The sequence below is a fragment of the Convolutriloba macropyga genome, chromosome 7, assembly GCF_964194025.1.
Source record: "Convolutriloba macropyga chromosome 7, txConMacr16.3, whole genome shotgun sequence".
In the NCBI taxonomy this organism is placed as follows: Eukaryota; Metazoa; Xenacoelomorpha; order Acoela; family Convolutidae; genus Convolutriloba; species Convolutriloba macropyga.
This window is the reverse complement of record NC_134474.1, coordinates 16,153,443-16,211,105: the sequence shown is the minus strand read 5'-3', so window position 1 is coordinate 16,211,105 and position 57,663 is coordinate 16,153,443. Positions and strand designations below refer to the sequence as shown.

The following is a 57,663-nucleotide window of genomic DNA, read 5'->3' as shown; positions in this document are numbered from 1 at the left end:
ACCTGTGCTCAGGTATCTGCTGTCGTATCTCTTCAAACGGTAAGGTAAATAAATGTTTTTCAAGGTTAATAAAATTTTAGGTGCAATCTTTGGGTTTCATACTTTCCGCCAAAGTATTTTCTAGTTGTAATTTGCATAAAGCTCTTCGGATGGCTGTAAGTTTTCTTTCATTCTGCTTTAAAACATATATTCCACTCGTTTGGCTTCCCCTTTTTATTTGCTATAGCTCTTGGTTGCGAATTCTTGGCAATCAGTTTTGAGAAAGACTGTTTTTCGCGGGTGTTATCATTGCGTTTGATTTGTTGAAAGTTCTAATATCGTGAACATGCCCTCGAAACAAGACAAAGGCACTGTATTAAAGATCGTCTTGTGCGATTCCTAATGATGTCATCTGACTTAAATGCTTTATTTAGTTCTAATTAAAAAATTTGTAAGGGTCATGAGGAAAGTGGGTGTACCCCACGTTCTAATACCGGAGTAGAAGAACTCCCAAAAACTACGTAGAAAAACCCGTGCGAGAGCGGAGATGGGGTTCAAGAAGGAGCCCTAAGCCGTCTTTACCTTGACAGCTCTAACATCGTAGTTTCGTCCATGTGATGTTTCCAATATTCTTTTGACAGATATCCCCGTTGGCTCTGCGAAAAAGCATAATATCAGTCAAATCGCCTATAAGCAATCAGGAGAGCAACAGAAATTGATCAACGAAGTTATATTCAAAACAAATTAGGCTCTTTATCTTAATTGATTTCAAGATAAGTTTATCCATGAGATCATCTGAATTTACGATTTCAACCGCTTTTCGACACAATAATCTACTAGAGAAAAATGGAAGCCCAGAATTTTTGCCAGCAAATGAAGAATCTTGGAGATGAAAAAGGATTCAATCATTTGCACAGCATTTAGGAAACGGAATAGGATTGACTTGAATAACCCTCATTTTTGCTGGTACACTTTGATCAAGGAGTTTGAGCAAGTGACGTTTTCGTGTAAAAAGGCACAAAAAACTTACTTATTTCGCGTGAACGTATACAACTACTGCTAAGCCTTTCGGCCGAAAAGGTCAACCGATAAATTTCTCGATTCGTTCGAATCAAAATTCTTAGCTGTATTTGGTGCACCTATGCTAAGCGGATGACTTTGGCTTGGAGAAAGTTGCTGAACAAATAAAATACTCGTTATCGGATCACTTTTTGACATGCCAAAAATTAGGCTGCTTACCTGAATTTATTTCAAGATAAGTTTAACCATGAGATGAATTCAATTGGCGATTGCAACTGCTTTTCGACACAATAGTCTATATTTCTCATATTTTGTCTACGTATTTTGTTGTATCTGGGTTCGTTTTGTTGTATATGTTTGTATAAGTCTGTTTTTTAATATAAGTCAACTAGTGCCGTTTTTGTTTATTTGCAGATTGTTGGACAATTTGTTAATATTTCAATAATATTTTCCTTCGAAGATTTCATAATGACCGCCGATCTCGACGTTTAAACTTGAGGACTTGTATGCACTTTCATATTGCGAAGCTGTGTTTTGAGGAAAGCATATACTGCAATTTATTTCAGTACCATCACGAAATGTTAGTTGCTCATAAAAAATGAAGTTTAAGTCTTGACAATATTTTCAGATTCTAATGGATGATTGCCCGATTGTTTATCGTATTCCACATAATGTGTGGGAATTGATTTGCAGAATGTTAATTGAGCCGGAAAAACCTTATTGGAATGTGGACAGCAGTGGATACTATATACGGTGTCTGCGAGCAGCCTCTAAGTTCTTCTACAGCACAGTTAACCAATGTTTACTCCAGTTCCCTATGGTGTTGAAGGAACGTAGTTTTGACGGTAAACAATTGCCAAAGATATATATGATGCAACTTTCGTTAAAGAGTATCTTCCTACCGAAATAATTTATGAACCGAAGTGGGCGATATTTTGCAGATTATATCAAGATGAATACAATGAATATTAGTTAGTTGGAGCAACTAGTGCGTCAAAAGTTTTACCCACAGGCTCTCCCGTTGTTTTTTCGGCTATTTTGGTTAACTATATCTGCGCTTCGTTCTCCACTATATAGAACAAGGAGGCTCGTTAATGTGCGTTCGCACATGATGTTCCGACCCGAGCTCAACTACATTTTTGACTTAACTGTCAACCAAATGAAGAGATAACAAAAATAGATGTTTGAGTTTTAAAAAATCGTTTCACATCCAAACTACTAATTGAATTACATAATGCCATGCCTCATTACAGCACTCACAAGATCTGCCAATAAAAAGACTACGCGAAAAAAAACAAAAAACTAAAAAAAATTACCGGCAACAACTCATTATCTAAATGTAAAAGCACCTAGTAAACAACGTCAAAATGCAATCAGGTAAAACCTTAGCTACACAAATTTAATTTTTCCTAACTAAACAGCAGATGGAAAGCTTTCCTAATGAGACTAGATAATAAGTCGACAAAGAGAACGAACAATGAGATTTTAATCAAATCAGTGATCGACATCGCGTACCTAGAAATAAGGAATTTTTAACCGTGCTCAGGTATCTGCTGTCGCATCTCTTCAAACGGTAAATAAATGTTTTTCAAGGTTAATAAAATTTTAAGTGCAATCTTTGGGTTTCATACTTTCCGCCAAAGTATTTTCTAGTTGTAATTTGCATGAAGCTCTTCGGATGGCTGTAAGTTTTCTTTCTTTCGGCTTTAAATTATATATTTTACTCGTTTGGCTTCCCCTTTTTATTTGCTATAGCTCTTGGTTGCGAATTCTTGGCAATCAGTTTTGAGAAAGAGGGTTTTTCGCGGGTGTTATCATTGCGTTTGATTTGTTGAAAGTTCTAATATCGTGAACATGCCCTCGAAACAAGGCAGAGGAACTGTATTAAACATCGTCTTGTGAGATTCCTAATGATGTCATCTGACTTAAATGCTTTATTTAGTTCTAATTTAAAAAAATTGTAAGGGTCATGAGGAAGTGGGTGTACCCCACGCTCTAAGACCAGAGAAGAACTCCCAAAAACTACGTAGAAAAACCCATGCGAGAGCGGAGATGGGGTCCAAGAAGGAGCCCTAAGCCGTCGTTAATGTGCGTTCGCACATGATGTTCCGACCCGAGCTCAACTACATTTTTGACTTAATTGTCAACCAAATGAAGAGATAACAAAATTAGATGTTTGAGTTTTAAAAAATCGTTTCACATCCAAACTACTAATTGAATTATATAATGTCATGCCTCATTACAGCACTCACAAGATCTGCCAATAAAAAGACTACGCGAAAAAAATACAAAAAAACTAAAAAAAATTACCGGCAACAACTCAGTATCTAAATGTAAAAGCACCTAGTAAACAACGTCAAAATGCAATCAGGTAAAACCTTAGCTACACAAATTTAATTTTTCCTAACTAAACAGCAGATGGAAAGCTTTCCTAATGAGACTAGATAATAAGTCGACAAAGAGAACGAACAATGAGGCGAAATTCAAAAATTAGTCAGCGTTTTTTAAACCAAGAAATTGCAAAAGTCTTTAAAATCATTAGCTTTTAACTAAATAGTTCTTAATAAAATACTGAGTCATTAGAAAACCAGAAGGACCTGTCTTTGGTTAAACTAAGCCATAAAAACGAAAAAAACTTCTAAAAATTACAAACGATTTGCGAAAACACAAGATATTGCTACCATTAAAATCATTAGCTATTGTCTGAATATTGTGTTTTTTAATTCAATTGTCGCTTCTACTAATTCAAATGAAGGATTTATACTGAGAGATTAAATAAGTTTACTTGTGCCCTATTTGAAAACCATTGGGATCTGTTATTACGCGATTGTTCTGAAAGAAGAGAAAAACGAAACACAAAAATTGACCACTGAAAAAACGGTTTTTTAAAAAAAACGCATATTGTCCATCAAACAAAACATCATTGACAAATAATATCAGTAGATATGCTATTTTTTGAAATACAAGTTAGAATTTGACGAAAAGAACAACAAAACTGAAAAACTTGAAAATTATTTGAAATTTATATCTTAAACTTTAAGACTAATCGCTTTAAATAGACTGCTTCCGGTAACATCATTCATTCAATCCTCAATTACATGATTATGAGACCTGTCAGCAAGTTACAGCTACCTAAAGAACAAAAACAGCAAATTCACGAAAAAAATTGATCGAGAAAAGTTCCGAAGGCAATAAAAAGTGAATTTTTCACAAAAAACATTCTATTGATTTTTAAGAACAATGGGATTCTTTTTTATCAATATAACATCAAAAATCAACAAATATGAACAAATACGTTTGAACCACGAAATTTTTGAGAAAACTCGTATTATCAACACCATTGAATACATTAGCTTTCAACGCAAGCCAGTAAACACGCTAAGTTAAGCCTCGATGGGACAACAAGTTTGTTTCCTTTTCATAATTCATCAATAGGACCTTACAACAAGTTAATGACTGTGAAAACAACAACAAAGACTGGCAAAAACCAAAAATTCAGTAGAAAAGTGACAGAAGAAAGTGTCGAAGCAATTTAAATTGTCAGCTCTTCTCTGAAAACCTTATCTATCATCCGTTGAACGTCTTCCCTAAACCAATTTGAACTATCATTGCTAAAATAATGTGACAAGGTTTCAAAAAGATCCAAAAATAAGAAAAGTTAAAAAAAATTATGAAATCTCATGGCATTGAAATTTTAAAACTAATAGGTAGAAGATAGAAGATGAAACTACTAACCAGATTAATTTTGGCTGCAGTAAAAATAACGGGTTTGGTCAGTTCTGAGACTGACTAACAGTTCACGAAAAAACATAACCAATCCAAGACTAACAGTTTTGGATTGGTTAATGTTCATATAAAATTTTCCGAAAAAATCTAAAGTTAAACAGCCATTAAACTCAAAAGCTTTTAACGGAGGTCAATAACTACGCTCAGATATAAACCGATGGGAAGAAAAGGATGTTGTCATGCTTAGATAATCAATGAGTCATCACAATAAGTTTTTTGAATATGAAAACTACAACAAAAACTGGCAAAAACCAAAATTCAGTAGAAAAGTGCGAGAAGAAATTGTCGAAAGCAATTAAACCATTAGATTTTCTCTGAAACCTTTAAGTGTGATCCACTGCACGTCTTCTCTAGGCCAATGGAATTAGAGTAATGTTTGGAAAATGTGTATAATTTTTGGATAATGTGATAAGAGTTTAAAAGTAACCAATAATACGAAAATATCAAAAAATTAAAAAATTGGATTCTTGTGTCATTGAAGTCATATAACCAATAATTAGAAGATGAAAATAACAAGATAAAAATTAGTTGCAGGAGAAAGCAGGTGGGTCCTGTCAATACTGAGACTGACTAACAGTTCAGAAAAAAGTTTAAGAATGTTTAATGTTCAAAAAAAATTTTTGAAAAGCTATCTTCAAGTCATAACAGGCATTATATTCAATAGCTTTCAACGGAATTCATTAAATACGCTCAAATATACTCTAATAAAGTGTTTGTCATGCATAGATAATCAATAAGACATCACAATAAGTCTTATGACTATGAAAACAACAACAAAAACAGGCAAAAACGAAAAATTCGTAGAAAAGTGCTAGAAGAAAGTGTCGAAGCCGTTTAAACAATAAGCTTTACTGTGAGAACTTTATCTGTAATCCACTGAACGTCTTTTTTAAGCCAATGGGAGATATCAATTTTTGGATAATGTTATAAGATTTCAAAAGTAACCAATAATACAAAAATTTACAAAATTTTTTAAATTTTTTTGAAATCGTGTGTCATTGAAGTCATATAACATATAATTAGAAGATAAATCCGCTAACCAGATTAATTTTAGTTGCAGTAGAAAGCAAGTGGGTCCTCTCAATTCTGAGACCGACTAACAGTTCAGAAAAAAGTTTAAGAATGTTTAATGTTCAAAAAAATTTTCGAAAAGTTATCTTCAAGTCATAACAGCCATTATATTCAATAGCTTTCAACGGAATTCATTAAATACGCTCAAATATACTCTAATAAAGTGTTTGTCATACATAGGTAATCAACAAGACATCACAATAAGTCTGATGACTATGAAAACAACAAGAAAAACAGGCAAAAACGAAAAATTCAGTAGAAAAGTGCAAGAAAATGTCGAAGCCATTTAAACAATAACCTTTACCGTGGGAACTTTATCTGTAATCCACTGAACGTCTTCTTTAAGCCAATGGGAGCTATCAATATTTGGATAATGTTATAAGATTTCAAAAGTAACCAATAATACAAAAATTTACAAAATTTTTTAAATTTTTTTTTGAAATCTTGTGTCATTGAAGTCATATAGCACATAATTAGAAGGTAAATCCGCTAACCAGATCAATTTTAGTTGCAGTAGAAAGCAAGTGGGTCCTCTCAATACTGAGACCGACTAACAGTTCAGAAAAAACTTTAAGAATTGTTAATGTTCAATAAAATTTTCGAAAATTATCTTTAAGCCTTAACAGCCATTATATTTAATAGCTTTCAACGGAAGTCATTAAATACGCTCAAATTTGCCCTAATGGAAGTACAGCGGTGTTTGTCATGCATAGATAATCAATAAGACATCACAATAAGTCTTATGACTATGAAAACAACAACAAAAACAGGCAAAAACGAAAAATTCGTAGAAAAGTGCTAGAAGAAAGTGTCGAAGCCGTTTAAACAATAAGCTTTACTGTGAGAACTTTATCTGTAATCCACTGAACGTCTTCTTTAAGCCAATGGGAGATATCAATTTTTGGATAATGTTATAAGATTTCAAAAGTAACCAATAATACAAAAATTTACAAAATTTTTTAAATTTTTTTGAAATCGTGTGTCATTGAAGTCATATAACATATAATTAGAAGATAAATCCGCTAACCAGATTAATTTTAGTTGCAGTAGAAAGCAAGTGGGTCCTCTCAATTCTGAGACCGACTAACAGTTCAGAAAAAAGTTTAAGAATGTTTAATGTTCAAAAAAATTTTCGAAAAGTTATCTTCAAGTCATAACAGCCATTATATTCAATAGCTTTCAACGGAATTCATTAAATACGCTCAAATATACTCTAATAAAGTGTTTGTCATACATAGGTAATCAACAAGACATCACAATAAGTCTGATGACTATGAAAACAACAAGAAAAACAGGCAAAAACGAAAAATTCAGTAGAAAAGTGCAAGAAAATGTCGAAGCCATTTAAACAATAACCTTTACCGTGGGAACTTTATCTGTAATCCACTGAACGTCTTCTTTAAGCCAATGGGAGCTATCAATATTTGGATAATGTTATAAGATTTCAAAAGTAACCAATAATACAAAAATTTACAAAATTTTTTAAATTTTTTTTTGAAATCTTGTGTCATTGAAGTCATATAGCACATAATTAGAAGGTAAATCCGCTAACCAGATCAATTTTAGTTGCAGTAGAAAGCAAGTGGGTCCTCTCAATACTGAGACCGACTAACAGTTCAGAAAAAAGTTTAAGAATTGTTAATGTTCAATAAAATTTTCGAAAATTATCTTTAAGCCTTAACAGCCATTATATTTAATAGCTTTCAACGGAAGTCATTAAATACGCTCAAATTTGCCCTAATGGAAGTACAGCGGTGTTTGTCATGCATAGATAATCAATAAGACATCACAATAAGTCTTATGACTATGAAAACAACAACAAAAACAGGCAAAAACGAAAAATTCGTAGAAAAGTGCTAGAAGAAAGTGTCGAAGCCATTTAAACAATAACCTTTACCGTGGGAACTTTATCTGTAATCCACTGAACGTCTTCTTTAAGCCAATGGGAGCTATCAATATTTGGATAATGTTATAAGATTTCAAAAGTAACCAATAATACAAAAATTTACAAAATTTTTTAATTTTTTTTGAAATCTTGTGTCATTGAAGTCATATAGCACATAATTAGAAGGTAAATCCGCTAGCCAGATCAATTTTAGTTGCAGTAGAAAGCAAGTGGGTCCTCTCAATACTGAGACCGACTAACAGTTCAGAAAAAAGTTTAAGAATTGTTAATGTTCAAAAAAATTTTCGAAAATTATCTTTAAGCCTTAACAGCCATTATATTTAATAGCTTTCAACGGAAGTCATTAAATACGCTCAAATTTGCCCTAATGGAAGTAAGGGGTGTTTGTCATGCATAAATAATCAATAAGACATCACAATAAGTCTTATGACTATGAAAACAACAACAAAAACAGGCAAAAACGAAAAATTCGTAGAAAAGTGCTAGAAGAAAGTGTCGAAGCCATTTAAACAATAAGCTTTATTGTGAGAACTTTATCTGTAATCCACTGAACGTCTCCTTTAAGCCAATGGGAGATATCGATATTTGGATAATGTTATAAGATTTCAAAAGTAACCAATAATACAAAAATTTACAAAATTTTTTAAATTTTTTTTTGAAATCTTGTGTCATTGAAGTCATATAGCACATAATTAGAAGGTAAATCCGCTAACCAGATTAATTTTAGTTGCAGTAGAAAGCAAGTGGGTCCTCTCAATACTGAGACCGACTAACAGTTCGGAAAAAAGTTTAAGAATTGTTAATGTTCAAAAAAATTTTCGAAAAATTATCTTTAAGCCTTAACAGCCATTATATTTAATAGCTTTCAACGGAAGTCATTAAATACGCTCAAATATGCCCTAATGGGAGTACAGGGGTGTTTGTTATGCATTGATAATCAATAAGGCATCACAATAAGTCTTATGACTATGAAAACAACAACAAAAACAGGCAAAAACGAAAAATTCGTAGAAAAGTGCTAGAAGTGTCGAAGCCATTTAAACAATAAGCCTTATTGTGAGAACTTTATCTGTAATCCACTGAACGTCTTCTTTAAGTCAATGGGAGATATCAATTTTTGGATAATGTTATAAGATTTCAAAAGTAACCAATAATACAAAAATTTACAAAATTTTTAAAATTTTTTTTGAAATCGTGTGTCATTGAAGTCATATAACATATAATTAGAAGATAAATCCGCTAACCAGATTAATTTTAGTTGCAGTAGTAAGCAAGTGGGTCCTCTCAATACTGAGACCGACTAACAGTTCAGAAAAAAGTTTAAGAATGTTTAATGTTCAAAAAAATTTTCGAAAAATTATCTTCAAGTCATAACAGCCATTATATTTAATAGCTTTCAACGGAAGTCATTAAATACGCTCAAATATGCCCTAATGGGAGTACAGGGGTGTTTTTTATGCATAGATAATCAATAAGACATCACAATAAGTCTTATGACTATGAAAACAACAACAAAAACAGGCAAAAACGAAAAATTCGTAGAAAAGTGCTAGAAGAAAGTGTCGAAGCCATTTAAACAATAAGCTTTATTGTGAGAACTTTATCTGTAATCCACTGAACGTCTTCTTTAAGCCAATGGGAGATATCAATTTTTGGATAATGTTATAAGATTTCAAAAGTAACCAATAATACAAAAATTTACAAAATTTTTTTGAAATCGTGTGTCATTGAAGTCATATAACATATAATTAGAAGATAAATCCGCTAACCAGATTAATTTTAGTTGCAGTAGTAAGCAAGTGGGTCCTCTCAATACTGAGACCGACTAACAGTTCAGAAAAAAGTTTAAGAATGTTTAATGTTCAAAAAAAATTTCGAAAAGTTATCTTCAAGTCATAACAGCCATTATATTCAATAGCTTTCAACGGAATTCATTAAATAGGCTCAAATATACTCTAATAAAGTGTTTGTCATACATAGGTAATCAACAAGACATCACAATAAGTCTGATGACTATGAAAACAACAACAAAAACAGGCAAAAACGAAAAATTCAGTAGAAAAGTGCAAGAAAATGTCGAAGCCATTTAAACAATAACCTTTACCGTGAGATCTTTATCTGTAATCCACTGAACGTTTTCTTCAAGCCAATGGGAGATATCAATATTTGGATAATGTTATAAGATTTCAAAAGTAACCAATAATATAAAAATTTACAAAATTTTTTAAATTTTTTTTGAAATCTTGTGTCATTGAAGTCATATAGCACATAATTAGAAGGTAAATCCGCTAACCAGATTAATTTTAGTTGCATTAGAAAGCAAGTGGGACCTGTCAATACTGAGACCGACTAACAATTCGTGAAAAAACTTTACGATTGGTTAATGTTCAAAAAAATCTTCAAAATTTTAAAGTTTTGACAGCCATTAGCTGTCCACTCAACTCAGTAGATATGTTCACTTAATGTTCAATACGGAACATATTGCACTGTTGGTCAATGAGTCCATGCCATAGGACTCCAAAAAGTTAGTAGACCTCAAAAATAGATTCAAAATTTTGTTTAAAATTACGAACCTCGACGGAACCTCGATACGAAAAATGACTTGTCTCTAGTTGACTTAAACAAGCAAAAAAGAGAAACTTTATGAAAAAGAGCTCTCAAATAGAATTCGATTTTTTTAATAGTGATTTTCCCTATGAGACCAGAACTAATCTTTTTGTCGCCTTGGGTCTATAAGGAACACAAAATTGGTTCAATTTTTGGCGTGAAATTTAATTTTGAAATATTTTTTCCAGAAAAATTTTTCATTTGAAGAAAAATTACACTAAAATTGAACAAATATCCCGTGTTCACACAAAACTTCAATCCTCGATAACTCGTCGAAAAAAAACGAAAATAAAAAAAATCTTATTTTGAGTTCTACGCTGAACCAGCTTTTCTACGCTGAACCATCTTTTTAATTTTGAATTTTACGCTGGACGAGCTCTTTAATGATACCACTCACATTTCTCTACGATGAATATATCGATCGGTGAAAATTGTCTGAACAAAAAAACCCATTTGAGTGTATGAGTGAACAAAAGACCCACAAGTGGGGTCGGAACATAAAGTTCAAAAATAGCGCGTTTGTTAATCAAAGGTTGAAAGTGGGCTTTTGAACAAGTTTATTGGTAAATGCATTTTGTATTTTTTATTCCTAAGTTTTCATATTGACAAAAACGATCGGGCGTCTCCGCGTAACAGAATTTTTTTAACGAGACTGAAAATTTTTTTGAGTTTTTTTTTTCTGAGAGAAAAATACTTTTCCCTTTAAAGATTTTGGTCATACAGATCGTTCAAAACAATTTTTTTCGAGTGATTTAAATGGTGAATTGAGGCGTAATAAATTAAGCAATTTTGTTATTCATAGACAAAAATGTTGATAAATCAGGCGAATACCACTTAAAACACAAAGGCAGTATGTCCAAATCGACATGTCCCTAACAGCTGTCTTAGCAAGAGAATAGTTTTCCATAAATACATTGTTTTTATTCTTTGAAGAATTAACTATTATTCAATTATGAGCAATTCGCATCACTACAGATATTATTTATCCACTGATAGCTAAATGTGGTTAGGTCAACTAATAAATTACTTTAAAAGTTCGCAATGCTTTAGTTTTACTTTTTCCACAAAAATTTGCGTTTCAGAAAGTTACATGATACTGTGAAGTTGATTTTGAGGACAGATTTTGTGTCCTCTATAGTAATTGTCTGATTTGGCAAAAATTCTGAGCCCGAAAATTTTCCTTTGCAAGGCAGGAGGTGCTTTTGCCTGATATCTTACAATCCGTTTCACCGTATAATTCAACCGCAAAAAATGTGAAACAGGCCAACTAATAGATCCTGGGCATTTTATTTAGGAACTTATCAGAGAGAAAATGGTTGAATAAAAATTCCTTTTTGAAAGTTCCATCAAAAAAGAGTTCTGGATCTGAATCAAAAGTGCTGATTATTTGAAAAGTGAATGTTATATAAGACAAGTTCTGAAATATCAGAGTAATGAATAGGATACGGATTAACAGCTATAAAACCTTAGGGGCTCCGTATTTCATTTTCTAAAATGTAATTGAATTTAATTTGCATCTCATGAAGATCACAAAACCCGGAAAACAATTCAGAGTGAAATTTGAGTACCCAGAAAGACAAATAAGCAAAACTGCATATAATGATTTAATGGATACTATTTTGTCAAGTGAACGATTGTTTTGAGATCCCGTTCTATGGACGTTCAATGTTTGAATCAACAAAAGTCTTTGAGACTTCTTATTTGTGAGTTAAGTTACATGGTGACAAAAATGAGAGCAAAAAGGAGACAGTTGAAATAATCTTTTTTTCAAAAAAGTAAATCTAAAATCATTAAAACAAGTACGTCCTGGGAAAGCGAATACGCCCTGGCTTTATACGTCCTGAGGAAGCAAGTGAGACATCATTATCATGTATACGTTGTGCAACAAATTGTTTTTACAACCGCTGTGCTTTTTTCCAACCATGTTATTTGTCAATCGGACCTGTCAATAAGGTGGTAATTCGCCAAAGAAAGAAGATGAACCAATAGAATGTGGAATTATTTTCAAAAATCAAACAAAAAATTGAAAACTCGTGGTCTCAAAACCAGGAGACTAATAGTTAAATATAAAACCGTTACAGACATTGAATTATAACTCATAGGAATATGCGTTTCGGCTTGTTTTTACTGAGATTACGCCAGAAGTTGAGAGAAATAAGATAAAGTAGTGGCAACGTCCACAATTTCACGAAACAAATGTATTCAAAGTCATAAGAGACATTAGATAACAACTGAAAGCATTGTCTAGGTTAATTTAGACCTCTTAGAAAACAATTGGATCTTTGATTGGAGAAACTGTTGTTGGACTGCAAAAAGTAATACAAATGAAAGCAAAACATAAGCAACCCATAGAATTTTACGAAAGCAATTGGTCAGAACCATAAAAACTATGAGCTTAACTCGAAACCATAATTTATATTTGCTGGGCCTCATTTTCCGTTACTAGTATGTCCATAATTCAGAAATGATGTAAAATTCCTGTCAGAAATTTACATAAAGTCTAGAATTACGAAAACCTTTTGAACGACCGCGCCCCATTTCAATCTAAATTTTTGGTAACCGTTAGGATCCATGTTGAGCTCAAGATCAGCTGCGTTTGCTGCGTGTAAAAAACACTCAATTGTTCAAATGGTTGCGAAATAGATCATCTTGCCAGTTTGAGTACAACTAGCTCTCGAATAATATACCGCCGTTTTAAGGTGTCTACATAGGCAAATTCGAAGAAAATGGGCTAGAAAAGCATTTGTCCCGTTTTTGACAAAAAAAGTCTGATTTTTGAAAATTTTAGCCTAAATTATAGCCAACAACTCGGATCGAACAATTGAACAACCCTCCTCTATCTTCAAAGATATAATCAATCCCACTACCGTTAACAATTGGGCAAAATAGACTAAACAAAAAACTCATTTGAGTATATAATTCCTCCCCCAATTAAGGGGGCGGAACAATAAAAAGAATGAGCTAGTCCTTGGAGAGTGCAAGAAAGAAGTATTTGAAATAAAATTGGTTGACATCGACAACATTTCCTAAATATATAATCTGCATTGAATGCTGTGTTGAATCATGCAAAATGTTTTCAATTGTAAAGGACTCATTAGGTCACATAATTGACTTCTTGAAAATTGTCTTAGCTATAAAATTGCCGACTTCATTGCTTTTAATTTTTGTAGAATGAGTTATCCGGGCTAAGTAAAGAATCAGCGGTTCTTCAAACTTTAAGCAGAATACGGTTTGAATTTATGTCGAGAAACCGGTGATTTATCAATTTTAAATGCAAAAGTTGCGGAAATTTCTCAAAATTGTTGTATCCTCCTCAATGAAAAAACAGCAGCAATCTATCAACGCAATTTCAATCAAACGAGGCCGAGCTACAACACGAAGCAAAATTTTTTATTTGACCCAAAGTATTTGATGATTATTTTGCTAGTTTTATTATTCTGCTAAAGTTGAGTTGTCTAAAGAAAAATATAAGTAAACTCTCATTCTGAAATGACTAGTAGTTAAATCTTAGTAGTTATGCTTTAGGAATTGCTGGAAATGAATTTGTTTTGTCGAAGTGTCTCGCATTTTTTGTTGGCTTTTGATATGGGAAACAAAAGTAGGGTAAATGGCGCTTAAGCTAATGCATATTTTAAAACCAGAAAGCAGGTTCTGTAGGTTTAACACAAGTAGGAGGAGAACTGTAAAGTAAATGTATTGGATTTTTTATCTGATATTTTTTTAAAAAAATAAACTGAACCCATTACAGTTTAATTGTTGCTTTTCCAAGAAAATCTCGGAATAATATAGGAAGTAGAAAATGCAATTGACTTTGAAGAACTAATATGTTTTTTCTAGATGCAATTTAGTTTCTTTGAATTTTTCGATTGGGTAAAAATGCAACTATTTAACGTTCTAGAGAACCGTTGTACTGTTTTGCGAGCTTTGTACAATTCCAGTTGATATACAAAAAGATACACCTGCATGTTCTCTTTACTATGTTTTCTGTTACAATTGATTTGAATTGGTAGCCAAACCGAGCAAAGTATTTGGAAAAAATAACTGAAATCTTAAAAATGAATAACTTGTAGGACTTTTGATCGTTTTGCCTGTGTTTTTCAGCTCGCTTTCCGTTTGGGTCCTTCATATTAGGTTTTTGTTCATTTCAGAGCGCCTAATTTTTTAAATAATTTTAATTTAAAAGAAAAACAACTGTTAAGTGAACTAAAAAATAGTATTTCTAAACAAAATTTTCAAATTTTAAACTGTCTTTTAAAAAAACCAGGCATGTTTTTTAACTCTTTATGTAGGCTCATCTAACAAGAGAATTCTATCTTATCGGCAGTTTGTGAATATAAATTTGATATGATGAAATTCTAGAGCCTTCCAATTCTGAATTTCAAGATCTCCATTTGCTTTAAATTTCTGCCATATCGGGTTTACTTTTTATGAAATGAATAACGTTGTGTTTGGTATCGTATATAGAGAAAAATGAATGGAAATAACAGTTTGGTTACTTTTATTTATATGATTTTATACTGTTGTAACGATTTGATAAACAATTTTTCAATGAATTTTTAGTTTATTGAAAGAAGCGTAATTGCTCTGGTTGTAAATATGTTCTGCTATGCCTACATTCGAGCGTTGCTTTTCTGCTCTCAAACGCATTTTTCATCGTTATGTTATTTATCCGGTGTTTTAATGCAATTGGCCGCTAAACCAATGTTTCGTCTCACGCTTTTACTTTTTGTCCTGAAAAGGGGTAAGCAGGTAAAACCCAGAGGGCATTGTGGCTCTTATAGTCTAACGCTCTTCTAGTGTCTGAGTACGCGATGCATCGAAGCTCTTGAGGAGAAAAATTCTTTGTCTGAAGGGTGGTACATAGAAGAAGTAGAAGAAGTTTGTCACCCCCCCCCCCCCCAAGTTGAAAGAAGCCTCCGAGTTTTATCTAATGATTTGAAAACTTTTTTGGATATCTCCGATTTCTCCTATCTGAATTGGCTTTTCTTGTGCAACATTCTTTTTCCTGACGTATAGAGGGATACTGTTTGGCCTCAACACTCAGATGAACAGCTGTTACTTGGTTTTGTTGCTGAAGAATGAGATGCTTGAGATGCTTGTTGCTGTCAAATTGTTATCCTGGAACAGGCAAACTTTCTTAGGAACTTCCGCAGTTCGTCTACCGCGTTCTGATTCACATTTGAACGCTCATGATGCAGTGTGCTTGTCCGAAGTCAGTTTGCTCCGGTTCGGAAGTTCGATCACTACTTCTCAAAGTTCCTGATTGTTCAAGTGCTGACTGTGGTGGTGAACCTTTGATCATTTATAACCGAGCGTGGAGGTGTCCACATTTTAGTCCGATCTAATAGGAGGGTTCTCGAGCATGAAATTTACAGGCCTATTTCGATCTTACCACGACTACCTCTATTTTTTTATAGATTATGCAATAGCGTTTGATTGGAACATTTTAGCTTTTCGAAATTGTCGATATTTCGCTCTGATAAGAGTTTCGTTTGACTCTTGTCATCTTGTTTAAGCTGTACACGCCACAGAGTCAACATTAAGGTGTTTTTTGCTTTTTTACCAGTTAATAGTGCAGTTTTGCAAGGTAGTGTGTTAGATGCGCCTCTTATTACGTTGACGTTACGGTTTCCGTTCTTGAGTGCAGTTAAGGTCATTGCTTTGCTGACGATATCACGGTATGCTGTCTTTTCTGTTTTTGGGAATGTGCTGAAAGACCTGAGTGCGCTGAAATTGTGGTCTTTGCAATATAATTTTCTTCAATTCAAGCGAATGTTCCCTGCTAATGACTCCTTGGACTTTTTCTCAATCTATTGGTGTTGATGATATAAAAACGAGTACCTTGCGGGGCTTAAATCGGAATTGTTATATCGATTTCCTTGAGATTGAAGAACCACTTTCAGGCTAAGTTGTTGAAAGCAGTATGTTCCATTGGTTACCTAAAACGTACAATATATAGTCGTGTGTCAATTTTAATTTATTCAGGGCTTTTTTTCTTATATGGTTGTCCTGCTTGGCAGCCAGATCTGACTGAGCTGCGTAAATTTGAAATTGCCTCAATGGTACCAAATTTCATACAGTAGAGATGGAGGGCGTCTGTTTGCGCGGTGGTGAGCAACGAACGGTTATTGGTCTCGTTGTTTAAAGAAACTTTAACCGAGAAGTCGTTTTCCTGTAGAAGCGAAAGAATAGTAAATAGCTCAGCCGATATGCTAGGTCTAAAACTTTCCTCGTTTTGTCATTCGGAGTGTGACATAAGAAAGAGGACCATTAATAGAACCGAGGGACCAGAAATTTGATTACAGTAATTATTGCACTTGGAAGATCCACTGTAGATGCAGCAACAATATAATATTATTTTCATGTTTTGTTTTTTGTATTGTTTTTACTTATTTGCTACATTTTTTCTTATACTTTTGTACCTGTTAAAAGGTAATTCAAGTCTTTCACTGCTACTACTGCCACTCCGATTTTATTTGGACCTCCTTCTTTGTCCTGGAAACCCTCACCCGCGTCCTGTCCACCCTCGGTCGCATTCCATGGTCATCCCGGCACGGTTGACCCCTCTGAGACCTTCACCCTAATGCTAACATCCCTAAGCCGCAGTTGACTACTACCGATGCCAACCGATCGCAAGTCGTTTGAGAGGAATTCGCCCGACGTTATTCCGTTAAGTTTGTATAGATAATTTTATCGAAAATTGAGTGGACCAATGACTCGACTCTATTGGCGATTTTAACTTCATATATCTGTATATTTTTTAAAGGTTTTATCGGTAATTTGCGTTAAAAATCGAATTCTTTATCACTCGGATGTATAGTGTTCCTAATCAAGCATAATTTTAAAATCCTATTGGGTGTTGAAAAATTCTAAATTTAACTTGTTACGCATCAGCCAGTTCTGAAAAATGCTGCACTGCAGTACGCTCTCTCAGTCATTCCTCATGTACTTTCTCCCATGACAGTCGTAGTGATAATAATACGCTCAAACAAACACTTGGAGACTGAAATTATATGCTATGATTTTTCCGGCTGAAAGTCAAAAAGAGGTTTGCTATTTAGTAGATTATTTTTTTTTACTTTGACTCAAACACGACGCTTACTCTTACTTCTGACGAGTATCATGTGTCTTTAAATACGCCTCTTGACAGCTCTTTCATCAATACTTCTATTACATTCTTGTTTTTGCGGCTACTTATCTTTGTTAAATTTTCTAGCGTACACAATCTATCTTAATCATGCTTAATATGACCATAATCAAACGTTCGTTTGTCTAACCAAAACTATACACGAGCTGAATGAATGAACTGTTTTGAAGTTTTTGTTAAAACGGACGACGAGTTAAGTTTCTGTACTGCTAAAAATGATCGAGATTGTTGCAGGCGTATGCATCTTTGAATGTAGCAGAAAACGAACAACCGATAAATTCAAAGTTGCTGGAATTTATGAGAGCTGAAACAGCTTGGAAGTTCAACTCTGTGACGCTTCATTTCGAAACGGGGCTCACGCTCATGGAATACGAGAAGACTATCGTAAATTTTCTGAAAGATTACAGTGACCTTTTCCAACTGAAGTTGTTCAAAATTGAAACGGTTCTGTTGGATGATGGTATAACATTTGAAGTACTGAATAGTTTTTTGACATCTAGTGACATTTTGGAAGCCAAAACTGTTGTGGACGTTCGAATTGAAATCTGTGATTACGCTGAGGCGACACGACCAATAATTTACACGGGAGAAAACGAGTCTGAACTGTATATTGATCAGCAGTCTGGCTATCGCGTAACCTCTGATGAATTTTACAAATCGTTATTTGATGGTTTTACCAATTTAACTCGCTTACACGTAGCGGCAATTTACGATCCCTTCGTGACATCAAATTTAACAGTATGTGCACGTTTGACTTCACTCAAGCTGACCTCTCTCGAACAGGTTGAAAAAATTCGTCTTCCCAATATTAGAAGACTGGAGCTAGAATCCCAAGATCCAGTTGAAGACTTATGGGATTACATTGTGAAAGTGTTTCCAAATCTTTTATTTTTTGGTTTCAAAACGGGTCAAACGCCAGATGATTATCACATGTCCAATGATACGCAATTCAAGTTGCCCCTGTCGTGCAAGTATTTACAAACTTGGATTGGTAAGTTTATATGACTTAAACCTCTTTAATCTGCGCGAACATCTTTTAATCTGTACTATTATGACTAGGTCATTCCTGTCCCATCTACTGTCTCTTGGGCAGGGTTTAAAACCAAATTGCCCTTTTTATTGTTCCGACCCCACTTCAGTGAGGGGGACTATATACTCGAATGTTTTTTTTTGCTTTGTCAATTTTGGCCCATCGATATATTCATCGTAGGGAGTTGTGATTAGTATCATTAGAAATCCCGTACAGCATAGAATATGGAATAAAAAAAATTTTTTTTTAATTTCGTTTCTAGGCAGTTATCGAGGTTCAAAGATTTGTTAACATTGCAATTATATCTGTGGTTTTTCGTTCGTATTTTAGGGAATTTTTGCTCAATTTTTCGGTAATTTTGCCAAAAATTTAACTGTTGTGCCATTGGTTTCGCATAAATACTCAGATCAAAATAGATTTTTTCAGTTAGTACCCTTCGCAGAACAACATTGTCTTCATTATTTCCTTTGAAACGATTGTTATTATCAAAAATTCTGGCAAATTGTTCCAATATTAACTGTGTCTTTTGAACAGATTTTGGAATTTTTGATGTAAAGACCATTTCTGCGCGTTTTTGTCAAATAATGGAAAAGGTGATCCAAACAAAGGTCATTTTTAATTTTCTACCACTTCCGAGAGACAATCTGTTTAATAGCCGCACAGCGATAGCTGGGGCTATTATTGGCCTTCTCTTGGTTTTTTTACAATTCAAAGAATTTGAATTGTATTGGGGCGCTGTCTTTTTTTTAAGATCTGTTCACACATTTTCATGATTTTTCAAGTCAAATTGGAGTAGTGATTTTGGTCACAACGAAACAGTAAATGGAGCGAAAAAGCGAGTGGTTTTGCGGCGTGAATTTTTTTCGCTCTAATTTTAAAGTAAGAGTGAGAAAACGGTGTTTGAACAAAAATTCGGTTTCTCGGTAGTAGTTTTTTGTTCACATGCGGCAATTTATTTCACTCTGATTTTTACTGTTTTTTCGATTTTTTGGATCGGATTTTTTTCTAACTGGTTTTTCCAATCCATTCACAGCTCATTCTAGGCCTAGTTTTTTGTTTGAATTAAGTTTTCATTTCTCGCTAGGGGTCTTTTTGTTCACATGCGGCATTTTGATATTGATTTTTTGTTTTTTTTTCTTATTTTTTTTGTTCTGATTTTTAAAAATGGTTTTCTGAATTCACTCATATTCCATTCTAGGTCTAGTTTTTCTGTTTAGTCAATGAAAATTCTTTGAATTGTACGTCAGGACTTGTCCTGCTATGTTTTTTATTTCGTCGTCATGATTTTTGTTACGACCATATGACGTCACAGCCACTTTTTGTTCATTCGTTCATGCCATTTCAACTGAATTGCATGTGTGACGTCATTTTTCGCTCTTTTTTTTGTTCATGCGCGTGATTAAATTTCTGGTCACACTTGACTTACCTCACTCTCAAAAATGACTTCCTCACTTTGAAATTGACTTTTATTTACTTTACTTTAAAGAGATAAGGTCAAATGGGTATGTGTCACTCTAAATGAAGGTTATTTGAGATCAGCTAATTGAGGCAGCAATAACATACAGATTTTTAATCAAAATATAACATCAGCCTTCAATGAAAAGACGAATTTTTTGGTCTGTCTTTTTTTACTGTTTTTTTAGACTGCCGATCTACGAATCTATTGCGGCTATTTTCTGGCAATCTACCAGCTATGTGTTGTAATGGAAATTTTCTCTTCAGTTTTTCTAGCTTCGGGATCGACGGCGCACCTAAATTGTCAACGCTGAGAAATGTACCCCACTGTTTTAAACGTGATTTCTGCGGATTTGATTTTTGATATTGTTTTTGTGCAAATCACACCGATGTTTCTACAGTCAGAAGCATTTAACTTTTTGTCAATACTTTGTATTAAGATTCTTATTGTTTTTACTGCTGAAACGTTTTTATTAGAAAACAATAGAAATCGGAAGGGTGAAAAAAGAAAGACGATTTTGTTGCTGTACAAAGATTTAGATACAAACAACGTGGACAATAAACGAGATCATGGAAGTCTTTTTTTACAATTTGCCCGAAAAAAATTCGTATTTCGTTTTCTAGTACCTGCTGTCATTGTTTCACTTTTCAGCTAAAGGTGCCATTATTATTGGGACAGCAGGTGGGATTTGAAACGACTCTACAGTTGTTGAGCGAAGTGTTCTTTTAATAACAGGCGACTAGCATTATTTTATAATCGGTGACTTTTATTTTTAGAGGATGTGTTTAGAAGAAGCCAAATCACTTGAAGTGTGTTTAGGTAAATCTGCTGAACAGGAGCAGAGAATTTAGAGTGGTTTTTGTTCAAGCATCATTCTTAGAGCAAAAGTGTTTCAACGTTCTACTTTCTGAGAGTGGTTTTTTGATTTTAACACTTTTTCAACCAAAGGCGTTTGTCTAAATTATCTGAGCTTGAAATTTTACCTTTAAACTTTTAAGCAAATATTAAACTTTAGATGCTATGTAGACGTTTTTAGCTATGTTGATGTAGAGCCTTGCTGGACGTTTTTAGCAGTATTTGTAAATTTCTTTTTATGGCATTCATGGAGTTTTTTTGGTTGAACTTAGTTGTTTAAGTTGTTAAAGTTCTCCTTCAATCCGAATAATTTTTGATTTGGGTTCTGTTTGGGCCAATTTAGGCCCCAAAATAGGGCCCATTTTCGTTTACTTTTCAACTATTTGCCTATTTTTCTGCATTTAAGCTTTTCACATTAGCTTTTTATCACTAATTCATCTAGAGCTATTATATAGGTATTAAGTTGTATTGTTACTATTGGGTACTTCAATGTTATACATTGCTATTTTTACTGAATTTAATTATCTAAATTTGTAATTTCTATCGTGTTTTTAATAGCCGCACAGCGATAGCTGGGGCTATTATTGGCCTTGTCTTGGTTTTTTTTTATTTCGTCGTCATGAGTTTTGTTACGACCATATGACGTCACAGCCACTTTTTGTTCATTCGCTCATGCAATTTCAACTGAATTGCGTGTGTGACGTCATTTTTCGCTCTTAGTGGAGCGAGTTTTTTTGTTCATGCGCGTGATTAAATTTTTGGTCACACTTGACTTACCTCACTCTCAAAAATGACTTCCTCACTTTGAAATTGACTTTTATTTACTTAAATCAAAGAGATAAGGTCAAATGGGTGTGTGTCACTCTAAATGAAGGTTATTTGAGATCAGCTAATAGAGGCAGCAATAACTTATACAGATTTCTAATCAAAATATAACAGATCAGCCTTCAATGAAAAGACGAATATTTTTGGTCTGTCTTTTTTACTGTTTTTTTAGACTGCCGATCTACGAATCTATTGCGGCTATTTTCTGGCAATCTGCCAGCTATGTTTGTTTTGTTTTTGATTGTCAGTGTTTTTCGGACTAGCAATGGTTAGTTCATCGATCGAGCAGCAGAAAGGTTTAATGGTTCACCGGGATAATTGTCGGAAAGTACCTTCTTAACTCTTTGTGAGCAGTTTTTAAATATTTTTTCTTTCCCTTTCCGCGGTTCTCAATCCAAGCTGTTTTGCCAAAAGGTTATTTGGAATCTCAACCTGTTAAGTTTTTCCAGATTTTTTCTTCCGATAGTTTTTTTTCCAGATACCATTTTTGGCTTCTCATGATTTTTATTTTCTTCAGTTAATTTTTGAAGTGATTAGTGATTTATTTAATAAGATCGTTTCATTTAGTTAGGGGGTGACTAGGCCTTCAATTAATGTCTGCTTGAAGTGGGTTCCGGAGTCTTCGGGCTATGTTCTTTACTTCGTCTTCGTCGAATAAAAATTTGTTTCGCTTCACATTTTGCCGCTTTCGACATTTTGCGTGAAATCTTTTTTACTTCTTTAGAGTAATTTCATTCAGCGCTCATTCTGCTCAAAGGGGCTTTATTCAGCAGTTGCCCAGCAACGCAATCCAAAATGAACAGAGTCAGTATCAAATTATGAAATCAAAAAAAAAGAAACACTTAAATTGTGATCAGTATAAGAAAACACATTCAAATTACGCAATCAGAAGTGTATTTTAATGTAAATACACTTCTGATTGCGAACGGGATAAACTATCAGAAACGGGATAAACCAATTGCCAGAAACGGGATTGCGAACGGGATAAATGGAAACGGGATAAACCATCAAAGACCAATTTTAGATGCCCGCTACCTGAAGTTCGTTCTTATAAGTCTTCGTTACCATCTTTACTGCCTATTGGTATTGTTACTAGCACCTGTTTTCTCTCATTAAGTAGCAATGGTATGTCTAACAACAAAATGAACTCAAAATAGTTTCAAAAAAAATTTTCTTAAATCAATCATTTTCTGTACTTTCAATGCCAATCGGAGTTTTGCGAATCAATCAGCCGGGTGTGCTCAGATTTTTGTAATCTGTTTCGCTCATGATGGTTTGGTATATTAAGTGCAAATGCGCAGTAATTTGTCTTGTTTAACTTAAGTTTGTTCTAGGACTGACAAGATTCTTCAAAACGTGTTCTAACGTCAAATATCTTTCCCTGAGGCATGAATTCTTCGAGGGATCTCTTTTGGATTGGCTCTTAGACTTCTCAGCTGAATTGGAATTTCTAAGCGTGGAAGGTTGTGGATTGAGTACACCTTCCCATCTCTTCGTTATTGGCGTCAGAAGATGCATTGAAAGGTTGAATGGTGACGTCATTAAATTACTGGCCAAGCAAACTAAGTTAGAAGCTCTGGTCATGAAATGCGGTGATTGTGAAGTCAATCGAGGTATCATTACAACAGAGAACGAATCGAGGAAGCTAGAAGCGCTTAAGCTCCTGCATTCGCATCCGATTCGAGCAGTTTTCAGAACAGGTTTATTGTGGTATGCGAAAGAGGATTTTTCGGCACATCAGTACAGAAGAATTGACGAAATAGCAAGGGAGTTTAATTTGCAAGAGCTTAATTGGCCTTTCTCCATGCTGTCGAAAGAAGTGTGATTTAATTGTCACTGAAACGACCTTCAATTGTGTTTACTGGTTTACTGGATAAGCATGGTTAATTGATGAGTGGTTAATCAAAAAGCTATCGATTTTAGATGGATAAATAGAGCTGAAATCGTTAGTATTTCTATGCAGAAATTAAAGTCTATATGAATGCTAGTTGCTCAAGTTCCATTTCAATATTTCAATTTCAATATATTGAGTGCAATATTTTACTATTGATTTTTTGCTACTCTCTCAAATACATTTGAATTTTGAATTACTTCTGTATTTTTAGACAGGACATTTGTGAATTATAATGATTTCTTATGAGATAAAGCGAAAAGTTGAGAATTTTTGTGGCTAAATATGGTGCTATATCCTAAATTTTGATAACGTTATTGTTGAAAAATTTCTCACTTTGTGATTCATTACACTTTTAAACTTCTCAATTGAAGTTAATAATTTTGATCAACTTCTACTTCTGGGTTGTGTTCACCTTGTTAGCTAAATAGTTACCCAAGTTGGACCTAACTAGTTGATCAAAATGATTAGTTTCTGATGTTAGGTCTGAGTCGGTTCTCTTTATGGTTATGCTTCATGCATCAACTGTGCATTGCATAGCACTAGTGCAAATAACTAAGTTGACTGACTTAGTTTAAACTTCCAAACACAACTATATATCAACACATAGCCAAAGCACATCATATGATTGTGTGGTACTGCAAGTTGAAATTACAAATTCAAACCAATATTTGAGCGTAAAACTAATACAATATTGTCATCTTCGTACTTTCTGGTAAGTATAGGATTGCGTGTTCAATTTCAAATTGTTCCCCCATTTTGTAATTTGATTTGGTGTTCTGACTATAAGCTTCTGTTGTCGCAAATGTGATTTTTCAAAAAAAAATTGCGTAGAAATTGTACTTCAAAGTAACACTCTGACATCTTTTTAGTAAAAATGAAATTCAATAGCCTCTAAGACAGCTCACAGCAGTTTTTACAATTTGTGTTGGCTTTACTTTCAATCCAAGAAGCGGATGAGACCGGCGGTGACCACTGAGCTCAATGAAGCATTTTTATGGCTGTTTAACGAACGTAGGAATACATGTTTTTTAAATTGCATATTCTCCTGAACTGTGTTCAATTTTTTATTGCGCTATGTGAAAATTTCGTTTCGGAGACAGACTAGTAGATTATGGGAGACATCTGAGAATCGCTGTTAATATCCTATTCTTTATTTTGAATAGTGCTGATTGTTAATATAACTAGAAAAATCTTGTCCCTTTGACTGTAACTACAACTCTAACTATTTTCAGGTGTCTTGGCATCTTTTCATTGCTCTGCTTGAGTTGATCTGCGAAATCAATCAACCAAATACTCCCAATCAAAAACCAGCTGAGCACAGCATACACATCTGCACTTGTGCATATACCTTTGTGTTAACAGAAGAAACTTAGTTGTTGATCTATCTCACAAAATGTCGAAGAGTGGTGTTGAAATTGGCAACGCTGTCACTGACCTGTACCAGACCTTCAAACTGGACAAAAGTGACAAGCACGAGGCATGGATTGTGTTTAAACTCAGCGACGACAAGAGCAAGGTAAGATGCGATCTTTGAAAGTTGTACTGGAACGGCTCAATGATCATGGAAATGGATTTGGATAATACGGATTGAAGTGTCATCTCATTACATAAGCGAAACATGTAGATTTTAAAGCTTTTTTTGGGTGAAGATAATGACGTAATTAAAAGTCATCGTGCACTAGGATCCGTGATAGGCTCAAATAAATGCTGCGTCGAGCACCTGAAAGAAAAATCTAAAAAGTTCAATCCTGCTCCGGAAACATGCTCAACATAGTAAGGTGTCTCCTCAAAAGTTTTTGATGTCTTTTTAATAGCCGCACAGCGATAGCTGAGGCTATTATTGGCCTTCTCTTGGTTTTTTACAATTCAAAGAATTTGAATTGTATTGGGGCGCTGTCTTTTTACGGCTCGAAGAGGAGTATTGGAGAAGTCCTTTTTTTTTAATCAATTTTATTGGAGTGAATTTTTAAGCGGGAAATGAAACGCGTGAAAGAATTTGGAGTGATTTGGTTGCTGAACAAAAGTGAAGAGCGGGGCGAAAAGAGAGTGGTTTTTTGTTCATACCGCTGTTTTTGAGAGAGCGAGAAATTGATGTGTGACAAAATTTTCTCTGAGCGAGCGAAATTTTTTTGTTCACGTGCGGCTTTTAAAAGCAGTTTTTTTTTGCAATTTTTCTTGTTTATGAGGTTTGATTATAATATTGTATTGGATTTGGGCTCGTTCTGATAGGAATTGAAGGTTTCAATTAGTTAATTTGAGTTTTATGCAAATTTGGAGGTTTTTGATTTGTTTTGCTGATTTTTCGACGAAATTTAATGTATTTTGGCCTTTTGTAATGTTTTACTGCTTTAAGTGCAATTTGCATAGAAGCTCGGTACTCAAAAAATATCAGGGATACCAATTGATTACAATTTTGCTGGTATAAAACATTTCTTTCTGAAGAAAAGTGACAGAAAAATAGAGAATTTTTTAACCACTTTTTTAATTTTTTGCCTTTTTTCGTTTTTTTTTTCTATCGTAGACAATTTTTTTTAGCTTGTTATGACTTGCCCCATATTTCGCAAGCATTTCATTGCTCTATTTAATCAAAGTAACTTTTTTGGCTTTATTTTTTCTTGTAAAATTTAAAAAACACCTTACTTTTTCTCGTTTTTTTTTGTTCAATTTGGTTTTAAATGTCGTTTCTATTCTTACTCAACCTTTGATAGCATTTGGGGGAGTTTTCTAGTGGAATTCAGTTGTTGTAGCTCTTTAGGGTGTCTCTCATTTTGATTGATATTAGTTTTGATTTGTTTTTGTTAAAGAAACTCGAATAAATCAGAGCAAATTTTGGCCACTTTTTGTCTTTTTTCTAAATTTTTTTGCCTATTTCTTCCAATTTAATGTTTTTTGTTGGTAACGTTTTCTCAATAAGGAGCATTTTTGTAGGTGTTGATACTATGAATTTGCACTTGAAGGCTGAGCAGGGCATTTTTCATTTAAACAAATTATACAAAACTCTCATTCGTTAAAGAGTTTTTCTTAGTCTTTTTTTAGTTTCTTGTTTAACGTTTCTCTGCAAGTACTAGTTGGGCGATTGATCTAGCCAAATATATAACTAATTGATTTCTATGAGTTGTGGATGGGGTGCTGCATGTTATCTTTTTGTAGAGAATTTTAATTGGATTTTTAGAGAATATTATTTTTTGCTTTTGTCCTTTGTCAAGTTTCCAGTTCTCCAGTCTTTTCTTTATGAATTGGTTACAATGTCTGTCGATTGGTAATATGCTGGTGATGCATCTGATTAGTGAGAATAGTCAGATTTCTACTTCGAGTCGTTTCCGGAATTCTTCCGGCTATGTTTTTTTTTAAGATCTGTTCACACATTTTCATGATTTTTGAAGTCAAATTGGAGTAGTGATTTTGGTCACGCCGAAACAGGAAATGGAGTGAAAAAGCGAGTGGTTTTGCGGCGTGAATTTTTTTTGCTCTAATTTTAAAGTAGAGAGAAAACGGTGTTTGAACAAAAATTCGGTTTCTCGGTAGTGGTTTTTTGTTCACATGCGGCAATTTCACTCTGATTTTTACTGTTTTTTCGATTTTTTGGATCGGATTTTTTTCTAAATGGTTTTCCCAATCCATTCACAGCTCATTCTGGGCCTAGTTTTTTGTTTGAATTAAATTTTCATTGCTCGCTAGTGGTTTTTTTGTTCGCATGCGGCATTTTGACATTGATTTTCTGTTTTTTTATTTTTTTATCTGATTTTTTTAAAATGATTTTTTTCAATTCATTCATAGACCACTCTTGGTCTAATTTTTCTGTTTAGTCAATGAAAATTCTTTGAATTGTACGTCAGGACTTGTCCTGCTATGTTTTATTTCGTCGTCATGATTTTTGTTACGACCATATGACGTCACAGCCATTTTTTGTTCATTCGTTCATGCATTTTCAACTGAATTGCATGTGTGACGTCATTTTTTGCTCTTAGTGGAGCGAGTTTGTTTGTTCATGCGCGTGATTAAATTTTTGGTCACACTTGACTTACCTCACTCTCAAAAATGACTTCCTCACTTTGAAATTGACTTTTATTTACTTTGACTCAGAGATAAGGTCAAATGGGTGTGTATCACTCTAAATGAAGGTTATTTAAGATCAGCTAATAGAGGCAGCAATAACTTATACAGATTTTTAATCAAAATATAACAGATCAGCCTTCAATTAAAAGAAGAATTTTTTTGGTCTGTCTTTTTTACTGTTTTTTTAGACTGCCGATCTACGAATCTATTGCGGCTATTTTCTGGCAATCTGCCAGCTATGTTTGTAATTTTTTTGTAATTTTTTGCTGCGAGAACAATACCACTTTCCCTCAAGCAAATTCAAGAAGCAATATATAGTTATGAATGATTTGATTCATTGATGCTGAATCATCCTTGTTTCAATGACAAGTATAGAAAAAATTTCCTCTTCCATTTAGAAATTGGTCTAATTTATCTTATTATGTGAAGACAGGGAAAATGAGCATGGAAAATCGATTCAAATATGAGAACCTTTGTATACTTTTAGCGCGGAGAGCGCATGAAAAATTCGTTAAAGTCAAAAAAGAAAATCAATAAACTGCTCGTGAGAATATGCAGTCGGAGAATATCTTGGATGAGATTAAGGAATATTCTCAAAGGAACGAGGATGCATGTTCCTGCGATACATTTTTCAATGCGATACATTTTTGATTTGAACGAGGTAGGTTTTAGAGATGGGATTGACCTCACATGCGACTGGAACCAGTAAAAGTACCGGCAATCCGTACTTTTAAATGGACTTTTAAATATACGTATGGAGAATCTTTAAATTTTGCCCATGCTTTCCAATGTCGGAAAGGTGGCTAGTCACACCCGATTTTGGGGCTCTTAGCCAATTTACTGATTTAATTTTGTGCTATCGAAGTGGAGCTCTGTCTTTAGACTTAGCAAGGAGAGAACGTCGCAAAAAGGGGTTTTAAAACTGATAACGGTGCTCGATTAGATATCAAAGCAATTGGTCTATCTGGTCAACGCTTCCTTAGAAACTTTTACGACGTGAAAGTGTTTAATCCGTTTGCTGAAATTTTGAACTATCGTATTCCTAGAAATATGATTAGCATCAAACAAATTATGAGCTAAGAGTATTTGAAATCGATAAGACAACCTGCTGTACATCGATCACCTGCGTTACGAAGCTGGTCCGTCAACGTCGAAATCCATACATTGGCTGGTAGCAAGAATCAGCAAAAATTGAAGGAATCATTTTTTAACATGATCACCAACAAGGATGAAATATAGCTTCGCGCTTTTCTGAATCTACAAATGTGCCTCTGTGGCGCGCAGTCAATGAACTGGTGCTCCGTTGTCGAGTATTCCATTGCAGAAACAGTGGAAGAGAATCAGTTGTTGTCTTAAGTGACCTTGAGTTTTTTGGACACTCGACATAGTCATCGCTTGTATATCCGTACTCATTCCTCTTGAAGTTATCTTAGTTTTTTGTGTACTGTGCTATTGACGTTGGATTGATGTCAGAATTTCTTCATTTATATAGGAGTTCACTCAGCGCGCCCGAGTTAAAGACTGCCTTTTTACGTTAGGAGCTTATCTCAATTGACATTCTGTCAATTGTGTAAATTTTGCTTGACCGCTGCTTTTGAAAGATACGTTCGATAGCGTTAAGCTCATAGGAAAGTGATTTTTGGACAAAAGTGATTTTTGGACAAAACTCATGCCACTCAGTTGAGTAAAAATACTGAAGGAATAACAAATCAAAATTATTTGAAAAGTCATGAAATGGTTGAAATATATTTGAAAACGTGAAACCCGAAGATATCGGAAAACTCAGGCCTCATTTTCAAGAATTTAAAATTACTAGCCAGCAAAGCTTCTTAAGAACTTCCATCACAAGAAGGTTGTAGATTTTATTTAATGCAAATGGTAATTATTATTCCCGACTGGTCAAGGAAATATATCGAGTAGTCGCTAGATGTTCAACTGATTAGTGTAGAGAGGAAAAAGTAAGTTTGTCTTACTTTACGTCAACTTCTCATATTCAAATTAATGGATGATTGTGTCTGAGGTCAACTATCCGAATTTTTTATGAAGCTCGATAGTATTATCATTTTACTTTTGTATGCACGACTAAAAAAATTTCCATGGTCTTAATTGGACTGCTCATAAAAACACACTGCTAGTCCCCATGTCATATCCACACAAGAGCTGTGAAGTGTTCTGAGGTTCAAAACGAGCGAAGCAATGAAGTTTTAAAAATGAAAATTGAAATTGTCCTTCAAGCTTTAATGTAGATTCAACTTACCCTAATTTTAGCATTTGCAATTTGCAGTCACTGAAAAAAGCGTCATATTATTTAATAATCCTTTTCTTGTGAAAATGTTTCGTGCATAAAAAAGAAACGAGACATCTTTTTGTTAAAATATTCGGTGTGGAAGTGCGAGAAATGAAGAGAACGTAGTTTTTTTGAGGTTTGCTCTCTTTGAGGGATCGATTCCATAACTTTTTCATTAACAGAGTTTTTATCTATTAAAGATTTGCTGAATTTGTAATGTTTTGGAAAATTTTGTTTTATTCCAAGTTGTGTTGCAAAGTTTTAAGTTGAATTTTGATCATAGCAAAACTAAAAGGTCGAAAATTTACCTAAAATTTTGGAATTGTTTCGCCAGTTAGTTATTTTTTGGAGTTTAGGAGATATGTGAAAGTTTTGGCCTTATTTGTTCCTAACGATCTCAAAAATGTGATTGTTTTTGGACCTAAATATCGCGAGAATTCAAAAACTTAAAATGTATGTTCAACAATTGATTGAGATTTTGTTGGGCTTTCCAGCGATACCTTAAATCTTTTTGGTGATAGCCTAAAGCCAACCTTTTTTGATAACACTGTAATGAGAGATGACTTATGAGTCTGCTTTTTACGACATCAATTTCTGTTCTCTGTACTCCTCAGGACTACTAGTTTTCGCTATCGGTCCAATACTCAAGTATCGAGTATTCAAATACACCATAATTGCTTTTCAATACGTTTCTAGCCATTTTAGTTGCTGATGTTATCCTGCTTTTGGTGCACTTGAACTTTCGCTCGAGTGTTCCTCATACTTTTCGTTATCTTTGTTTTTGATTGCGAGCCTTAGTATAAACCCTGAGTTTCCGATGGGTTCTTTTACGTGACGAATTTGTTGTTCGTTTAAGAGGTTTTTTCGTAGAGGTATAAGTGGAATTTCATTTCTCAGATTTTTAGCATTATGCGTGTTTTAACCTTCTTGTAGTAATCAGTGTGAGGTATGAAAAGGGTGTGTGATAATAATTTGTCATCTTTTAATTTTCTAATTTGGACTGAGTGTTTAGGTGCAAGAACGATCAGAAACATTTCTGATAGATTAATCATTGCACTTAAGGTTTAATCTGGACGCCTTAGTGAACGATTCTCCCTAGATTTCTGTCAACTTATATTTTTGTCACATTCATTGCACATTTTCCCACTATCAAATTTGAGGTATTTTTTATTTAAGGTCGAAGTAGACGATTGCGCGACAGCTCCCATTTGTAGCAAAGATGTGGACGAGTGCGAGAACAAAGCCCACTTCGAACAGATTAAGGCATTAATGACAGATGATAAGCCGCGATTCCTCGTATTCGACTTCAGATGCAAGCGCGATGATGACAGCATTTGCGAGAAGACGGCGTACATCTACTGGTGCTCGGACAATGCTCCCCCTCGAATGAGGATGGTCTACGCAACCACCAGTGAAGACATGAAGAAAAAGCTGGGATGCAATGCGGAGTTCCAGGTATGTCTGTAATAAGTTATGAGGGTGTCTGTCCCTTTAATTTTACTCCCCCACCCACATCACACACACGCTCGCGCGCACGCAGGCACGCTCACACAAACACTTACACACAAAACACATGCCTACCCACACACTCCCCGCCCACTCCCCACCCGACAAGAAACATTTGGCTTCAGGTTTAAGTTAGTATAAAGTTTTGGTTCATTTGCGGTTCATTTTCTGAGCTATGTTTTTAATTCGTCTCAATCGATGATGCTTGCGACCATATGATTTTTATTTTCAGTGACTTTTACTTCTCAGCAATGGAAATTATTTATTACTCTTTGGCGTCAGCTTTCAAGTAAACTGTTTGCTTGGGATCAAAGTTTTGCTATCTATTCTTTCCCCCTGCACCGCACCCAGTGTTGGGTTATATGTCCACTAATCGAAAGAGACACAATATATCACAATTTCCACTTCTGCGTTCACGTGATGTGACGAAGTTTTTAAGTTTTGAAAAATTTAACTCCAAGTGAAAACTTTGAGTAGTTAAAGGTCAATAGAGTGCAGCTAATTTCCATGTTATTTAGTGAACTAGAGCTTGAACTAGAGTCTTGAAGTTTTCATCTAGATCATCTAATTTTAGCAGATCTCCAAAGGCTTTTTTGCATTTGCCATCTAAAAATTACACTATAAATTAAAATGTTCGAACCAAAGCGATAGATATAGATATTATTGATTGACCTCTCTTGGTTTTTGTATCGTTGTCAAGATTTTTGTTTAGACCATATGACGTCACGATTACTTCAAATCAGTTTTTTTCATTCATACAATTTGACTGAATTACGTGTTTTATACACTATTGGTAGAGCAATTTTTTCACATTTGCTGCGTGATTATCTTTTTGGTAGTTTTTACCTCACCCTCAAAAATGATTCTCCTTGCTATCAAAACGTCTTCTCTGTTCTTTATTTCAACGAAATGAGGTCAAACGAGTGTGCGTCACTCTAATTGGATGTCGTTTAGAGCAGCTGATAGAGGCAGCAATAGGTTATACAGGTTTCCAATCAAAAGCTAACTTCTCAGCAATTAATGAAAAAGAAACTATATAGCGTTCTTGGTCTGGTATTTATTATCTCTTTGAAACTGCAGATCCACAAAATTTGCTATTCATTCTGACAACTTTTGCTGAATTGCGTGCTTTGCATCATTTTTATTTTTATCCGAGCGAGGTTTTTGTTCATTTGCTTGATTAATAGTCGCCGTCAGCATCTCACAGGCTATTATTTAGGCGGTCTCTTTTTTTTAATTTAATTTACCTTCTGATTACGTTTTTTGTTTTGCATTAGTCACGATTTTCGCGTTTGACTTACTTCACTCACTGTTTCGACTGAACGGTTTCAAAATTCTTTCACGTATTGAACTGCGCAATGTCATGAATACGGCCAAAGTCAAAAGAACAAAATCAAAAGAACAGGATATATATAAAGCGAGGTCATTAAGTCATAATGCATTAGGTTATCAAAGTTCTTTAAAGTTATTGCTGGCTGGCGTTATTATTATGATTAATAGGCTGAATTTTTGAAGCAAAATTAAGTTTAATTTTAGAATTTAACCAAATATAGAGAATAAGTCTCCCAGTATGCGATTCACAGAAACTGTTTTGCAGACTTATTCTTATGGTGCGAAGGGCGGTTTTTGGTCTAACCCAGTTGGCTTTTGTCAAAAACATGATAAACAGGTCGCGTCCAGAGGGCTTAAATTTCTTTTAGAGCGCTAAGCCTTTCTATACTCTTTGAATGCGATGCACCAAAACTGTTTTTAGAAAACAATTTTATGGTGCGAAGGACGGTTCTTAATATAAGAAGCTCAACGCCCTCAGTACCCCGCCCTCAGTCTCTTTTCTGACAAAACTCCAAGTATGCAATTCAATTTAACTGTATTGGACCTATACAGTTAACACACCAACACTTGACCCCACCTGCGACAATTAAGCGTAAGCTAGCCTTCCTAAACCGTACCCAGTGACTCGAAGCCAACTTCTTGACAGTCTCATTAGAGCAATTCCCCGAAGTTAGTCGGGTACATTTGTAATTGAAGTAGATAAGGTCAAGACAGCACGTAACTCTAGATGAAAGTTTTCGCTGGGCAGCTAATCGAAACACGACATTGGTTTTGCAATTTGTTCTTGAAAATAAGACATCTCAACAATTCGTTAAAAAAACTGAACTTTTCAGTTTTTTCAGACTTCTGGTCAACAAAGCTATGGCAGCTATTCTCTGGCAATCTAAGAGCATTGTTTTTGAACATAGTTTTTTACTATTTTGTTCAAAATGAGAAATCAACTTAGTGTCTAGATTTTATTGTCGCTGATGTATTAAGGGTAGCCGAAAACTGAGTAGCTTCAAAACGTGAAATTTTTTCCATCTGCCTTCAAGTTGGCATGAGAAATTAGTGTTCGAGCATTTTTTTTCCTGTGCAATGCTAAAGATATGTGGTATTTGTGCTCTGATTGAGCATAGCTGTTATTGTTTTTATGGGTGTTTTATGGGTATTTTTTAGCAAGTCTTTTGGGCAGATGCCCGTTTTTATTACTTGGCACTTTTTTTTCATAGTTATTTTTATATAGCCGCAATGTTATAGCTGAGGGTATTATTGGCCTTCTCCTGATTTGTTTTGAAATTTCAAGATTTTTTTACGACCGTTTGACTTCACAATGAATTCAAAACTATTTTCTTGCTTATTCGTTAATGAAATTCCAACTGAATTGCGTGCGTGACGTCATTTTTTGCATGATTAGGGAACAGAGTTTTTTTTTCATTCATTTGATTAAGTCTTTGTTTACTTGCGTGACTAAATTTTTGGTCGCATTTGACTTACCTCACTTTCAAAATTGACTTCCTCACTCTGAAATTGACTTTTCTTTATTTTAATTTAAGAGATAAAGTCAAGTGAGTTCGTGTCACTCTAATTGACGGGTAATTGAGGGCATCTGATGGAAGCAGCCATAAGTTAAACAGATTTTTAGTGAAATTATATCGTCTCAGCATTTAATAGAAAGAAGTTTCTTATACTATCTTTTTGAGACTGTAGATCTACGAAGCTCTTGCTGCTGTTTTCGGCAATCTGTCAGTTTTTTACTGTCCATTTTGTATTTTGAAAGTATTTGTTGCGCTTCTCGTCTTGCCACCTAATGTCATTGACCTAAACGTTTTTCTAATGAGGCATAATAATCTGATTAATCGAACTAATTTTAAGCTAGTAGTGGTCTTACGAATTCGCTTTCAACAAAATTGCATGGTATTTGAGTTTTACACGTTTTTTGGAGAACTAATGCATTTTTATTGATGACAGGTCAAATTGGTTTTCTTATAAAACATTCGGAAACATGTTTAATGTTTTCATTTTTTGAGGTTTGCTCTTTTATGACAGATTCTATTGAGCATCTTTTAAAACGACTTGTTCGGTGGTTTTTTAATGGATTTATCTCTATAATGGTTTTAGTATTTAGCTAATGCATTTTATGACTTCGCATTCCAGAAGTAGTTTTCAAATTCTGCCCGTCTGCTTGTTTGTTTGTTTTTAGCCTGTTCTCCTTTTGTCTCAATATCTACAGGATTCATCGACCCTTAAATGCCGTTTTATTTGTTTCCAGCTTCTAGCTATTGTTTTTTGTTGAGTTTATTTTCAAGCAGTTGAAGTGAATTTCTAAATTCTGCGGTTTTTTTTTTCATTTTTGTCACCTTTCGCCTTGAATTAATAAAAGATGTTTCATGTTATATGGTGTTCCGCATCTCATTGTATGTTATGATTAGTTATTTTGCTTTATAGTTACGTGTCTTGTGGACTATAATGCTGCTCATTTTTTAAAAAGAGTTTGTTTTTGCCTTATTCCTCATGTTTTGTTTTTGTTATTTTGTGTTGGAGTTACGACAGTGAGTTTAGTTCATTAGCTCATAAAAATTCATCGAATTCGAGGAATAGCCTTTCGTCAAGATTTTAGTTATGTTCTGTGACGTCATGCTCAACTCATCAGCTTTTCATTCGTTCGTGGAAATAGAGCAACATTTTTATTCAATCCTGTAAATAATTTCTTGGCCACGCTTATTTACCTTTCTCAATAGATTTTCCTTTCAGAAGATTAATTTGAGGAGTTAAGGTCACAAGAGGCTGTCTCAATCTGACTGAAGTTCATTTGAAGGCAGCTTCTAAAAGCAGTTCTTCAGTCTAATTCATGTTGAAACCATCAGTTTGTTTTTGTTCTTCGTATTTTACGGCATATTACCGGCTATTTTTGAAAGATACGACTCGATCAACAGATTTAAGAGGAAGGTTTAATCAATCTGTTTCTGAGCTTTCATCAGTTAAACTCGGCTTCGTCTTTGGGAAAGCTGCCTATGTTGTCATTTTTGATAACAGATTGGTTCTGTTTTGTAGTTATTGCCGCTGTTTTTGCACAGGCTATGCAGTTTAGCATCCTGATCTTGATAAATAACTTCCTAAGGAGAAAAGCGAGAATTGTTTGTGTTCTTTAAGGAAACTTTGATCGATTTTTAAACTAAGATTACAAGTAACTCAGTGACTTAGTAACGCGATGACTCAGTGGATTACTTGTAATCTTAAATCCCGAATTAAAAGATAGAGTTTATTTCCCCAACTCTCTTCGATTCGTGTGTCTTGAATGGAATTAATAGTTTTGTTTTGTTGAGCAGGTTAACGACAAGGGCGACTTTGATTACGACGAGATGAAGGGCAAAATCATCTCCAAGAAGTAAACAACGCAACAACTAACTAACAGCCCACCTAAAAACTTGAAAAATCGGCTCGTGAACGAACAATGTGTCGACAAACAAACCAACATAAACAAACGGACAACATTCCTCTCCTCTCTCAGAATGTACAAAGCCCAACAACAATGCAAAGACTAATCTCGCTATTCAATCTTGGAGTTAAAGGGCGAGTTGGTCTTGGTACACCAGGATTCGAAGTGCACATGTAGCTTCTCTTTTTTGCTAAATTGAGGTGTTGTGTAAATTCTTCTTTTCAATCATTTTGTGAGTTTTGGTGAATTAATTTTGTCAAATAAATTTCTAATTTAAAAACTTTTCTTTTCAACTTCTCTGCGAATGAATAATATAAACGCTCGTGAATGAAAATTAAATTAATCTTAACAACGATTGTGATAAAAGAGATGGGTCCAATCTTTGTATATCTGAAGCGTGGATAAAAATTCCATTTTATTTTTCAAATGGCTTTTGATTGGGATCCATTTTAATCAGCTAGTTATATGTAACAGTTTATGAAGGAGCTCTTCAATTGAAACCGTCTAATGGTAAGTCTACGCTTCGGAACTCGAGCACAGAAATGCCATCGCCAACTTGTTTCTGTAATTTTGGACCAAAATACATCGAACAGGAAATTTATAAGCTGCTGCTATTGTCATCAGAAAGCCGAGAGTCAATAATATGACGTCATTCAATTTGCTACACATTGCGCGACCTTTATCAATATTTGCGAAAATTTGTTTGATGCATGACCTGACAAAACTTAGCCATTAAAAGATACCTCCTGAGAAACCAGGTAATTGTAATCCATGGTCAGAGTTGATACATCAGAAATGAACGAATGCATTTTAACGCTAAAATGAAAATAGTCTGGTCTCCGGGATGTTATTTTTTATTTAATCATTCCAATTACTTTATGAGCAATGTCCAGCTTTTGAAAATATATATACCCTAACCGTTTTGACTCAATCACATTTGCTGAAGGATTTGAATGATTCAAAAACGATGATTTTTCATCGTTTCAATGAAAGTTCAATTTCTAACTGAGAACGATTTCTACTACAAGTATTCGAAACAAAAAATGGAGCGTTGTTGGAACTGTTTTGCTGTTCGTTTTAAAAACCACCTGTCAATAACAGTTTTGAAACCACCAATAAAAAGACGTCTATGAAAAGTTACAAATTTTGTTGACAGAGAAAATTTAAGATGACATCTGGTGATATAGAATTTAATAGAAAATCTATTTAGAAATATGGACATTGTTCTTAAGGTGGCTACACTCCAAGAATGCAAACGTTTATTTAATTGCTACCAATATTTCCAAAGAGTGTTCTATACCATACCAAACATTCCATCAGATCCTTTAATATTTTTCTACTTTGTAATGTAGTCGTCGGTTTATAAGTGTCGATGAAAAGTTGCTGCTAATGATGATGATGATTTTAATTCATCCTTCCTTATCTTGCTGCTATGACTAAACAGACATGCCTTGTTGTTTTTGTTTGTGATTATTTTTCTGTGGTCTTACATCCAACGAAACGTGCTGAAATACTAATAACATAACATGTACTACAGTGAAATGAGACAATAGAAGTGATGTTTGTGATGATACTGGTGATAATACAATGCGATTATTCTTCATAAACTTAAATAAAGTCGCGAGAGTTGAAATTGTGTTTTTGTTAACAGTTCGAGTAGACCAAATTTAGCAGTTCTGTGAAATAGTAAACAAGTTCCAGAAAAAATGGAGTTACCATTGGACTAGTGGCTGCAACCTTCGATTTAAAGGAGTTGAGAACTAGGTGCCGGATTAACTTATTTCTTAAGCTGATTTTGTCTCTTTGCTAAGGTGGCTTCATTTGAAAACGTTGTGAAAGCCCGAAAAAGAAAATTGGCACTTCAAATTTTTGTTTCTCAAGAAAATACAGGGTTTTAACGATGTTCATTTTTTGTTTCCCGTTTTTGTCATATTTGAATATAGACATGTAACCTACTATACATGATGGTGCCAATGCGCTAGATACACATGAAGCGTCGAAACATGAATTAAAACAACCCTTTAAGTTCAAATCAGTTCTTTAGAAACATGTCATTACATCCTTTGGTTTTTTAACGTCTAGTAGACCGCTTGTTGTTCCGGCCCACTTTAGTGGGGGAGGAATTATATATTCAAACCGATGTTTTTTCAGTCAGATTGGCCGATCGATATTTTTTTCGTAAAGGGCTGTGAGTGGTATCATTAGAAAACACGTAGAATACAGAACTAAAAACTTCTTTTTTTTTCGTTTTTTTTACGGTGTGAACGAGGTTAAGTTTTGTGAACTTTTGACCCATTTTTGTTGCTGTTGTTCACATTTTCTGTATTCTTACGCAATTTTTTTTAAAAAAGGTTAAAATTTGTAAAAAAAAAAATAGTATAGTTGGTGAACTGTTTGATCCAAGTTTTGGCTAAAATTGTTAATTTATTCAAAATTTAGGCTTTTCAACAAAATGGACCGAAATGAGCTTTATAGTCCACTTTAATCAAATTTGCTCTATTACCATACCTAAACACTGCTGACACAATCTTAGTTAACTCCAAGGAAGGCAAGTTCACTTTCACTTTCAAGCCAATTATACCTATCATTTTGTTCTTTTTCTCTGAAGCTTGAGGTTCTTTATCTTGTCTTGTCACATTATTGACAGGTCAGATATCACATTTTTGGCGTTTAAAAAGGGAGCACACTTGAACACATCTCTTTTTCAGTGAAAAGATTATGGTTTTAACTCCTTCGACACCGTCTTTTAGCAGAATGTAATGGATTTTTTTGTCTTATCGGCTTCCTGTGGATGAACAGAAAAACCTATTTACTGACGTTAGATGTTAGCGAAAGTTTTTCATGACTTCGAAATCAAATGTTCTAAAAAATACTTATTTTTAATAGCCGCACAGGGATAGCTGGGGCTATTATTGGCCTTCTCTTGGTTTTCTTATTTCGTCGTCACGATTTTTGTTACGACCACATGACGTCACAACCACTTCAAATCTGCTTTTTGTCCATTCGTTCATGCAATTTCAACTGAAGTGCGTGTGTGACGTCATTTTTCGCTCTTAGTGGTGCGAGTTTTTTGTTCATTTGGGTGATTAAATTTTTGGTCGCGCTTTGACTTACCTCACTCACAAAAATGACTTCCTCACTTTGAAATCGACTTTTATTTACTTTAATTCAAAGAGATAAGGTCAAATGGTTGTGTGTCACTCTAAATGAAGGTTATTTGAGAGCAGCTAATAGAGACAGCAAAAACCTATACAGATTTATAATCAAAATATAACATATCAGCCTTCAATCAAAAGAATATTTTTTTCGGTCTGTCCTTTTTACTGTTTTTTTTAGACTGCAGATCTACGAAGCTATTGCTGCTATTTTCTAGCAATCTAACAGCTATGTTTTATATTTGCACTTTTTTTCAACTTGCCACCTAATCTCATTGACTACAGGTCGCATATCCAATTATTGTTCTTCATGAAAAGCACAATTGAATATATCGAATGTTTATAGTGCATTGTTTATTGCTTTAACGGATGTGATACAAATTTTTTTTGCGAAATATTTTGCAAATGTGACAATTCCTGGATGATTGCAGGTCCTAATGGCTTCCTATGGATGCACAAAGGAACCTATTTACTGATTTCGTTTGGTAGATCAATTTTTTCCTGACTTAGAATCAAATGTTCTGAAAAAATTAGACTTATTTTTTCTCTAAATTTGCACTTCGCTGTCATTTATTGTCCACTTGTTACTTAGTCTGATTAATGACAAATCGCACATCAATTTATTTGTGTTAGAGATAAGCACAATTGAATAATTCTAAGGTTTTTAGTGCATCGCTTATTGTTCTAATGACTTCGATACCGGTTTTTTGCAAAATTAGTTTTTTTTTATTTTTGCCTGTTTGTCGGTCTGTTTGTTGACGTATGATATATTCTGAGTAATGATCAATCTCATTGATTTTTGAGAAATGAGAGAACCTGTTTACTGATTTCATTTGATGGCAATGTTTTTTGTTTTTGGAATTAATTGTTTTCTAAAATCAAAATTGTTTGTATCTTTTAATGCTTGTTACTTAGTCTCTTTTTTGAGAGGTCACATATCTCTTTAGTGGTGTTCAAAGATTGTAAAATTGATTATGTCTTAGTTTTCCTGGAATAGATTCTGGTTTTGACGTCTTCATCACCGTTTTCTTACAAAATTTAATGGAAATTTTGTTTCGTCTAAATTTGTCGGTTGTTTTTGTAGAGGTACGACATTCTACATAAACGACATGAACGACGTACGACATGTTTTGCATTCTACAGGTGTCAAGGTCTTCATATTAAGGCGTGAATGGGCATTAACCTATTTAAATTATCGATATCTAATGGTATTGATTATTTGATGTTAATTGTTTTAAAAAAAGGTACTTTTTTTAGCTTTGCTGTTTTTGATCATTTTTCTCTACATGTTAAATCGAGGACTCGTCTCATACTTCACTAGCAAATTTTTGAATAGGAGCTTTATCTTGATATGAGTTCCCTCAACAATCATTAATTCGTCCTAATTTTTGAAATTTTCTAAATAATCGTGAGCATGGAGCTTGTTTGCATATGTAACAAAAAATATGCCTTCATCTGATTGTTTCACACAAACCAAAGCAAAAATGGTCGCTCGTTTGAAACCTGAATTTCTTTTTCGCCGTCAAATTGACTTTTTTGTTGCATTCGTTGATCAGGTGCCATTACATAGCAAATCATTATGTAAAATTATGACACGGGCGTCCGGTGGTGCAAATAATATGCGCACACTAAACTGGGGGGGCTCAAACGGAAAAGATCCGTTTTTGTATTGTTTTTCAATTTGATCCTCGTTTTTCAAAAGATAAACCGCTGCCAACTCTTTTCTCCAGTTGAACCTAGTTTTGAGTTTCCTTGTAAACACACAAAAGTTGTCTATCTGATTTCATTAAAGTTTTTAAAGTGAGCGCATAACATTCAACTTTGCCTAATCAACAGATGTTCGGAAACTACACTGGATCGAAAGGTCGATGGAAAGATAAATAAATCTCGCTTTTTAGCTTTATAAAAGAGAACTGGTTTTGGTTTATACTATGTTCGGTAATGTATTTTTCCCTAATGCCTTTGTATTCCAGGCATATTACTTAAAAACCGTTTTTTTTAAACTCTGGATATTTTTTGTCTCCTAAACATGTTCAAGTGAGTGCTCAAATGCTTTGAGTAGATTTTTTCGGTGTTTTAATTGCTCTCAAACGAAGTACCTTAGCAATTATGTTAGTCCTGTTAGGCTTTTTTACCACTCGGAGAGGAGTTTTGGCATTCTACAGGTTGTTTAAGCTGTAGCAACTTTTGGAACGTTTATTCTTGTTTTCGAACATGGGATTTTAACAGGAGCTTAGTTTCTAATGTATAATAATTGGGAACTGCTGGTGAAATTCAAGGACAAATTGTATTTTAGAGAAGTTTTAGCCCTACAACACTTCCCAAACTATTCCATGCACCTATCCCCCAGGTACATATCCCCTCATTTGCCACCTCCCTGCTCACCACCATCTAAACTCATGCGATGAACATGGAAATCTCTGAGGGCATTAGTTGACTGAGCAACTCGACGCCTTACTAGTCTCTAAGTATCGCTTCACTGAAACTGTTGAGGAGAGATTAATTTTTTGTGCAAATGGCGCAGCTTAGAACACTGACCTACTTTTCCTCCGTCACCCACACTCCCACAACCACCATCAGTCCACCCTTTCAGCCTCCTTCACCTGGCCAATGGGACCCCCTCTTCGTCCAACACTCTTACCCGCTGCTCCCTCATCTCATTCCACTTCTAACCCCGCACGCACGAGTACGTCCCCCCGCCCCAAGAACCCCACTACGCTCACCCCCTGCCCTTGATTCTAGAATACCTCGACGCTAATAGCTCGCCGGTCGTTTGCAGTTCGCCCGATGTTTTTCGCTTATGTTATTGTTTTGCAAAAATTGTCTTGCCTGTGGTGCTTTCGGTTTTGGTATGTTAAGTTTTCAATCCGTCCTGTGTCAAGTTTTTGGGTTATAGATGTTAATTACCTTGTTGAGTGTAAAAATGCATTATAGAGAATTGACTGCATTGACAATTTTGCGAGACTGTTTTTTGGTAACGTTTACGAGACTGTTAATGGTACGTTTGCTATGTATGGCATATAGTTTGAGTTTGTTTCAAGCAACTTTGATTTGGCTTGTCTAGAGCTCGAGTTATTTCAGATGTTGTAGAGATTGACCTCAGATTCGAGGTTAAAACTTTTAGACTCTTGAAGTGAAAGTTTTGTCGGAAATCTTAGATAACTCAATTATAACATTAAAATGGAAATTATCCACGGAAATCAGTCGGTCCGCGGTCAAGAGCTTGAAATCAGCTGTAGTCTGGTTCAGTTTTCAAATATTTTTTTATATGAAGGGATCATTAATTGTTTTTTTTCTTTTTCGTTTCGAAGCTAATAGCCACACTATTGTTATTGCTTGATGGGAAATTTCAAGTAATGAGCTGTTTGGGCAAACTGGTTTTACTTTTTTAAGTTGGATTATGGTTGGATTTTAAATGCGTAGAGGATCAAAAACTGGTATCCTTGAAGCATTCACGGGGAGTCGTTGATTTAAAATCTTTTAAGTTCTCTATGAGGGACATACGTTTAATTTCTCACTACGGTAACGTGCGTGAGCATATTTCATCTGTAGCATCTTGGTTTAAATCATTTCTTCTACATTTTGCGATACTCTAATCAGAAATGACAGTTTAGCTATCACAAAGATGCCTTTCATTTCTCATTAGTTTTGCAAATGTAGGAAATCTTATCGTCGAAAGCAGTTTGAATTTTTTTCTGCCAGTCTAGGCGGCTCTGTGTTGCGATGCTGTCATAGCGGTCATTTTCACTTTCACTTAGCTGTTGTTATCCGTTTAAACATAAATTTCTGACTCTGTTGTTTTTAAGCTAAATGCTCGTGGTTTTGAAGACCGCAAACCCTTAACTATTTCAAAAGTTTTCGCTGGTTCGGCTCGGACTTTTTTCTGCGTTTCTCCGGTAAATACAGAGATATCGGTTTTTCGCGGTTCTTAATAGATAAAAAAACGATAATTGTTAATTTCCTCTGGTACACATTAGAACAAAAAACAAATGGTAGAATAGGCAATGTAAAGTTAAGAATATAATGTTATGTAATATTATAAAATCATTAAATTACCCAACTAAAATGTGGCATTACATTAGTAAAAAAAAATGACCTAAGATGCGATTATAAAATGTTTTCACAATTCTATATGTACATCATGAAGATTTCTAAAAAATTAAAATCTAATGCTCTCAATGTCATCTTTCACTTCAGTTACTTTTGAGTCCTTCAAAAATTCTTTCCAAAAATATTCTTTCAGTTCTTTTTTTAAGGAAGCTTTCGATGTTGTTTTCAGTCTAATGTTGGAAGACAGACTATTATAATTTGGAATGGCTTGTGCAATAAAAGAATCAGTTAAAAACTTCTTATATCGAACGTTTTTATGTTCGACCTGTCATGTTCTTTTATTCTCATGGTAGAGAGAGGTTCAATTTTATGAGCTGGAAGGTCGTTGCAGAGTAAGCGAAAAAAATATTTTGAGCAATGATATTTCAAGAGAAAAGAGACTGGTAATATTTTGTTGCGAAGTTTGAGATCTGTGGACCGATAGTATTTTCTCTTATTAAAAATGGTTTTTATTCCCCAATTCAATTGTTTTTCTAAGGTTGTGAGTAATGACTTTTGGAACCCTATCAAAATTAAAGCGGAATAATGTAGATGACCTTTGCATTAAGCAATAAGATTTTCGTTTTCTCTGGTAAACTTTAACTTAGTGTATTCAAAACCTTTATTCCACAAGCCATTCTCTGAAGAATCTTTTTCACTTCTCCATCAAATTTTAGTTTGGTATCAATAATTACGCCAAGATACTTCACACTATTTGATTTGGCTATTCTTTCGTTGTCGATATTCAGAAAAGTATATGTTAACCTCTTCCTGGTGCTAAACACAATATATTCTAATTTTTGTTTGTTCGCAATTAACTGGGACTTTGAAAAATGAATCATTAATTTCTGAGATATTATGTTCTTTTGTTTTTGACGATATTTCATCAGTGTCGGATGTAAAAAGAAAAGTCTCGTCTGCATACTGGAGGACCGTGCAATCCTTTTCTACAATCTTTGCTAAATCGTTGACGTAAATGTTAAATAATAGAGGTCCTAAAATAGTACCTTGTGGAACTCCCCTTTTCAAATTTATCCAGTCTGATTTAATTCCATTTAGGACAATTCTTTGAGATCTCTCACTCAAATAATTTTATTAAATTGGTAGCATGTTCGTCAAAACCTATATTTTCAAGTCTCCGTAACAGTATTTTATGGTTTATAGAATCTAAAGCCTTTGAAAGATCTAAAAACGCACCTGTAACATTTTTTTCTTGTTGAGTTCTAAACTTATTTGTTCTGTCGATTTCAGGATAGCATCAATTGTTGAAATTTTTTTTCTATAACCAAATTGACTAATAGACAATAATTGCTCACTTTCTAGGAAACTTTTGATCTGTGAACTGAACGCCTTTTCAAAAAATTTTGACAGAGCAGAAGTGACAGAATTAAGTCTATAATTGAGTGGGTCTTCGGGATTTCTTTTTTGAAGAGAGGAGTTACAAGCTTTTTAAGGTCTTCTGGAAATTTTCCGTCTGTAATGAACTGATTAATTAGATAATATAGTTCTGCTAGCGCTGCTTTAGCATCTTTTCTTGGCCAAGCTGGTATTTTTGAAGTACTGAGTGGTTTACTTGTATTCAATGATTCTATGATGAGCACATATGTTTCCTTGGATCATTTAAAATATTTAGTAGATCATGTTGTTTTTGCAGAAATTTTGAGCAAATATTGCGAAAATTTTTCTGATTTAATTTTTGCCTTTGATTATTATCTGCTGGTTTCACACCCCTGTTTCGTAGGTTTGCTTCTCGTTTGTATGAATTTTTCCTGATGCATGCGAATGTTTTGAGATTTCAACAAGGAAAATAGGAGAAAACTATGTTCGGTTGCTGTCAATTGAAATTGGAAGCAATGATTCAGGCCCTTCTGTTGTTTCCATGCAGACTTTCGCTTGGTTGTTCCGACCCCCGCTGTAGTGGGGAGGGAGGAACTATATACTCAACTGGGTTTTTTTTTGTTCAGTCAATTTTGGCCGACCGATATATTCATCGTGGAGAATTGTGAGTGGTATCATTAAAAAGCCCGTCCAGCGTTGAATACCGAATCAAAAAGACTTTCGATTTTCGTGTTTTACAGGTAGTTATCGAGGTTTAAAGTTTTGTGAACATTGACTGTTTTTGTTCACATTTTCTGTAATTTTTGCTAAAATTTGGCACAATTTCGCTAATATAATTCAAAATAAGTTAACATTTTTAACGGCAGAGTGTTGTTGTTACCGTTGGAGATAGAAGTGCGTTGCTGAATTGTTTGATTGAAGTTTTTTTTGGCTAAAATTTTTCATAAAATTTTCAAAATTCAAACTTTTTTCATCCAAAATTGCACAAAATATGTATTTTTGGTCACTTTGTTAAAGTTTGCCAGACTTAGTGACCTAGAAACCTTAACACAGATTCCCTATTCTCAAAAAGAGCAGTAGTTGCAATTAGTGCCGTATGAAAGTCTTCTGGAATTAAAACTTTGCCGTTTTTTGCAAATTTAACTCGATAATTATACAAATGCATCTTTTTTTTTCAATATTTGAAGAATTCTACTCAACAATTGGTCTAATTTGCAAATAATTGGAACACTTGGTCAGTTTGCTGGGCGCGCGACAAAATCAGGGGGAGTTTTGATAATATCTTGGAATCTTAGAATCAGAGACTTTTTGGTTTTTATTTTGATTCTGCCTTTTTCAAAATATTTTGCTTTTGTTTTTTAATGTTAATTACTGACAATATTTTTTATTCACAGCTCCAATTTACGTAAATTTGAGTTCAAATGTAGATACATTTTGTTTGCGGAGAACCAAAGGGTTTTGTGGCTTTGAAGATGAGTTTTAGTAAAATTTAACTGAATTCTTGTCTTTTGCCTTCAATTGTTATTCTTGCTGCAGTCTGATTTTTAAGTTTAACCACTCCAAGATCTAAATTTCTTCAAGAGGTGCAAGTGAACCTTTTCTATTCATTCGTTTGTTACCTAATGTCTCTTATGTTATTGAATGGATTTGTTTTAAGGAAATTGTAATTTTTTGAACTTGTCAATTTAATATTATTTTAGTCAACATTTTGCTTATTCTCAGTAAGATCAGGTCAACCTTTCCTCCTTATAGAACAAAAACTAATTTTTTGGCCGGTTGTTTCAACAGAAGGTATCCTTGCTGTTGTTGCAACGAGTTTTCATACAAAATTTTTGATTTTTGTGCATAATTTCCCATTTTTGCTGCTGTTTTTGTTTTTTTTAATTTTCACCTTCTTTTACAATCAAACAGAAAAAATGTTTACAACATTTGAAACTGAACATAATTTTTTTCATAACATATGGTTTGAAGGGCTGCGACACCGTTCTCTTGCGGAAATTGGTAGAGTTTTTTATTTTTGCCCTTTGTTGTTAATTTTTGTTGTCATATGCCAAATATTGTGTAATTAAAGGTCTCAGTGCCAACTCTAGATAAACAAGTGAACTTAAATAACTGGTATCGGTAAATAACTAATGGCTCTTTTGACTTTCGAATTAAATTTCTAAAGAAAATAGAAAGTATTCTTCAACTTATCCCTTTTTGTTCTGGTTTGCGTTTTTGTATTTTACAATGTTGTACCATTTTCGTTAATTAGCCTCATTATTTAGAGCTCTCTTTTATTTTTTGTTGAATCAAACAATAATTTTTCTGTGGTTTAAAATTTTTAAATGATGTCTTCAGGGCTTAGACAATTTGTTTCAGAAGAATTTTGTGAAGTTTAGATAGTTTTTGTGGTTCTTTTTGTTGTCATTCTGTGATAGTCGTGTTACAAAAAGATGTTATAATGATCAAAAGAGAAGCAAATGAAGATGTTATATTCTCGCGGTTAATATCTTTTGGTTAATCGCGGATAATTTTAATGGCTTCAAAACTGTGGTTTCGTAAAGTTGTTTGTGAAACTTATTAGTTCAGCTTGTATTTAATGTTATCTTATAGTCTTATGATTTAGTCTCATTAATAACAGTCGCAATTAGTTTTCCAAGTGGTTGCAAATTAAACTGGCTACTCTTTTAGTCGAAAGCTTTTGTTGGCTATGATTTTTGAAAATATTTAAATAAAAAAAGATGGATTTTTGATCTGCCAATCTTATTTCTTTTAAATTGTAGCTAAGCATCTCTATATACAATTCACATCATTTATCGTTTGAAATAAAGTTTGCTCTTCATAACGGTTTTATTTTCCTCAAATGGTCTTCTTGGAACAAACAGTTTTCATAAAACCAATTTTTGTGACTTTTGCAAATTTGCCCCTTTTTTGTAGGTTTTTGTTTTCTTTTCACAGTATCACAATAATGGGCGTCATTTGACTTACAAATGTTGTTACCTGCAAAAATTGCAAACGAAGATTTTTATTGTTTTTAGTGATCAGCTTAATATTTAATTGATTGGGTGGACATCGTTTTCGTGCATAATTTTTCGTGCAAATTTTTCGTTTTTGCCTGTATTTGTCGTTCTTTTTGTAGTCGTATGACATATGCTGGATAATGAAAGGCCTCAGTCGCTCTCTATTGAGGTATGAAAGACTCTCTCAATGATTTCATTTGATGCGTAGTGTTTCTAATCAGTTCGAATTTAATTCTTTTTTTAAAAAAAGCAATGTTTTAATAAACTTTTGCCGCTTTTGCTCATTTCTAGCCGACTTGTTGCCAAGTAGCATTGGGGAAAAGTTCCATATTTTGTTCCAAAAAGTACCGGTTAATCTTCTTAGTATAATTTTTATCTGATGCCATTTTGATTTGGTTGAGTGGTTTTCAAAAATTGGACAAGGAGTTTTGGTCGTAATTAATTTGTAACTATTTGATTTTTATTGCCGTCTTTCCTGGCTGTCATATTATGGCAGCCACAGTTCTCATATGCTCTCTAGATTAGATTGTTTTATTCTTTTAGTAGTTTGATGAACGATATGTTGATATGTTAATTTTTTTATCTCTGCCTCATTTGGTAGACAATTAAGTGAAAAATGTAGATGAGCGGGGTCGGAACTTAATGTGCGAACGCACATTACCGAGACTCCTTGTTTTTCTTTCTGACCAATTAGACCTCAAAAAATGATTTTCGAAGAATGTAGTTTTCGATAATGTTGCTCCTAATTGGGATCCAAAATTCATACCTTTCTCAGGTTCCAACTTTGTGACAACGTACTATACTTTACAGACAGTTTTTCCAGCTTTATTCCCTCATGTTTGCCTGCTTTCCTTAGGATATTGGTGGAGAAAGCTTTGAACAGAAAGCGCGACATTTTTAAAATTATGTAATTTTTTTGCATACGAAGATTTTGATCGTGTTTCGTCGGAATAGTTGCGTCAGATGAGTGTCTTTATATTTTGGTATGATAATCGTCGCTCAATCGACGCTGATGCAATGTCTAATTTTCTTGCGTACTTTTTGGATTTCAAGGTTGGTCAATGTCGTCAGCTAGGTCATCTGTATTTTTCAGTCGCTGAGCTTCAATTTAAAGTAAATGGTTGCCTAGAATATAGTTTCGCGCTTCATCGGAACTATATTTTTTATTTGTACAAGATATTTCGTTAACCAAATTTTCCGGTTTATTCGCTTTAAGCTTTCTGAATTTTTTGAGAACTTAACATTTGAGTTTTCATCATAGTTTCTACATTCTGAAGTTTGAGGACGGAGCCTTTCTTGATTGTATATTATGATTGAATATTATTATTGGAGCTTATGATTTAACGAACCTTTCATGTTCTTCAGATGACTAATTGAACCAAACATTACAACTAAAAAACTGAATTTCTCGAAACATTTTTTGGACAAGATTGCGGCCGACGACAACAACGTATTTGTGACTACTGGTTAAGAAGAGAAGAGACAAAATGGGGATTCCCAAGTTTTACAGGTGGATCAGTGAACGATACCCATGTCTCTCAGAGGTCATCAATGAAACCCAGGTGCATTCCTAACTACGATTAAATCTTTCTATGCGTATGACTGTTGACTTTTGTATGTCTAAATAAGGTACTGTTTAAATTATAGCTAGTAGTACCCGTTGTTTCGAACAGGAATTATAAAAGTGTTGTGGGTGCGATGAAACTTTCTGATTTCTGCTCAGTCATTAAGTTTCCAGTTAAATAACCAACTGTTATCAACTAAGATTTTACTAATTAAGATTATTAAGGAGGGCAGTGCATGCTTTTATGCAACCATGCCACAGTTTATAGTCAATTATATTTTCTGATGAAGAGATTTTTTGTAGTCACCACGTTTAAAACTCGGATGTGGTATCTCGTAGAAATAAATTAGCCAAAATCGTACAATGTGAATAATAAAAGAAAATCTTGTATATTTAATAAAAGAAATACATTTGATCGACCAAAAGCGGCTGAGCTAGGTGATGGCACATTGGATACGAGTGATATTGTCTAAAATTTGGTAAAACTACGCCGAAATTTTGCTGAAAGTTCATATGAGTGACAACACTGAAAATCATGTGAGCGAAACAGCAATAAAAGCAAACTTAACAATTTGTAAATCACTTGAGTCAAACAGTCCGATACAGTTATGTCATCTGTAATGTGAATGACCATTGATGACTTTGACTCTAGGTGCCGGAGTTTGACTGTCTGTATCTGGACATGAATGGCATCATCCACGTGTGTTCCCACCCATCTGATGATGTCCACTTCCGAATGTCAGAGAAGGAAATGTTTGTCGACATTTGCAGGTGAGAAATCAAAATGATTTCTCTAGCTTTTACGGGTCGCATAATCAATGACATTGTACTCCTGCATTGTACATGATTGCTGCTTATAAAGTATTACTTATTTGTAGGAAAATATATCTACCATACTGATAATGCCATGTAGTAAAAATTTACTTCTTATGGTTGAATTGGTTTAAACTATGACTGAAAAGAGTCGAGGAGACTGATTCAACCCCAGTGATTATGGAAATTTTTGTATAGGAACTTAAAAAATTTTTATACAAAAATTCTTGCTCTATACGACGCCTCCATCTGAGACCTTACACCGTTAGCTCATAAAGTTCTCCATATACTTTCTTCAGTTATTGATTTCTTATTTTTGTCATGATTTTTGTTATGACCTGTTTTTGAACCTCAAGACCAGATTTATGAGCATTCTTCGGTTGAAGGCGACGTCATGTTTGCACACATATAAGTGAGTGGTTTCACTAACTTGTTGACATGAACGCGTTCTTGGTCACATGTAACTCTCCTCACTCTTGTGACTTTTGCTCAAAATGACTTTTGCTCGTTAATTGCTGTGAGGCGATAGCTAGACTATTTTTGATCTTTTTTGAATTGTAAGTCGTCAGGACTTTTCCTGCTATGTTTTTTTTACCTGTAGCAATTTTGTTCATGACTTTTGTTTTCGAACAATGACTTCTGTTTTAGAACGTTGACTTGTTTTTGAGAACAGATGGCTTCAAGAATAGCTTAGTTTTCAATATATAGTAGTTAGGAACTGCTTGTAATCTTTAAGATCGAAAGGTCATTCTGAGAGGTTTTTTTCCCATAACATTTATCTTCTCCCTATTCAAACTATAGACGTCCGCACCTATCTGACCGCCCTATCTAATCCCACCCCCACTTACCACGTCACTTACCACCCTCTAGCCATACCTCCCCATACCCTCACCAGCCCCCCTCCCCTCACACCTGCCCAGGCCCTCAAACTAAAATTTCAATCTGCATTTATTAAAACAATGTCCATTTTAATTAGGCTCTTAGTTTCTTTTATTTCTTTTCTTTGAAATTTTCTATTATAGGTAATATTAGTTTAGTGATTATATTGCATTATTTTTCGAGTCGTTTCCGGTATTCTACCGGAAACGACCATTATGTAAAAATAAAAATGGCAGGGTGCAAATAATATTCACCATTTAAGCTGCAGGGGCGGGGGGAGATGATCGGAAAAGATGATCCGGCTTTTATATGTTTTCAACGGAGTTAAAAGGATCGATCGGTTTTGTTATATTTTTCTGGTAAGTCGGAATGAGACTGCCAAAAAAATATGATGGTGTATATTCCAGGTACTGAGTTCATGGACAGACCCTCACCAGCCCCCCTCCCCTCACACCTGCCCAGACCCTCAAACTAAAATTTCAATCTGCATTTATTAAAACAATGTCCATTTTAATTAGGCTCTTAGTTTCTTTTATTTCTTTTCTTTGAAATTTTCTATTATAGGTAATATTAGTTTAGTGATTATATTGCATTATTTTTCGAGTCGTTTCCGGTATTCTACCGGAAACGACCATTATGTAAAAATAAAAATGGCAGGGTGCAAATAATATTCACCATTTAAGCTGCAGGGGCGGGGGGAGATGATCGGAAAAGATGATCCGGCTTTTATATGTTTTCAACGGAGTTAAAAGGATCGATCGGTTTTGTTATATTTTTCTGGTAAGTCGGAATGAGACTGCCAAAAAAATATGATGGTGTATATTCCAGGTACTGAGTTCATGGACAGACCCTCACCAGCCCCCCTCCCCTCACACCTGCCCAGACCCTCAAACTAAAATTTCAATCTGCATTTATTAAAACAATGTCCATTTTAATTAGGCTCTTAGTTTCTTTTATTTCTTTTCTTTGATATTTTCTATTATAGGTAATATTAGTTTAGTTCTTTTATTTCTTTTCTTTGATATTTTCTATTATAGGTAATATTAGTTTAGTGATTATATTGCATTATTTTTCGAGTCGTTTCCGGTATTCTACCGGCTATGTTTTCATTTAAAATTTTTGCTTGACCGTTTTTGCGCATTTCTTCTAGAACATTCTCTGAGATCTTAATTGACTTTTTCACGGTTCATTTCAGTTTTGAGTGATCTTAATTGTTCTCATTGCTTATTGCTAATATAAAAGCGATTGTGAGCTGATGACGATCAAAGACTGGTAGCCTCGAGGTCGAGGGTGCGAACCCCTGAGGTCAGAGTTTTTGTACCCACAAAAAATTTAAACGCAACCCCTAACTTAAATCTCGCCCAAAAGTTTTTTTCATTAGTTGTCAAGCAGATATTTGCTTAGATTTGAGTCCTGATTCTTGATTCTTTCCTACCGACAATCAACAATATTAAAACCTAAATTACGAAATTATGCACTGAGTTATACTGCTAATAGCTAACAAGAAAATTTCATTCACGGGTTAGGCAGTGAGTTTTAGAATAGCCCTTTTTTGGTAAGTCAATGAGTTAATCTTTCCAGGTACATCGAGGTCTTGTTCCGTATTATCTCACCGAAAAGAACTTTCTTAATGGCGGTGGACGGGGTGGCCCCGCGTGCCAAGATGAACCAGCAGAGAGCCAGGAGGTTCAAGACTGCAAAAGATGCAGAGAAGAAGGAAGAGGATGCTAAAGGAAAGGGAGAAATTATGCCGGATGAGCCACCTTTCGACTCAAACTGTATCACTCCAGGTAATCAGATTAATTAGTTGTGTTAATGAGTTAATGAACAATAGAGGAACTATCCAAAGAATGCACTCGGAATTGATAGCATCTAAACTTCTTGGAGCCATGCCATTCATTGTCCGTACAATAATTTAATCAAAATTGATATGTTTAATTGCTCTCAAACGAATTTTCAAGCAATTACTGTAAACATGACTTTTTATGCAAAATTTCTGCTTGACCGTTTTGACGAGAGCGAATTTTACGCCCCTGACTGTTTGAGTTTTGCGTGATCTAAATTTCTCTCAAATTCACAATTTTGAGCAGCTAAGTGGAGGCAATTTACTTTTAAAATTTAAATCAAAAGAACGTCGGGATCTTTTTCGTTTGTTAACCCCCGTTTGTTATAGTTTTAGTTCACTTTGAATCTTAATAGTGGTGTATAATAACCTCTAATGGCGTCATTTGAACAACCCCTCCCCTCTGACTGAAGCAGGCTGCAATAGATTCGAGCTTCCAATAGTCAAAATTTGTGCGTGATTCTTGGAACAAAGACCAAACATATAAATCGATGGCTTTTAGATCTGTTCCGTTTGTGCCCCCAGTACGTTTTGCACCCCCCAGTTATAGAGCACGTGGCATTACGTAGAAGACCATTATGTAAAAATAAAAATGGCAGGGTGCAAATAATATTCACCATTTAAGCTGCAGGGGCGGGGGGGGGGGAGATGATCGGAAAAGATGATCCGGCTTTTATATGTTTTCAACGGAGTTAAAAGGATCGATCGGTTTTGTTATATTTTTCTGGTGAGTCGGAATGAGACTGCCAAAAAAATCTGATGGTGTATATTCCAGGTACTGAGTTCATGGACAGATTGCACCAGCAGTTGAAATACTTCACAGCCCAGAAGGTGTCCACAGATCCCAAGTGGCAGTCTGTTGAGATCATCCTCTCTGGGCATGACGTAAGTAAGTGGTAAGAGCAAATTGTGCTTCTACCTCTTCGTGTACAACACGTTTTTAGGATAAACCTAAACACGTGTTTAGGATTATTTTCCAACGCCCAGTAAATGAAATATCTGTTTAGATTCTCTCGAAAGAAGTTGGAAACAATTATTTTAGTCGTTTGTCTCTTTTAATGCTAATTTCTAGCATGACTGTTTCTTAGTTACTATTGTTCTTCATGAGAGGTTTGTTTCACTTTTGGAGTACATTTTTCACGCTTGGCGTCAGCTCTAATGACAGTTTCAAGCACCTTAGTGAATTAGATAAGTAGCTTGATGAGACAAGGCTCTAGTTGATGGCGACTATTCGAGTCTTTCCGTAGTATTCCGAGTATTCCAAGTTTTCCGAGTATTTGTTTTTATTTTTGTTTTCTCGGCAGTGAGTTTTACTAATAAAACTCCTATTTTGGCATAATTTAATCCACCTAGTTTCAGTTTTAGGCTAATGTTTTTATTTAAACCCAATCTATGTTAGAAAGGTTTTTGATAAAATTTGGAATCTTGCTATTTGTTTTACTTTTTAATTGCTCTCCAACGAAGTTGGTAGCAATTATATTAGTACTGTCGGTCTTTTTTATGCGATTTTTCGCTTGACCAATTTTTCGTCTGACGCATTTGACTTTTCGTCCTCAAAAACGAGATAAACAGGTAGCGCTCAGAGAGCGTTAAGTTCTCTTAGAACCTTTCAGCTCACTAGTCTTCAAGTATGCGATTTACAGAATCTGTCTTGAAGACTTAATACTTATGGTGCGAAGGGCGGTTCTTTGAGATCGACCCCCCCCCCCCACCTCGGTGCACCCCCCCCCCCCACCTCGGTGCCAGCTGCTGCGCTGACGTAAGCCCCTTCAAGCTAAAGCTAGCCTCACTGAACCGTGGCTAGCTACTGACGGAGCGAACCGCTCGCCGGTCGTTTGAGAGCAATTCGCCCGACGTTAGTCGGTTATGTTTTGTCACTGTACATAGTTAATAGAGATCTTGTATAGTTGTAACGTTGAATGTCATGATTATCAGGTAATTTGTTTATTAATTGCTCTCGAATGAGAGCAATTATTTCAAACGGGTGTGTCTTTTTATGCAGATTTTTTGCTTGACCGATTTGGCACTCGGGTGACTTTTTCACGCACTTCTTGATTTTGGAGTGATCTCAATTCTCTGTCTCTCTCTCCCCCACCCCCAAAATAGTTTTAAACAAATTCGATTGTTAGAGACTATTTAAGGCCCTGATAGCCGAGTGGTTAATGTCTCTGTCGAGGTGTAGGAATTGGACTCAGGTCGCACCCATATAGAAAAATTTACGCCCCTCCTGTCCTTCGAGAGCAGTTTTTTGACGTGTTTTCAAATTTACTCCTGGGGGTTTTAAATCACCGCATATCAATTACGGTAAGTTTCTTGGTAAGGTGTTCAGATGCGTTTGCAATTATGATCTTTAGTGGGTTGTAGAGAAAACGAGTGACAACAGTAACTTACTACTTTGATTTGACCAGCAGCACAGACGCTTGTTTTGTTTGATGTGATGCCTTCGGAGATAGTTTTTTTCGGCTTTCAGGATATCTCCATCACTTTTCCGCGGCCTGCTCGATTGATGCTGTAGTCAGTAACTAATAATTCCGAAGAGCCCCATCAATTCAATGGCTTTGTCTCGCAAACTCATACTGTATATCATTTATTACAGCAGTTGAAAATTTTATCATTCGAGAAACGTGTTCCCGGCTCCTTGCATTGATCTTAGGACGCCTACAAACCATCCTACTCTTAACTTTCCTTGTTTGTGGAATTGGCTGTATCCATTTAATCTACTCTTTTTCCGCCATTGAACATTTCCAAATTCCCATTTTGAAATCTACTCTTGAAACTCCGTTATCAAGTTGTTCGTTTTGTTTCTGGAGAATCATTTATATTTTCGTGGTCTTTTTAGCTTAATGCTGGCAGAACAAACACTTCTCTCTCTGGTTGCTTTTTAAACGCTTTTGCTAAGATCAGTCTCGTTTCACATTAACTGGATACTGAAATTAGCTCGGACGGTGATTTCTTGCGGTAACCAAATTTTCCCAGTCTTCGGCTCGACATTTATTTTTGTTTTCACTGAAAGTTTTTTCATGTTGTCTAAACTTGCTGTAACTTTTAAATTGTCCGTCTTTTCCAAGAATTTCTCTACAGTGTTTTTGATGTTCTCTCGTTCATCATTTTAAACCTAGGTGTTGCTTAACAGCGCTACACGTTGATCAGCTTCTTTAAATTCCATTGAAGGCTATCGCAGAGGAACCGGTTGACTGGATCGAGATGCATTTGAGAGTTGCCTGACACAGATGTATCGCTTTGCAGTTTTTGATATGACTGTTCGGTAGATTTTGGTTTTTAAATGCTCTCAAAACGAAGTTTGTAACAATTATATTAGTTTTAGAACGTTGACTTCTGTGTTAGAACGATGACTTCTGTTTTCGAACAATGGACTTTAATTGTAGCTTAGTTTCTAATGTATAGTAATTAACTGATAGCAATTTTCAAGGTGAAAAGGTCATTCCGAGAATTTGATCTCACATAAGTCCCTCCAACCTATCTAGACTACCCCATCCCCCCCCCCCCACACACACACATCCCCCCACATGCCCATATTTCACTTTCAAAATTATTTTCTTACTGTATATTGCGTTGTTTTCATATTTCTGAAATAGGTGGGGTTAGATAAGAGTTTTATTCCGCGACTCTTTGAGCTGTTTCCGGTATTCTACGGGCTGTCTTTGTGGCTGACGCAAGTTTGTTCACGACTTGATTTTCATTTCTTTCTATTCGAGCATTTACCTCCGTTTTTCATTGTTGACTTCTGGTTCCGAACATCGGAATTCAATAGCAGTTTTAATGTATAGCAATTGGAGCAACTGGTAATATTCAACGTGAATGAAGAGGTCAATTTGAGTCAAGTTTGGTCCCATTTAACCACTTCCAACCCTCCCCACAACCTATCCCAGCACTTACACCCCCAAGTACCCCCTCGCGTACCTCCTCCCCCGTACCCCTCCAAACCCTCCACCGTCACCCAACCCCTTCCAAACCCCTTATTGAATTAAGAATTGTGTCTGCATTTTTGCAACACTTTACAGTTTTTTAGACTACCAGTTTTGGTGTCTCATCTTATTTTGATATTTCGATTGTGGTAAAGTTAGGTTAAATATTTTGATGCACGACGCTTCCAGTCGTTTCCGGTATTCTACTGGCTGTTTTTAGTGCAATTTTTTTGCTTGACCGATTTTTCGTGTGACACATTTGACTTTCCATCTCAAGACGGAATAAACAGGTAGCGAACAGCGGGCATGAAATTCTCTGAGAGCCTTTGAGCTCGCTAGTCTCGAAGTATGCGATTCATAGACACGGTTTTGGAGACATACTTATGTTGTGAAGCCCACCTCCCCACCTCCAATCCCCTCCCCTGCACATCGTTCAGGCCGTAAAGGCCCCGTGCAGCCAAAAGACCCCCCCCCTTCCACCGTTGCCGTTGACGAGTGAGCGAGTGCTTTTCTAAAGTCTGAAACTGGAGTACTAAATCAAGAATCGTTGGAACAATCTTTTGAGGAACCTTTTTGATCGGGAAAGTTTTAATCTGGACCCAAGAGCTTTATCAAAATTCTTCGAAACTTCTGAGTTCTTTGCGTGCGGAAATCATTTCGGTCGGACCTAAGAACCAAATGAGGTTCCTCCGAAAAGACTCTAAACGAAACGAAGAGACTTAAACCCTTAAGTTTGAACCCGGACCCTAGAAATTAATCATTGTTCCTGATTCCTTTATAACTTTATTAGTTTTAACGTGAATGTTTTAATTGTGACCCGATCTCAGCTGGTTGTATATGTGTGGTGCACCTTTCTTGCGCTGTTGGATATACCACCCA

General features: G+C 34.8%; 3 protein-coding genes across 5 annotated transcripts in view; all 3 read left to right on the top strand.

Annotated features, from left to right (window-relative positions):
- The first annotated feature begins 1,627 nt into the window (after positions 1-1,627).
- On the top strand, positions 1,628-24,277 carry LOC142342641 (uncharacterized). Of its 3 annotated transcripts, none has more exons than XM_075394079.1 (3): positions 1,628-1,844; positions 17,776-18,507; positions 23,017-24,277. In XM_075394079.1, the coding sequence occupies exons 1-3, from the start codon at positions 1,634-1,636 to the stop codon at positions 23,505-23,507; spliced, it is 1,434 nt and encodes a 477-aa protein (XP_075250194.1). In that variant the 5' UTR covers positions 1,628-1,633; the 3' UTR covers positions 23,508-24,277. The 3 variants fall into 3 exon arrangements, with proteins under 3 accessions (XP_075250194.1, XP_075250193.1, XP_075250195.1); XM_075394078.1 differs by having other exon boundaries at positions 17,773-18,507; XM_075394080.1 differs by having other exon boundaries at positions 1,705-1,844; positions 17,751-18,507.
- LOC142342642 (uncharacterized) lies at positions 24,153-37,808 on the top strand. The gene is made up of 4 exons (XM_075394081.1): positions 24,153-24,288; positions 24,809-25,092; positions 31,096-31,374; positions 36,066-37,808. Exons 2-4 carry the CDS (start codon positions 24,970-24,972, stop codon positions 36,126-36,128), a joined length of 465 nt encoding a protein of 154 aa, XP_075250196.1. The 5' UTR covers positions 24,153-24,288; positions 24,809-24,969; the 3' UTR covers positions 36,129-37,808.
- Positions 37,809-49,045: 11,237 nt separating this feature from the next.
- Positions 49,046-57,663, top strand: part of LOC142342958 (5'-3' exoribonuclease 1-like) — an 85,870-nt gene continuing 77,252 nt past the window's right edge. The window contains exons 1-5 of the mRNA XM_075394638.1: positions 49,046-49,321; positions 49,976-50,094; positions 52,597-52,805; positions 53,634-53,754; positions 56,455-56,459. Coding sequence (XP_075250753.1) covers positions 49,247-49,321; positions 49,976-50,094; positions 52,597-52,805; positions 53,634-53,754; positions 56,455-56,459 — 529 coding nt within the window. The 5' untranslated portion in view covers positions 49,046-49,246. The remainder of the gene's footprint in view (positions 49,322-49,975; positions 50,095-52,596; positions 52,806-53,633; positions 53,755-56,454; positions 56,460-57,663) is intronic.

What these genes read in the sequence shown, in the direction of transcription:
- LOC142342641 (XM_075394078.1), top strand. Translation starts at nt 1,634, where the DNA reads ATGGATGATTGCCCGATTGTTTATCGTATTCCACATAATGTGTGGGAA. An exon ending in GAAGGAACGTAGTTTTGACG is followed by an intron (nt 1,845 to 17,772) that starts GTAAACAATTGC and finishes CTTTGAATGTAG; the next exon opens with CAGAAAACGAACAACCGATA. An exon ending in GTATTTACAAACTTGGATTG is followed by an intron (nt 18,508 to 23,016) that starts GTAAGTTTATAT and finishes AGTTTGTTCTAG; the next exon opens with GACTGACAAGATTCTTCAAA.
- LOC142342642 (XM_075394081.1), top strand. Translation starts at nt 24,970, where the DNA reads ATGTCGAAGAGTGGTGTTGAAATTGGCAACGCTGTCACTGACCTGTAC. An exon ending in TCAGCGACGACAAGAGCAAG is followed by an intron (nt 25,093 to 31,095) that starts GTAAGATGCGAT and finishes TTTTTATTTAAG; the next exon opens with GTCGAAGTAGACGATTGCGC. An exon ending in GATGCAATGCGGAGTTCCAG is followed by an intron (nt 31,375 to 36,065) that starts GTATGTCTGTAA and finishes TTTGTTGAGCAG; the next exon opens with GTTAACGACAAGGGCGACTT.